Source organism: Solanum dulcamara, chromosome 2, assembly GCF_947179165.1.
Source record: "Solanum dulcamara chromosome 2, daSolDulc1.2, whole genome shotgun sequence".
Taxonomy (NCBI): Eukaryota; Viridiplantae; Streptophyta; class Magnoliopsida; order Solanales; family Solanaceae; genus Solanum; species Solanum dulcamara.
Genome location: NC_077238.1, coordinates 61,196,352 through 61,268,440, shown reverse-complemented (window position 1 = coordinate 61,268,440; position 72,089 = coordinate 61,196,352). Strand labels below are relative to the sequence as shown.

The 72,089-nt window shown below is 35.6% G+C and overlaps 2 protein-coding genes, 1 long non-coding RNA gene and 1 other non-coding gene across 7 annotated transcripts in view; 3 read left to right on the top strand and 1 right to left on the bottom strand.

Annotated features, from left to right (window-relative positions):
• The window catches only part of LOC129880610 (uncharacterized), a 7,753-nt gene extending 5,235 nt beyond the window's left edge, over positions 1-2,518 (top strand). Inside the window, exons 2-3 of one of the 2 annotated variants that reach the window (XR_008765447.1) lie at positions 1-822; positions 2,103-2,518. The exon at positions 1-822 is cut by the window's left edge and continues 2,570 nt beyond it. This is a non-coding gene — a long non-coding RNA (uncharacterized LOC129880610). The other variant, XR_008765446.1, reaches the window with a different exon arrangement.
• Positions 2,519-7,287: 4,769 nt separating this feature from the next.
• LOC129876281 (proline-rich receptor-like protein kinase PERK8) lies at positions 7,288-9,319 on the top strand. 2 transcript variants are annotated; one of them, XM_055951678.1, is made up of 3 exons: positions 7,288-7,475; positions 8,101-8,832; positions 8,964-9,319. In XM_055951678.1, exons 1-3 carry the CDS (start codon positions 7,388-7,390, stop codon positions 8,993-8,995), a joined length of 852 nt encoding a protein of 283 aa, XP_055807653.1. In that variant the 5' UTR covers positions 7,288-7,387; the 3' UTR covers positions 8,996-9,319. The 2 variants fall into 2 exon arrangements, with proteins under 2 accessions (XP_055807653.1, XP_055807645.1); XM_055951670.1 differs by having other exon boundaries at positions 7,289-7,475; positions 8,092-8,832.
• Positions 9,320-9,973: 654 nt separating this feature from the next.
• Positions 9,974-13,400, bottom strand: LOC129880609 (rhomboid-like protein 14, mitochondrial). 2 transcript variants are annotated; one of them, XM_055954704.1, is made up of 3 exons: positions 13,370-13,400; positions 12,755-13,138; positions 9,974-10,935 (listed from the first exon to the last, which is right to left on the bottom strand). In XM_055954704.1, exons 2-3 carry the CDS (start codon positions 12,971-12,973, stop codon positions 10,159-10,161), a joined length of 996 nt encoding a protein of 331 aa, XP_055810679.1. In that variant the 5' UTR covers positions 12,974-13,138; positions 13,370-13,400; the 3' UTR covers positions 9,974-10,158. The 2 variants fall into 2 exon arrangements, with proteins under 2 accessions (XP_055810679.1, XP_055810680.1); XM_055954705.1 differs by having other exon boundaries at positions 13,366-13,383.
• Positions 13,401-30,858: 17,458 nt separating this feature from the next.
• LOC129881339 (small nucleolar RNA R71) lies at positions 30,859-30,965 on the top strand. Its single transcript, XR_008765564.1, has one exon. It is a non-coding gene; the product is annotated as a small nucleolar RNA R71 (small nucleolar RNA).
• The last annotated feature ends 41,124 nt before the right edge of the window (positions 30,966-72,089 follow it).

Sequence of the window (72,089 nt, the reverse complement as noted above, 5' to 3'; positions counted from 1 at the left end):
AGAAGAGGAGTTGAACTTTATTTAGCTTGTTAGTTGTGTTGTTATGGCGGTTATGGTGTAATTAAAAGTTGAACGATTCGAGACGGCCTTGAAATTGGTTACAAGTTGTTATATGAAATTATGTGATTTTAGTATAGTTTTATGAAATCATGGAAGTGGAATTTTAATATGAGGATTATTGTTATTCTTAATGAATTTGGAGGAAGACAATGCGATTTGGTAGTTCCGTTGTGTTTGTAGAAGTTTTGGGTGGATTATGATTTTGATGGAATTTTTGGTATATTGTATGGAATAATGTTAATTTCTTTTGAATTATGTTTAAATGGTCTTGAGCTAGTAAGGGAATAAGAAATGTTGATATTAGTTGAAGGTGTGAAGTTGGAGTAGAAATTGTGGCCTTATGTAATAAAAGAAAGAAGAGAAAGAAGAAAGAAGAAAGAAGAAAAAGAAGAAAGACTACTAGTGTAAATTGTGTTTTGTAATAATTGCTAATATTGTTAGTATGATGTGGTTAGTGTGTAAATTATTGGGTTGTGGTAATTGAATTTGAAACAAGGGATTAGATTGTTATTGTTCTTATTGGAATTGAAAGGTCTTGGAGAAAGTAGTATATTGATTTGGTATGATTGTTGGTAAATTGGCCGAGTTAGATTCTCGGGGATGGTGTATTTACAGGGAAAGTGCTGTCGAAATTTCGGTAGACAAAATGTTAGTTTAGAATGAGGTTCTTGGATACCTATAGCTAATGTTGGCATTTATTAATCTTGTTATAGATTTTGGAAAGGCCAAGAGTTAGGTGGGGTGACTAAGGAAGCGGACAAGGTATGTAAAGCTAACCGTTCCTTCTTTTGGCATGTCTTTGGTATAAGTATGTAAGGCTTACCCTTCTTTTTCAAGGCATGATTCCGATGTTATGGTTTCATAAGTGCTTCCATATATTCTTTGTTTTCAAAAGATAGGTGTCAATGGTCCCAAGGAAATGACTACTTTTTCCTATAACCCGTTAATGTTTTCCAAAATGTCTATAGTTTCCCAAAACAAAGGTTTACAATATTACAAGTTTTTATGGCAATGACGATGGATATGTTTTACAACGACATTGATGATGTCGAGGATGAGAATATGTCTATGATGGCTAAGATAAGAACGGCTTCATGTATGTAATGTTTACTCTTCTTTCTCTTGGCATGTTTTGACATAAGTATATAGAGCTACACTTTCTTTTGGCATAATTTTTATGAAACAAGTATATGTCATTTTGTACAATTTCAAGGAAGTCCTATTCGTAGAGCCACTAGGATGGTCAATTTTCTTGAGTTTCCAAAAGATATTTTTCTCGTGCTTAAATACGTGTATATGATTCCAAAAGTTTTATGTTGATATAATCCATGGTAATTTTTGAAAGGTACTTGATATGACTCTTATCTTGTTTTGTTAATCATAGCTCATTCCGATTATTCTACGAGTCTTGAAAATTGGTCATATGTGCATATGTATACGATTTGACGCCTTATAAGATTGTGACCTTATTCTACGTTCTCTTAATATTATCTTTCGTTGATAGTCTCATCCTATAATAATTGTTCCTTCAAGGTGAGACAAAGCGACCATGGTTAGTCTATAATACAATCGGAGGTTACCGATCTTCCGTCACTTCGATAAATACACGACTTTCATTGGGCTCTCGTGCATGCTGTCTATATGTATATGTATATGTATATAGGGGATATGGAGAGGTGTATATGTGGCGCTATAGACGCATTCCCACCTGATCAGTTGGAGTAATTTTCATCCTGGACGCGAGATGCCCGGACGCGGGAAATATGTGGGCACGCCGACGTTGTTCGGTGATATGACTTCTATTTTCTATGAATATGAACAAGAAATGTTTTTTTATGATAAGACAAGCATGCATGGCATCCGGCCTAAAAGGGCACTCATATGTACAGGTTACTCTCTTATCTCACTATATGTCTATGATTCTACGATATGGTTGTTCATACCTTATGTTCTTTATTATGCTGATTTTCATGCCTTACATACTCGGTACATTACTCGTACTGACCCCCTTTTCTTTGGGGGTTGCGTTTCATGCCACGCAGGTACACCCAGACAAGTAGAAGTTATCATAGAAGATGTTGCAGCAGGGTTAGCAACTCCACTTGTTTCTGGAGTGCTGCCGAGTCAGAGTATATGTGCTATGATGTTTCATTCGAAGTTAGAGACTTTGCAGACAGAGTTGTGGGTATAGAGTGTCATCTTTGTAAGCGGCGTCACCAGCCGATATGTTATTATGTCGCATGAGATGATAGATTTTTGATAGCAAGTTCGGAAAGCGTAGCTATGTTTTTTTCATTTCTTTTTAATGCAAAATTCTTAAGGGATTGAGAATGTAATATGAGTTAGCGGGTTCGCTCGGCTCCGAGCACGGGGTCGGGTGCCCATCACACCCTGTTGATATTGGGGTGTGACAGTAACTTGTTGTTGCTGCACCTCTTTGATGATATATTTCAGTATCTCTGCAATCTCCCAAGGTATTCTCCACATTTTTAAGATCATTTTCATTAAACTCATGGAACCCGTTTCAATCACCAGATTTTGAAACCCTTTCTTAGCACTTATAAATAGAGCTGCACGTATTGCCCTTGCCTTCGCTTCAATGTTTGTAGCTATCCCAATTCCTTTAGCTTGTGCATAAATTAGATCCCTATGTTTGTCTTTGAAACAGAAACTATATGCACTTTCACCTGGATTTCCTTTACTAGCTCCATCAATATTGCATTTCAATTGTCCCTTAGTTGGGAACTTCCACTGAACTATGTGATGATACAATCTAGGTTTGTGATTACATAGTATGTTCACAATGTCAGGCCATGAGTTCCCAATTTAAATACCAGAAAACCTTACCCTTATCGCCATTTGAATATTTTTTATCACTTGTTGGACTAGGCCATCAAAAGTAATTCTTCCTACATGCTTTAGATGACTTCTTCTTTTTCATAAACTCCATAGTATCAAGGCAGGAACTGCATTATATACTTTCTGAAGTTTGTTGGTGCATCAGCATACCACCATCTTTTTATCATCTGCATTAGATTGCTGGTATCAGCATCTAGACCTGCACATGTAGCAAAGAACTTCCATAGCTTTTGGGCTATGGAAAAGGTTAAAAATAAATGTGTCATAGTTTCCATTTGTTGTCTCTCACAGCACCAACATCTGGAAACTATATTAATTCTCATCCTTTTCAAATTGTCATCAGTGGCTATTCTTCCTTTCCAAGCCCTCCATAAGAAGAAGTTAATTTTGAAGGGCAGTCCCTTCCCCTACATCAACTCATACTTATCCTCCTTTTCTTTTTTCATCCTCATCAATTGACAGAGAATGATCCACTATAACTACCCATCCACCAAGGTACATCCTGCAAGTCAGAGTTTAGTTTTGGAGATATAGTATTCATTATATGATCTGTCATCTCCTCAGATATGTATGCTAGCAATTTATCTCTATCCCATTGATCTTCCACTATCAGTTCTTTCTTTGGGATTTGAGAAATTTAATGATTTATTGAGTTCAATTGTTTCTCACATGAAGTTTTACACCAAACTCAAATCTTTTCCTTCATGTATCCCATCACCATAAACGTATCAATTTAATTTTTATTTTGAAATGATTGAATGGTCGAAGAAAATAGACAAGAGGAATTTTCTTGGTAAGCATCCTCAATCTTTTTGAAGTTGTGGTGTTTGAGTCACCAAGGGGAGCAAAAGATGGTGGGAGGTGTAAAAAAAATATTGTGGATCGGCTCTAATTTTCTGCTTAGTGACTTGATTTCTCTTTCTTTTGAAGCTCGTGCAAAGTGATAACTATATGAAGGCTTCTCACCTACACTATTGCCACTCATCATCCTTGTCAGAAAAGGAACAAGAAACTCTTTTTCTAGGAGGAAAAGGTAATAAATAGGAAAACTTTACCATAATTTCTCCACTACAGATGGACTCATCTAAAGAGCAGAGATATTATTCGATATTTACTGGTACTATAGGTTAGGACTTCTATCTTTAAAAAAAATGATCACAGAAAACATATGTATAGGAACTTGCACGGAGGTGCATGCCCAGGCCATAAAGATTTGAAACTCTTTACTTACCTGAATTTGTGGATCCTACCCAAGTTTTAACTCTCTAGAGTTTCTTTTTGTATATTATATGAATGATGCAATCCGTAACGATCATGGCTGAAATTGTTTGATCGTCTTTTTGTGAGAAAGAGTTGAAATAGAATTAACTTGGATTGGGAATCACTATTCGAAAATTTTGAACAGTGAATAATGTAATTTGTTTCCTTTTCTTTTCTAACACGGGTTGGATTTGAGCATCTGATTATTGAGATAAAAAGGGGAAAAATAAAAGGAGGGAGCCCAGTTACACTTATAGAGAAAGAAGTTTAAAGTATAACATGTAAATTATATGAAATTAATTGAGTTCAATTTTGTTTGGAGTTTCAATTTCTCTTTTTCTCAATTATTTTTATTTTCTTCTTTGGAAACACATGGGACTGAATTGATAGAAGGTTTTATGTGATTGATTTTACATGTCTCATTTTTTTCTCCTCCTCAATAGAAAATATCAAGTCTTGGACATATCCCAAGAAAATGGAAATGCTTTCTTTTGACCAAATGACAATCCGAGAAAGAAAGAGGCCCAAAAATTCACTCAATTGGCCACGAATTCATGAATATGCAAGTTTTTATTTTTAATTAACTTACTAGTATAAACCAATTTTTTAGAATTTAGTGATGAATTTTGATTGGTCTGAAATTTGATTGGATTTTCTCAAAAATAACATGGTGATCAATATTTACCATGACAAACGTTGTTCTCTTGGCATCTTGGGATCATGAAATGTGAATATATGATTATCAGTGTCATTTTCTATGTATTAGTACATGTTGATCTTTCTAAACTTATAATATGAATTTTGATTGACCTAAAATTTGATTGATTCATCAACCATCAGAAATGGCCTGGTGACTAATAATCACCATGACAAACATATTTTTTGGCATTTTGGGCCACGAAACACGCATTCATGATTATGCGTGTTTTTTTCGTGTATTAATACATGTTAATTGTTTTGAATTTAATTGTCAGATTTCAATTGGTCTGAATTTGATCGTCCATTAAAATCGGGTTGGTTCCCAATACTCACCATGGCATCATTATTTTTTGATTGAACCCATTGGTGGCCACCTAAAGTTGGCACCAACTTTCACTTATACACCTCAATTATGCTTTGTTCATTTTAAACCCCTCACGTGGAGGTCTGCTGTGTCATTTTGACACTTTTCGCTGACTCAACACAACAAGTGTGTTACACGAATTTTCAATGCGTGAATAGCTTTTTTTTTGGAAAATATTCTTCTTTCTTTCTTCTACTTCCTCACTCTTTTTTTCCAACACCTTCCACCATCCTCCATCACCACACAACTTTTTGAAAAAATCATATAAAATTTTGTTGGGTTACATTAGAAACCAATTTCTTCAACAACAAAAGTCAATTTCTTTACTAAAACAATAAGACCACCAACATTCTCTAAGAATTTGTGATATTGTTTTTTATTTTTAAAATCAAATCAAAAAAATAATTTAAGCTCTACTACATCAATGGTGTCTGCTACAACAATTGAATAAAAACCTTTTACCCTCAAGAATAATAAAAAACTCTCATTTTTTCCAGTTTTTCTTATTGCAAATTGCCCTAATTTAACAACAAAATTTAGGATAGAAACAAGCTATTACACTCCAAGTCCTTTTAGATTTAAAGATTCCTTACAATTGAAAAAATTAAGCAAAATAACATCATTTAAAAAAATTAATTCACACAAATAGATACAATTTTTAGAAAAAGCCTCTGACAATTCCAAAAAAAACTCCTAATTTCTTAGTGAGCCTTATTTACTCCTTCCTCATTATAACTGTGCCCTTTTCGAATAACATCCTTCCCATAATATCTTCACATCACCATTTAAATAATACTGTTATTTTTCACCCAAAATACAAAATAGATATTCAAGAAAGAAGGAAGCAAGAAATGTAACATAAGAAATTAAAATTTTATTTGGTACAAGAAAAACACATGAATTTGGTGTATTTGGAAAAGAAAAACATAGAGAAAGAGAAAGAGAAAGAAGGCACTAAAATGAAGAAGAAGAAGAAGAAAATGGGGTGGGGTGGGATATTCCGGAGAGAGAAGAAAAAATAAAAGTGAGCTTTTTTTAAAAATAAAATAGAAACCACGTGTCACTTGTTGATTTGTTTATTTATCCATGTAGGACACGTTTGATACACAAGCTTAAGCTAGTTCTGAGAATATATAAATGGTGTCAAAATGACACAGCGGACCTCCATATGAGGTGTCTAAAATGAACCAAGTCTATTTAAGGTGTCAAACTTTAGGGGGTCACCTATGGGTTCAGTCTTATTTTTTGACATTTCATAGTCATGAATTCATAATTATGGGTATTTTTAATTTTTGTGTGTGTGTTAAAACATGTTGATTTTCTGTATATTTGGTTAACAGACTCCTTTTGGACTGAAATTTATTTAGTCCATCAAAAATGGTCTGGTGATCAATACTCGTCATAAAAATTACATATTTTTGATATTTTGGAGTCATGAAATACGAACTTGTCTTTGTACCTTGATGTCCCCCCCAAAATCAAGTCATAATACACATACATGGTCTTTAGACTTGGTATCAGTTGACATATATGCCCTCCAACTTTGAATGTACACAAGTATGTATTTAAATTTATATAAAGTTGTATAAGTAAACACACGCATCCCACATTGTGTGTGTGCTAACTCAGTTGTGGCATAGGTTTACTTAAAATTTTACGTGTTATTTAGGTTGGACAATGATTGTAATCCTTGATGATCAACTAAAAGTAATTAAGAAGTTCTGCTTGTATTGTATTAAGGTTGAATTCTTGTGTTGTACAAGTATCAAAGGCTTTTACATTGCAGGGACAAGAAATAAAAGCATAATCATTTATGTGAAAGTTGCATGTACAAGCAGCCTAAATTGGAGTACCTGGCAAGCAAATGATAGATTCCAAAAGAACCTATTGTTTTACCTTTTTTTTTCTTTATTTTGTTTAGTTTCCTGACATTCCAAGAAAACACATATTCTGCCTTGTAAAGTAAAAAATATAATTAGTTAAGTAACAGCTCAGCTTCTTTCTGAAATCAGAATTTTACTGTTTTATGACTTTTACCTGTTTCAGGACCCCACTTTTCCTCTTCTTATTCTCAAGTCTCAATGTTTGTAGCTGCCAAAGCTATCTGCATTTTTCTGGCAATTCAAAGAGATTAAGCAAATTGTCATGGATTCAAGAAGCAGCATTATGAAATTCTACATTCTTGCCTTACATACATATCAAGTGCTAGCCTCAAGTCCCTTTGGTTTAAGAGGTAAGTATGCAAATACAAGTAAATTTCAAAGAATTTAGATGTTGTGCTACTGAGTTGAGAGAGTGTAGCTATATTTAACTCAATCCCTATTTGTTTTTCTCACATACATATAGGGTTCGGGTTCTGCTGAAAAAGAGGTCGATTGGTAGCTGGTTAGGAGAAATACTATACATGTATTAGATTATGTATAAGTAATACCATGTTTGGTAGTTAGTTATGACAACATATAAAATTAATATGCTATTTGCTTTACAATTTAACAACATGCATAACTAATACATGTATAAGTTATGAAAAAAATTATGCACAATTTTTTGAAATTGGTAACAACAGGTACAAATTATAACTAATACATGTATAAGTTATGAGAAAATCTATGCACAATTTTTTGAAATTGGTAACAACAGGTACAATTTTATGCAGAATAGAAGATAGAACAATTAATACATGAATAACTACATCCTGCACAACTAATCACAACTAATCACTGCTTAAATTAATACATAAATTTTCTTCATAACTAATTCATGTATTACTAATGTCTGCATAACTCTATCCAACAACCAAACGACTAGTTTAATCCGCCGCTAAATTCATGTGCTTTCGTTTTTGCTAGAAAATGCAGATAGAGCCAGGATAACTCCTAGCCTTGGAGGTTACCAGCGTTTACGACTCCTGCAGGTTGAATCAACTAGTCCAGAAAACTCTTTTCCATACGGAATTTATACTTCTCCTCCTCCTCCTCTTTCCGGAGTTGTACCACCAACAAGTCCACAAATTAACTCTCCTCCATTAGGGGTATCCACTCCTCCTCCTACTCCTTCGAAGTCCGTGCCACCCAATCCACAAATTAACTCTCCTCCATTAGTGGTATCCACTCCTCCTCCTCCTTCGAAGTCCGTGCCACCCAGTCCACAAAACTCTTCTCCATATGGGACATTCACTCCTCTTACTCCTGGTGCTATGCCAACACCTTTACTTCCCACTTCTCCACCACTACCATCTCCAAGTGCACAAACCCCACAGCATAATGCACCTAAGCCACCAGCAGTTAATCAGCCACCACCGAATAGTAATCATTCATCATCACCACCAACTCCTCCAAAGAAACCTGAAAATGCTGTTTGGTGTGTGGCCAAGCCAACGGTACCAGCAGACTTGATTCAGCAAGCATTGGACTATGCTTGTGGTTCTGGTGCTGGTTGTGATGCCATACAACCCAATGGGGCGTGTTACCAGCCGCCTACTCTGCTTTCTCATGCTTCTTATGCTTTCAATAACTACTGGCAGAAGAAGAAACAGGGAGGAGGAACTTGTGACTTTGGTGGCACTGCCATGCTCGTCACTGTTGATCCAAGTAAGACTTTTCAACTCCGACAGACGATGGAAAGAATTTTCACACTATCGTTGTATTTAAACATGTTGTATAAATAGCATGTCTTATTTTTCGTGTTACTCATGTCGTTAAATTTGTTCTATATTTAATAGGTTATGATCAGTGTCGTTTCACGTACAACTAATCTTGGAAGACAACACTTGAGATCAAGAGGACTGTACAACAATGCCATGTTCTATTTTTCGTGTTACTCAAGTCGTTAAATTTGTTCTATATTTAATAGGTTATGATCAGTGTCGTTTCATGTACAGTTAATCTTGGAAGACAACACTTGAGATCAAGAGGACTGTACAACAATGCCATGTTCTAGACCAGATGGACACTATGTTTTTGCATATGTTATTTTTGTTTACTACTAAGGACTGAAAGACACTAGTTTCTTTTTTGTTTCATCGTTCTTTTTTCTTATTCTTACTTATTTAATATAGAGGAACTCTATGGTTATGTATTGCTACTTCACAATTTATATGAGACATAGTAATTCGATTAAAGACATTCTTAAAACGTAACAAATTTATCTCAATAAAGAACTAAAATCAGAAAGTCTTAATCCAAAATCCAACATAGATATGACCTATCCATTCTGCCTCCGCTAAAGCAGGCGTTTAAGACAGACCAAAACGATGCACAATGCCCACAAGTGACTACTTGATTCGAATTCTATTATTGTTAAACCAGGATGTAACATATTTCCTTTTCGCTTTGGTCTGCTCTTGTTGTGCTTGGTGTTATCGCTCACAACGGAAAGTAAGTACTAAAATATTGCCCAACCTGTGGATTACACTAGGAGGCTGTTGTCATCATGATGTCCTAAACAGCTTGCACCAATGGAAAACACTAAAGAACTCCAAAGTTTGATCTCCTGTGTTTGCAAACTCGATTTTTTTAAAGATGGTCCTAGTTATGGATATATCAATCACACCGTCCAAATAACCTTTATTGGCAAGGGTAATTAAACTGGTCAAATACAGGAAGCTGAACATCCTACCTATTTGTGACAAAATTGAAGTAAAATGGAAGTTTGCAGGTAAAAGGATTCCATGTATTAGCTAAGGCAGAAACTGCTCTTTGGATGCATGACAAGACAAAGGGCAATACGATATGTACATAATTTCAACCTTTATATACGTTATGTCCATTAAATGAACAGCTATTGTACCTGAACAGTAAGGTAATTACTACTTTTTCTTTGAATTATACAAGATATCCTTTATGGCATCTTCAGGATCTACAATCCTACTTCAATATGACCATTTCCAAAGAAAGATATTAAGCCAATCTCCATTATCATCTACCATATCTTTGAATTCTCCGACGCCGCAACTCATCCAACGATAGATCTTGAATCTCATCTGTTGAACTAAGAGATGACCGTCCATCAACAGCATGACTTGTGCCACACATCTCACAAACACTTAACCAGACTGAATTATCAAATGTACATCCTTGGCAGCTCCACACTTGAGAAGTATCACTTGTCTGTCTCCCCCCAACGGTTCCTCTGCCGCCAAATCTTGGTTGGCTTCGGAATAAGCACTTCACAAACCTTAAAGGCCAGTTCAGTGCATGGCTAAGACCTCTGATGATTGTCGTCAGTAGATTTGCACCTGAATACGATGCTTTTAAACGCAAAAACAGAAGACCAGCAAGTATTCCACCAAGGTGACCAAGAAATGAGACACCAGGGACAAACATTTGTATGAGAATCAGTTCTGCCCAGGCAGCATAACGAGTCGGTACCAACAGCCCATGAACATATGTATAATCATCTGATTGTGCATTAAGAATAACTTTCATGGCGAAGAGGACACCAGAAAACCCCACAGCATATTCCTGATAGTAGGGCCTCTCATAGTCAAAGAACAGCAGAAGTGCTTTTGCAAGCAATAGCGTGATGCCCTGGGACATAGCAACTAAGGCTGCAACTGTCGATGCAAATTCTGCACTTCCTATTGATGTCTCCAACTGAATCCCCTTCCACAGAAGTGAGAGCATATTATAGACTAGGTGAGAATCATTCAAATGGTAGAATGCTGATAGGAAAAATCGTTTCAGGTCCTTGTACTGCACAAGCAAAAGCAAAATATTTATTCATCAGATGATATAAACAGAATAATTTGACACATGACCTTCCAAAAACTAAAACATGCAGCTCAGGAAAGCAGTTAGCCATACAATTCACTAGCACTACAGCAAAAAGGAATATCTACAGAAAGAACAAAAGGAGTTCAGACATGCGAACTGAAATGATACGTCCAAAAGTAACCATAATATGAACACTCCTAAGATCCTTTCTGGACCAAAACTTCAGAAAGTACCACAATTAATACACTAAAGCATGCTGTACATCCTGGAACAGCAGAGGAAAATATTAGTACAACTTTTGATCACCTGACTCTCTCATTCCCCTAAAACTATATCAAGTGATGTGCAGCACAAAGCAGAAACATGTAAATCTTAAACACAAACCCTATCAGTTGTAAGGAAGAATCGGCATGTTCTTCAGTAATATCAAGGGTCATTACTCTACATTCAGTTGTTCAAGAGATGCCATGAATGTCCTGATCCAATGATATAACACATTGGTTAGATAAAATAAGTCTGCAATCTTATCTTTCCATGTCATTTCTACTCATAAGGGGAAGAACACATTATTATTCTGAGAGCATCTTCCTCTTCACTAATCAAACAATGAAAAAGAAGTTCTGGGACAGATATTTATAGCGAAAGCAACTAATTTAAGAGGGAAAACCACATTAAAATCTGTTTGATAACCACATAACAATCTGTTTGATAACCACATTAAACCCACACCAAAATTTGGTTGATAACCACATAAAACCCACATCAAAATATGAGTAGTATAATGACAGAGTAGGGTTAAAAAAATGACACTCCATCTATCATGAGAAAATATTGCAATACATACAAAGAAAAACTCAAATACAACACAAGAAAAACTCAAATACAACACAAGCCAATTGCTGAAAAACATTTTTTTTTAATTTGCTACACAAGAGATGAGAGTTGATGGCTTTGTAAGAGCAGAATTAATATATTAAGTTAAAATTCAAGGCTATTTAATTCTTTAGGACCTTCTATTTTATGTAGTTCCTGCTATAACCTCTACCTATCTGGCTTGGTGATTGTTGGATAGATGATATGATGAAGTGTTTGTAACAAAGAAATAGAATTTTTTTAAATAAAAATGCCAAAAAAGTTTGCATAGCTGTTTCATTTCTCAAATTGGGGCTTTAAGAATCTTTAATTTGATAGCACCAGGGGATGGAATATTTAAGCCAAAACTGAAGACAAATAGTCCACTACCATTCTCAATCTTGGACATCAACATCCTTCAACCTGATTAAAATAAAATCTTTTAGGCATAAAACGAACTAAGAGTTGCATTAAGTGTTGCCAAAGGCTCATGTGAGGCACACTTAAGCCCTGAAGCTCCGTGTAGGCGTTTCACCGTACTTAGGTTGCGCTTCCGTGTAGCGCATGGCATTAAGGCATGCGCCTCATTGTACTAAACAATAATTATGATTGGCAAAAAGATATATCACTTGTTAAGGAAATCATTATGAATTAAGTGGTTACTTTTTTCTTGCATTTTACATATATATTTTTGCTCTTTTCTTTGTTGCGGGCATAGTATAATTGGGTTTGCCCTGGAGCACTTTTTTAACACTTTTCACCTTTGACAACACTGGTCGCATAGAATCGTTTTTCCAGATATTCAATAACACAGGGTCCTAAATCAACAAACACAAAAGTAGAACAACAGCAGTATGAACTTGCTAAGAATTTTCAGGAAGGACCCATACACCGAATTCAACATGTAATATAGCGAAAAAGCAAGAGATGGAAATTCGTTTCATACCTTAAGGATGAGATGTGGATTAAACCATACTTCATTGATGGTAGGGAGTATAGGATGAAGAAAACTTGGCCTTAAGTATATAATTGTATTAGCAGCAATAAGTCCTGCTGTAAACGGTGGTTTTCTCTCCAGCCTGTAAAATTCGGTCACTGTATGCAGCGCTAACAGAGGTAGCATACCACGTGAAACTGAATTCCATCTTCCCCTTCCTCTTTCCATTGTTTGATTTTGATTCTGCAAACGAATTCATTCAAATTTATATCTATTTTTCTTCATGAAAACTGTTGAACATTCTCTTACGAATCTTGGTTCACAAGAAAAGACTATTCCAGATACTTCTTCTCCGATCCGACCCGACACATTCAAGTCGGTAGCAGTCTTTCTCTGAGAAAAATTGGATAAATATTCTTAAAAATTTTGATATTAATATTAAAAGTCAAGATATTCATAAATAAATGCACACTCAAAATAATAAGGTAAATAAAAACAAGCTATATGAACATAATAAGATAATACATCTGCAACAAATTAACAATAACAAATTTTTATAAATATTAAATAAAAGAATCAACATTATAAATTTCAATTAATTAAAAAAAAGTTAAACATACTCACACATCACACGGACCAATATCGAAATTAGCACTAATGGAACAAAATCAAAATTTACAAAACAAAATATATATATGTATTGAAGGAGAAGAACCTTCCTATTCCTATTTAAAAAGGAAACATGTGTTTCCTTTATTTTATTTGGACTCGAGATTGAGAATCCTAATTCATAACTACTACAGCAACTTCTTCATATTTTCAAAAAATAATTCTAAAAAAAAACATTGAAAAAAATATCAAAGACCGTTGGTTACCTTTCCCCTTCTACTAAAATTAGATTTCTTATATGAAAGCTCACATTAATTCTACGGTAAATTTTGAATAAAATTTAAAGTCCTGTATATTTGCGTTTCATACATAGTTCAAACAAGGAATAATTCAATAAGCAAAGTTTTAGATTATTTCAGAGTTTTAAAATTATAAATATTATGATAATAATTAAATAACAATTATTGAAAATGCAAAGTTGTGGTGCGTTTACTTCAATGGGAAGATTGATTGGTATGAAAGTGCATAAAATTTATATAATTAAGAAAAATTAACATGAAAGGTATTTTAATTGGTATGAAAAATTGTAATTGATTTTAGTATCCGTAATATTTGGATACCCAGCATCCTACACTAATATGGAAGGAAAAAATTAATTCTACATCTAAACAAATTCTAATCCTTAAATTAAGAATCCTAATCCTTAAAATATGGAAGGAATATTAAATTTCGTTAACCAAATAAAATTAAATAATAATTTGAGGAAAATTGTGAAAGACGATTTTGTCTAAATTGGAGTCTTTTGATGAAGAACAAAAAGTTCAAACAACATTTTTAAGGACCTTCATGCTTTTAATATAGTACTAGTTTAGTGTACGTTCTTTGCACTTGTGTATTGCGTTAATTAATAATAATAAAATATAAAAAATAAGTAAATTATTATGTATGTAATCCATATCATTGAGTACACAACTTAGAAAATTATGTAAATATTAGTAAGTAATATATTTGAGTTACAAAATAAATATATAAAAAAAAAAGTAGACATAAATTGAGAACTTGCTATTTTAACAGCCCTATAACTTCTGATCCTTTTTAATTAATAGGTGTTAAAGTCCAAGATTGAAATCCTAAATAATGTGTAATTTTTATCATAGAAAATTGTTGATGAATTTTATTATTTAAATGAGGTTTATATGTGTAATAATGAATTAATAATTTGAAAAAAATAGTAAAAGACAATTTTATGTATTGTGAAGCATAGCTTTTATAAAAGATAAAGTTAATTGATTTAGAAGTATCTTATAAACTTAGGAGTTTTGTTAGTGGAAAACTTTTATCTATATTTTTGGACTTAATTGTATAAAGTAATATTTAAATTGATTTAAAAGTATAAAATATTAGGACTTCTTTAAATAAAATTGTAGACTTTTTTTATAAAAGACAAAAATAATTGATTTAGAACTATCCCATAAATTTAGGAATTCAAGTGTTACTAGAAAATTTTTGTCTATTTCTTTTTCACATTTTTTTTCCTTTTTGTTGCCTACTTTTTCTGGGACCTTTTTAACCTATTTTTTGGAAGTTTTTTTAAAAACTTTTGTTGCCTATTATTTTGGAAGTGTTTTGACAATTTTATTTGTATTAAGTCTATTTTAGTTGGAAAAAGATTCACCAAAATTTTAACCAAGAAAATATTCTCCATTTAATTTTTATTATGTTTATCATAGTGAATATCTAATATCACTAAAATAATGATATAATAATTGAAGAAAAATGGAAAAAAAGACTATTTTTGGAACTTAATTATATAAGGTAATATTTAAATTGATTTAGAAGTGTAATATATTAGGACTTCTTTAAAAGGAATTGTAGAATATTTTTTATAAAATGTAAAGTTAATTGTTTAGAAGTGTCCCATAAACTTAAGAATTGTAGAATTTTTTTTATAAAATGTAAAGTTAATTGTTTAGAAATGTCCCATAAACTTTGAAATTCAAATGTTAGTAGAAAACTTTTGCCTATTTATAAGTTTTTTTTTTCCGTTTTAGACGTTCGTTTTTTTTTAAAAAAAATAGGGCCTATATTTTTTTTGGACTTTTTTTACTTATTTTTTGGAAGGTTTTTAAACCTTTTTTGCCAATTATTTTTAAAAAAAAATTACAATTTTTTTTTGAATCAAGTCTATTTTAGTTGGAATTTTTTTTTAAAGAAGATAATTGTTTTTTTAATAAAATTAAAATAGTTGGGCACTTGGGTTCGTAGTAATCTAGTGTACATATGTTTTTCTAAAGTAATTACTCTCCTAATATTACAATAGATATATATTTTAGATTTAAAAGTTTTTATTTTATCAGGTTACTTAATTTTATAAGTACACCTCTCATCATATATTGTAAGACTTTTTAATTTTTAAAATATATCTTACTCTTATTTAAAAAAAGGGGGAGCCCGGTGCACTTAAGCTCCCGCTATACACAGGGTCCGATCTTTACTCTTATTTATTTATTTATTCTCGTAATACCTCTTACCACATATTTTTTTTCTTACCATATATTCTACAACTCTTTAATTTTAAATATTATAAAGACAATTAATTAATAATATTTTTTTAAAATGACAATTTTATTTATTGTATAGACTTTTAATGAAGGTAAAGAATTCAATCAATATTTCTAAGAAGATTCATGCTTATTGGATTGGTTTTATAATTTTGTATGTGATTTGATGAACTTGAAACTACAATTCATAATTATGTAATCATATAAAATTACTAAAAAATACTCGTCTTTTACCGTAAACTTGAGAACATAAGTAATCATATTTCTAAGTTTTTGTTTATTTCTTTTTATTTGTAGCACTACTCAACTTTCCTCGAATATTTAACCTTTTAAATTAATTATATTTTTTAGGGATAATACACAAGTACCCTCCTCAACTATAATCGAAATCACTAGAACATACCTAAACTAAACTAAGGTCCTATTACCCCCTGAATTATTTTTAAGTGTAATAACACACCCTAAAACTTATATAATCACTCACATGAAGGGAGGTGCTTTACACTCTTCTCCACATCAGCGTCACGTCAATAAATCGTCAGATTTAAAAAAAATCATCCAATAAATTTATTAAAAAAAAAATCTCGTCAAATCTAAAATAAATTAAAAAATATTTTTTTAAAAAAAAGAAATTTAATTTAAATTGTGCTCACCATATATTGCCTAAACTAAATCTCCAATATGCATTTTTTTTCAAATTTCATGGTAAGTGTTTGAATAAAAAAGAAAAAAAAAAGAAATTTTTTTCCGATATTCTACAAATTGATGAAATATCTGGAAAAAGATCACCGACAATTTAAGTATGTTGTGAAAAAAATATTTATATTTCTAAAGATAATAAAATCGAGGTTCTATTTCATAATGAAAAAAAGAAATTTTAATTAAAAAGATATCAACTTAAGTTTTAATGTTAACTACTCATGTGTATTAATTAATAATGAAAATGTCCAATTGAAAATGGACATGTCCAAATTAATCAGATTTTATACTTTTTTTGTCTCTCACATGCCTCAAAGAGAGTGGACACACTCTTTTTGCCACCTTAGCACTAAAAGGTGTGTTTATTACACTTTAAAATAATTCAGTGGGGTAATAGGACCTTAGTTTAGTTTAGGTATGTCCTAGCGATTTCGGTCATAGTTGAGGGGGTACTTGTGTATTACCCTATTTTCTAATATGTATAGGTAATTCAATCAATCAAAGTCTTTTTTATTAATTACAAAATTATCTGAATTCACCACAAATAATTTATTTTTCTAAATCCATCTTTTTTTGGAAAATAATACTTCTAGTGCTTAATTTAAAATTATATTTAATAGTCAATTATAATTCTAAATTTATAGATTTATCATAATTCAAATAAAACTTCTATGTATTAAGATTCAACACTTAACTAGAATCTTATATTTCAAATTCAACAAATAAGTTTATTTCGAGAGTCAACTACAATACTAATGAATAATATATCAAAATATAGTTAAATAATATAATCAAAATTAAGTAATAATTAAACAAAAAAAGACACAGACCTTTGATTTTTAGGCTACTTCACCCGGGGGCAACATGCTTGTTTCATTCAATTTCTTGTTAAGAAATTTTCAACTGTAAGAGAAACAACAACAAAAATTATCAAAAAGGGAGAATCTATTGTCAATTATTAATTATGTATGATTCATATATAATATTTAAAGCTATTAATTAAAAAGGTTAAAAGAAATACAAAAAAAATGATAATGAATACAAAGAGACGATTTGAATCAAAATCAAAATAAGAAAGAAAACTTAGAAGTAAAAGAAGAAGCATTAAATAAGGAAAAGTACGTTAAATTAAAAGTAAGAAGATTGTTAAATAAGGTAATATTTTAATTCATTTTGAAGTGTAAAATATTATGGCTTTTTTCCTAATTTTTTGGTCTCTATTTTTTTTGGACGTGTGATTTTTTTTTTTTTGTGTGTACATTCATTATACATGTATATCGTATCAAACAATACATATACAAATAAACTATTAAAAATATAATAGCATTAAAGTACATGTAATATTTATTAAATAAATACTATCTCTGTAACATTGTCAAACACAAGACCCTCAAATTTAATAATAACGAAAAAATTTAGTAAAGAACTCCTAAATTTAAAAAGAGCTCAACGTGCTCAAAAGTTTCCTAATACAATTTGTCTTGTGTTATAATAATAATAATAAAAAGTGTTCTAAACCTAAAGGAATTGAAAGTGCACGGAATTTATCGCTTAACATTGATTCCAATTAGTTTAGAATTTATCACGTTAGCATTTATTATCATTAATTTAGGATTTATATTATATGTAATATTTAATATTATTAAAATAATGATATAATAATTGAAGGGAAAAGGTGAAAATACGATTTTGTTTAAAGTGAAATCTTTTAATAAAGGGCAAAAAGTTCGTTCAACATTTTAAGATCTTCATGCTTTTAATATATGTCTAGTTTAGAGTACGTGCTTTGTACGTGTGTATTACGTTAAAAGAAAGTCAAATTATTTATATTCCTAACTTTACGTTAAAAATCAAGCTGCCTCCTTAACTTTGAACAAACGATATTCTGTACCCTTGTATGTCAATTATTACTTTCAAATGTCTATTTTACCCTAACACTTAAGCTGAAATATCATTATTGCTGTCCAAATCCACAAACATGAAACAAAATGGAAGATTTTAAGATAAAGAAAACCTAAAAATTGAATATTGATTTAAAGTTACACATGATTCTTTTTCACCTGCACAAGAATATTGAAGAATCAATAAATAATGACTTATATAGGTTTATTCATATATTAGTTGAAGAACGTTTAATAACTTTACAAAAATAACAAACATATTGATGAGTGAAAAGAAGAAAAAGAACAATAACATTCCTGCAACATTATATATATAAGAATTGATTCAAATAAAATAAATGGAATTTAGCTTCTAAACTAAATTCTTTTAATCGATTTTAAAGTATTTTCTCTCTTGATTTGGCGTGATTCTCACAGACTTTCGATAAAATAGGCTTTTCTCTTGAGAACTTTTTATCTTAAAGTTCGATGAAAACTTTTTTCATAATTGAAATTATCAAAAAACGTTTTTTTCCATCACCCTTCATATAATATCAGCTATAAATATTTTTTTTCTTAATTTAATTAAGATGACAATTTACTTGGGTAGATTTTCTTTTCATCAAATAAACTTTATGAAAAATACAGTCAATTAATCGGTATATAAGAGTTTATTTGTTTGTTTATTTTATTTATTATAATTTAATTAATATTTATAAAAGGTATAAATATTAATTTAATAGTTTTGTCCATTATAAAATCTTTTAATAAAAAGAAAAAATTAAATCATTATTTCTAATGACATTCGTAATATAGTTAGATAGATAATTATATTGAAAATACTTATAAAGGCAAGTTGAGTCCTCCTTGTACTCAAATCAAATTTTTCATATTTTTATAATAGGTAAGTCAAGTTGAGTCCCCTTTGTACTAAAATCAAAAAAAAATTCGTATTGTTCTATATTTTTAAAACTAAAATTATTTCCTTTTCTAAATGTGAATAGTCTTATTATATAAATTCAAGACTATATTAGGAGTTCTTACCTATTACAAATAAGTAAAAATTTAATAGTTATAATTTTAATTAATTTTAAAATTTTAAATTTTAGAATAATAATTAAATGAGAATTATTTTTAAGAAAAAGGTGAAAAGACGATTTTGCCTAAAGTGTAATCTTTTAATGAAGAGCAAAAAGTTCAAACAACATTTTAAGGGTCTTCATGCTTTTAATATATTATAAATAGATGGATAAATTAAAAATAAATATAAATTAATTACGATTTTGATAAATTTGCCCTTCTTTATATTAATTTCTTCATATTAATGTATATTAAAAAAATAACTTATTTAATAATATTTTAAAAATAAATCAACATAAATAAATATTATGCGCATTCTTAAGAATCGATAGTCCTTTTCTATCCAAACTTTCACGTTCCTATTCAATTTCTCTTCATTTGTTTTGGTGAAAATGGTGGATTATCGTGAATGATATCACTAGTGAATTAGTTCACTTTATTTTGCAATTACCTTTAATTTTTATTTGACAATTAAAAGAACACGTTGTATATAATGTATTAAAGTATTAATTTGTTTGTGTTAATTTAGTACTGATTTATTTGTGTTGATTTATTTTAAAAATATTTATTAAAGAAGTTATTTTTAATAATATGCATTAATATGAAGAAATCAATATTAATAAGGACAAACTTGTCAAATCATAATTAATTTAGATTTATTTTAAATAGATTTAAAGAGTGGTTACAAAAAAGTAAATTTTACCTAAATCTCATAGTGATTCTTCTCAATTATATTTTATCCCTACTTTTTTTAAAATTACCCAAAATTCCTTCTTTTTGGTCACTTCCAGATATATCACGTACATCTTAATACATCACATAAAGTGATGTATCAGAGAATAGAAGAGAGTAGAGATTTTTGTAATTTTTCAAATGATAGAGAATTTTAGAGAATATGATACAATACGTTGTGTATTTAGATAATTTTTCCTACAAAAAATCTAAATAAGGAAGGTAAATATAATATTTTAAACTACAAAGGAGATGAATGTTATAGGGCAAAAATTGGAGGAAGGTCTCTAAAACTATCCCTAAAAGTATTTCTATTATTACTTAATTGGTTCAAAAATATTATTTTTAAGACACATTCTTTCCCTAATACATTTAAGAGGAAATGACTAAACATATCATGGACAATATCAAACCTACTTTAACTTTTGAGCTTGTTAGACAAAAAAAAGAAAAGAAAGCACTGACCAAAGAATATGTGGATAACGATGCTACCTTTCTGTCACGCTCCAAGTTAATATTCTAGGTGTGATTGACACTCGAAAATCATTGTTGATCCAAAGCAAACTCTTGGTGTAAGACCCTAGAAATGTGAAAGGTCCTAAACCAAGGAACCAAGGATAAATTTTCAGAAAGATCGTAGAAACTGGCACCTAAAGCCGACCACGAAAGCCATCACGGACCATGGTAAGGACCACGAGCTGTGATAAGCCATCGTGGAAGAGATTCAGAGACTCATACTTCAAGGGATGAACCACGATGGAGGACCACGAACCATGGTGAGCACCACGGGCCGTGAAGCCCTCCGTGGTGCGTCTTTCCCCAGGACCCTCAGGAATTTTCTTAAGGCAGGGTCCACAGATGCCCACCAGGGGTTGTGGAACTCTCCAGGGAATGTGGTGAGTCCTCACGGTGGACACTCTGCAGGTCCACTTGCATACCTGCACCACGACCACATTTTACGGCCCGTAGCGATCTTCATGGACCGTGAAGATGTCCCATGGTAAAACTTCAGAGACTACCCCTGCAGGCCCTTTCTAAGTTTTTCTAAGTCCCTCATCGCGGGACCCAACAAGGATGTTGCCTCCAGGTGCACACGCAAGTGTACGTGATCTAACAAGTAATATAGTAGCTCTTTCGAGCTGGATATCGAACCCACAGAGACTTTATCAAGACCACTTATTTTTGTTTAAAGGACTATACCAATTATGTGTGTTATGAGATATTGAGATAATGCTATCACTAATTCCTTTACTGAAAGAAAAATTACTACTACTATAAGACTTACCAGAAAATTAGGTTATGAAAAATTCAGGGTTGTAGCATAGAATGAAGTCAAAGGTAATATTTTCCACTTTAATCTCAGATGAGGTGTTTAACTACTGATTTATAGTGTTACTAATATAATCATGATCTTCCGACCTCTAATTGTCTATATTTATCGACAACCTAACTACATCGTTGAGCGAAGATAGGCATGAATCAATAAAAACGCATTAAGCTATCATCCTATTTATTAACCAAACGTGGTATACAGGTAAGTGTCACTCGCATCCTGCATACGAATCACCCTAAGTTATCCTAGCATGAACACGTTCCCTACACTCTTCGTTCTATCTCCTCATTTTTTTCATAATTCAAGGTAGACAACACATGTACTCTAATGCTGGCCAAATATTATAATAATTAAAACAAAAATGTAGGAGTAATTATAATTAACACTCATCATCGAGAAAAGAGTAGATTGTATTATGTCATAACTTCATAGCTACAACCCCAGAATAAGGGCGCTTAGCCACTCATGTTCAAAAGAAATACACAATGCATTAGTTCATATACTTTAATCTTCAACGAAAAAGATAAGAAAAGAGAAACCTAAAGTGCGTGTCTCCTCATCTCCATTCTCTTTCAAAAGTTGCGTGAAAACCTTCTCAAAAGCCATAGGGTTCTATTTATAGGGTTTTTAAAATAACCCTACAATCCTAAGTTGACCTGGACTTGAATTAAAAAAATTCAGAACTTCAGGACTTTATTGGCGCGACGTGCCAGGGATGCGCTAGAAATTCCCTTCAGTAGTCCGCACCAGGAATACCTCTCAATTGTTTACCCTCTGGCGCGGCGCGCCAGCAATGCGTCCAAGATGATCCTCTGTAGTTTATGTCCTGGCACAGTGCGCCAGGGCTGCTTGTCCTATTTTTCGCTCGCTTCTTCTCCCGTTCAACTTGCACTTCTTTCCATTGACTTCTTTCAAGCGCTGACTTGTCTCCAAGAATCCTGCAATCACTCCACACACCTTAGTACAACCTTGTTCTCCATTCTATTTAAAAAATGTAACTATATTTCTAAAATGTTCACAAAAAAACTACAAAATATGGGCAAACAAGGCACATGGACATATAAATATGCCCAAGATCACCACCCCACACTTAGATTTTTGTTCGTCCTCCAATAAAGACCTAACTTATGCATAGACAATGACACAACATGTATATAAGGCAATCTGACTTGGCTATACAATGGGCATCTCACTAAGCTTGTTCACATTTCATACACCCACATGACTAGTTCAACACCTCCTAACCTCAAGGATTGACTCTATATGACAGCAAACTCATATACATCATTCAGTTAGCAGCCAAATAAGTTATCAATCCTTTCACTTGGACATATGCCTCTCACCACAAATGAATCACCTATAAGCACTCAAATATATTTTTAACATCTATAGGTGTATAACAACAAAGTCACTCACTCTCTCAAATAATTTCATGTGCGAAAAAAGATTTGCCATGAGCTTGCTCTTATTATTTTGCTCCGCTAATACAAGACTGTGATGGTTTAGGATCACTAGGTCTTGATATGTTATAATGTAGGCTAAGGGACGGATAGGAACTATTATTTGGTTATAAATAGTGACTAACTTTCCCAAGCACTTCATTACATTACACTTCTCATTAACTCAACTTCGAACACCCATTTAAAGTCACCCCTTTTCTTTCTTTCTTACCCCCTTTTTTTTAATGATAGGGCCTCTTTTCCCCTTTTTCTTCCTTTGTTATTAACTTTTCTCTTTTTTTTTCAAGATGTAAGTTTATTCCAGACACCAATACCCTACTTTATAAGCTTCATGTTCTCTTATCCCTTTGTTCTGCATTTACTTATTTTAAAGCGCTTAGGATTTTGGATCAACTTAACATACTGGGCTCCATGAAACAAATAGGGATAGGCTACATAATGAGGCTGCCAAAGAAAATTTCAAGGCTCAAAGGGGCTGACTAGGGATTAAGCATTCATGTTAGGCACACAACGGGGGCACAAAAACTAGGCTATCAAAGAAATGCCTACGTCATTTTCTAAACTCCACAATCTTCATTTTATTTCGCATATACTTCGGGCAAGTTCTAGTTGTCAATATGTGTGCACATAATATAATAAATCCTCACACACATAGCACATGTACAACTGAAGAATGTCAACTAAAGATTACCAACTATACAAGCATATGAATTCAATATTAAGCCAGCATTACTCGAGTTGAATATAAGAGCTTTAGGTGTCTTAAACAAGTCATTTAATTTTATTTCATGCTTTACATCATCCTAATGTGCATCCTAGTCAGACACCATATTTACAAACAGACATCACAATGATGAATACTCTTAATACGGTCATCATCCATCCATCATATAGCGACGTCACTCAACTAAGACTAACTTAGACCTATGACACTTCTTTATTTCGTACGGTTCAAAAGGTACTATCCTTGGCTAAAGAACCGAAAATAACTACTAAGGGACCCAAAATAAATATACATTAACAAAATCTATACTAATACAATTAGAATTCTAATTTCCACCCCACACTTAAGCAAAGCACTTTCCCTAGTGCACATTTAATACATAACCCAAGAGTGAAAGAAGGAACTCTCTGAACAGCTCAGTCGTCATCGCTGCCATCAGTGGCAGTAGTGTTATCCACAACCATAAGAGCAGTGGAAACATCATCCGGCTTCTCATCCTCATCATCACCATCCATCTCATCAATCGTGGGCTCATCATTATCCAAGGGCTCCTGAAATGCTGGGCCTATCCGACACATATACGATCAGCTAACTCCGCCATCTCTTTGTACATCATCGGACGCCCACTATTATGCAATTGCAACTCTACTATACCATACATCCTTCCCATCCAGCTATCATCCTATGCTTTCCGATCAGTAGTTGATAATACAAGCCCATGAGCAGTTTCTTAAGCCTTAATCTTTGTCACATCCACCAGATTACACACCAAGTATGGAACTATTGGTGCGCACAAGTCATGAACTTTTTCCTCGATCCCCTCAGACCGCAATAGTCGGGTAATTATATTTACACAACAAAAATGCCACCTCTTGTTGTTTGAAATTTCATCATATTGTGGCATAGCACCGACCCAATATTCACCTGCAATCATTTTATCAAGCGGTAAACCAAAATAACCATATCCCTCATCACATCAGACATGTGCTTACTGGGAAAAAATACACTGCAAACAATTTTTAACCATACCCGAGCCTCTCTATTGAGTTGCGCATATTGCAATATAGAGTGTCTCCCTATGTCTTTTGCCCTATCCCACCATGCAGCAAAATTAACACCGCACAAAGTATGATGAATGTCTCTATATGGGGGTTGTTTCTTCATGTCTAAATACTCAGAATAGTCACAATGGGGAGTTCCTAAGAATTTATTCAATGCTCAAGTGATAAAGCGTATAGTTTTACCTCTAACTTCCACCCTATTGCTACTAGACTGCTCAATATTCCAATTAGCATAAAATTCACAAACTAGAGTCAAATTGCACTCACCTTGGTCCTCAAAGATGTATTGAAGAACCAAATTGTACACCATCTCATAGATTTGAGGAAAATCCGCCTACAACCTACCCTCATTGACATATTCATCACCCATGTACTTTGCCTCTTTTTGGGACTCGTACCAATCCAACCCATATTGCTCTACCGCCTACTTGCCAAACCAGCGTGGTGGTAGTCTTGAACTTATTGGTTCCACAGATGAAAAAGCCCCCCTTTTCAGAATATTTTGTTACCCACTCCTTTATCTAGTTGTTTTTCTTTAGGTTCCATTAGAGAAGAGGAAGGAAGAGTTTATAGAGAGAGAGAATCGGATTTGGATAATGGTGGTGTTTTTAGAATGGTGGGTGGTTAGAAAAAGAAGACAAAGTGGTATTTTGGGGTTTTAGTAGTTGTGTGGGACAATGTAGATGGTGAAGAAGGGTTTTTATAGGAGGAATTAAAGTGGGAAGATGAAGAAGGAAGGTTGTGGAAGAGTGGGGGTCGGGTAGTTGGAGAGTGTAGATTGAGATAATGGAATAGTGAGAGGGTTTAGGGGGTTTTTAAATGTCTATTTTTGAATTTAAACCCGAACCCAAACTCGACACTAGTGCGTTAGTGGCACGACGTACCAGTATCGCTTCCACTTGCATAATTTCTGAGATAAGGCTTGGCGCAGCGCGCCAAGATCACGCCCATCCAAGCCCTCTGTTGTTTGTACCTTAGCGCGGCACGCCTGCAGCATGTCAGCCCGCTAGGTTTTAAAATTTTGCTTCTTTTTATTCCAAATTGGCTCCTGTCAATTTATGCATAAACCACACACCATTAGAAAAACAAATACGGTGGGTTGCCTCCCACCTAATGCCTTAGTTTTGGTCGTGGAACGATATTAGAACTTGTTCTACTCCTAATATTACCAAGAAAGACAATCTAAAATTAAATGCTATCCTAAAATACAAAAGACAAAGCAAAATTTACACATTTTAGATCCTAATACAATGCATGGGTTGCCTCCCGTGTAGCACCTTAGTTACCATCGCGGCACGACCCAACTACTTCTTCACTCATCTTCCAGTTCTATGGCTTCCTCATCATGGTCAACATCATCACCAAAGTAGTGTTTAACTCTTTATCAATTTACCAAAAATATGGACATCTTTATTGCATTCTACAATTCCACAGCTCCATACGGTGTCATAAACAACACTTGGTCCACTTTACTTGGACCACAACTTTCCTGGAAAAAGCTTGAGTTTAGAGTTAAAGAGGAGTACCTTTTGCCGTGGTTTGAAATTTTGAGCGACAATATTCTTGTCATGCCTCTATTTTTTTCTCTCTTTATACAACTTAACATTTTCATAGGCATATAGCCTAAACTCTTCTAACTCATGCAATTGATCCAACCACTTCTGTCCTACTAACTATGGGTCGAGATTAAGCTTTTTGATTGCCCAGTAGGCTTGATGTTCTAACTCCACTGGTAGGTAACACACTTTACCGAATACCATCTGATATGGGGAAGTCCTGATGGGGGTTTTATAAGCAATTTTGTATGCCCATAATGCCTCATCTAGCTTTTTTGCCCAATCCTTCCTTTGTGTATTGACAGTCTTTTGCAGTATCTGCTTTACCTCCCTATTGGAGACCTCAACCTATCCACTGGTCTGCGGATGATAAGCTGTAGCTACCTTGTGTCTCACCTCATATTTATCTAAGAGATTCTTTACTGTTTGATTGATAAAGTATATCCTTCATCACTGATAATTGCCCTTGGAGTGCCAAATCGAGTGAAGATATACTTCTTTAGGAACTTGCTTACCACTTTTGAGTCATTTGTGGGAAGGGCCACAACTTCAACCCATTTAGATACATAATCCACTACTACTAATATATATTGATTCCCATAAGATGATGGAAACGGACCTATGAAGTCCATTCCCCATACATTGAAGATTTCAACCTCCAGAATGTTGTTCAAAGGCATTTCGTGTCTCCTTGAAATTGTGCCCACTAGTTGACACTAATCACAGTTCTTTACATATCTTACAACATCTTTAAATAGAGTAGGACAAAAAAAACCTGATTAAAGTACCTTATAGGAAGTACGCTCACCTCCATAATGGCCGTCATATGGTGATGAATGACAACTATCCAACACTTGGTATACCTCAGTTTCAGGTACACACCTCCTCACCATTCAGTCAACACCTTGCTTGAATAAATAAGGCTCGTCCTATATGTAGAACCTGTCATCATGCATAAGCTTTTTTTCCTACTGCGAGGTAGCATCAGGAGGAAATACTCCACTAACCAGGTAATTAACAACATCTGCGTACCACGATAATTTAGTCACCTCTAGGGCCAATAGCTTCTCATTTGGAAATTCTTCTTTAATCTGCAGCTATTTTCCAACATGTGTTGAACTCTCTAATCTGGAAAGGTGATTGGAAACTTGATTCTCACTGCCCTTACGATTTTTGACCTTGATATCAAACTCTTATAGCAACAGGATCCATCTTATGAGCCTTAGCTTTACATATTTCTTATTGAATAGGTACCTAAGAGCTGCATGATCAGTGTAAACAATAACTTTAATACCTACCAAATAGGATCTGAACTTGTTGAATGCATAAACCAGTGCCATCATCTCTTTTTCTATGACAGTGTAGTTGGCCTGAGCTGAATCAAGGGTCTTGCTTACATAATAAATAAAGTGAAAGATCTTCTCTTTTTACTGCCCCAAGACTGCCCCTACTGCTACATCACTGGCATCGCACATAAGCTCAAAAGGTAGCTCCTAATTAGGAGCAATTAAAATTGGAGCTTACGTGAGCTTCTTCTTCAACAGCTCAAAGGCTTGTACACACTTCTCATCGAATGTGAACTTTTCTTCCTTCTCCAACAAGCTACACATGGTCCTGGTTATTTTTGAGAAATCTTGAATGAACCTTCTATAGAACCCAGCATGACCCAGGATACTACAGACTCCTTTGACTAAAATTGGAGGAGGTAGTTTCTCTATCACCTCAATCTTGGCTTTATCTACTTCCAATCCTTTCTTTGACACTTTGTGACCCAAGAAAATTCCTTCCTTTACTAGAAAATGGCACTTTTCCCAGTTTAGTACAAGATTCGTCTCTTCGCACCTTGCTAACACTCTGTCCAGATTTTTCAAGCATTAATCAAAGGACTCTCCAAAAGCTGAAAAGTCATCCTTGAAGATCTCCACAAAATCCTCCACCATGTCCTGAAAGATCGCCATCATACATCTTTGGAAAGTTGCAGGTTCATTACACAATCTGAATGGCATACGCTTGAAAGAATTAATTCCATAGGGACAAGTGAATATTGTCTTTTCTTGATCCTCAGGAGCAATCAAGATTTGATTGTACCCTGAATTACCATCCAAGAAATAATAGTACTCTTGCCTAACCAACCTATCTAGAATTTGATCAATGAAAGAAATTGGGTAATGATCCTTCCTTTTCACTTCATTCAATTTGTGGTAGTCCATGCAAATCCTCCAGCCAGTGACTGTTCTAGTGGGAATTAGCTTATTCTTCTAGTTTGTGATCACCGTCATCCCTCTCTTTTTATGTACACACTGAACTGGACTTACCATTTACTATTTGAGATGGTATAAATGACGCCTGAATCCAAGCACTTAATGACCTCCTTTCTTACCACATTTTTTATTATCGGATTCAGTCTACGCTGAGGTTGTGCAATTGGTTTGTGCCCTTTCTCCATGAATATCTTATGAATGCATAAGGCTGGACTAATTCCATGCAGGTCAGCCATTTTCTATCCCATGGCTTTCTTCCGTCATCTAAGCACCTCCAGGGTTGCTGTAACCTGTATTTTAGACAAAGAAGAAGAGAGAATTACCAGTAAAGTTTCATTTAGACCAAGGAATGCATATCTGAGATGAGATGGAAATGGTTTCAATTCCAATTTTGGAGCCTCCTCAGTTGAAGGTTTGGGCGGCGGGACCAACACTCTATTCAATGGTTCCACGTAGTTTTTCCACATGCTCATGTTATGAGTCTCCAACACACTAACAATTTCTTGAGCCAGCACATCACCTTCTATGTCTTGACCCATTAAAACTCTCTCTATAGGGTCTTTAGATTCCACACATTTCTTTGCTACTATCAATTATTGTTATTGCAGATAGCTCTTCATATATCACAGGTAATTTCAATGCATTATACACATCAAATACTTCCACCTTATCATGAGCTATCATCGTGAGTCATCCTTCTGCTACATCTATCAATGCTCCTCCTATTATAGGGAATGGTTTTCCCAATATGAAAGAGACCTCTAGATCTGGCTCAAATCCTAGGATGACAAAGTCCACAGGGAAAATGAGTGATCCCACCTAGACTAATACATCCTCAATGATCCCATATAGTTTGTCTACTGAGTGGTCTACCAGTTGCAACAGAATGGTGGTAGGCTTCGAATTTCCAAAACCCAATTTCTTGAACATAAAGGTAGGCATCAAATTGATGCTTGCCCCCAAATCACATAATCCTCTTTCATTCACACAACTTCTAATAGTAAATCGTACCGTGAAAATCCCCAGATCTTTCTACTTTATTGGGAGCTTAACTTTATCTAGAATTCTTGAATGCACTTCTAAGTGAGTGCTACTGTTTCATACTCAACCAACTTGTTCTTTTTGGGCACAATGTCCTTGAAATACTTGGTGTACTTAGGGATACCCTGCAAAACATCAATCAAAGGTAAATTAATTTGTACCTATTTCAGCATGTTGATGAACTTCTCAAAATATTCCATCTCCTTTTTTTTCTTAAACTTTTGTGGGAACAGAGGAGGAGGTTTCGTTTTTGATTCTTCATCTACCTTTTGCCTGCTGGATTCACCTTCTTCCCCAACTTTTCCTTTACCTTTCAACTCATCCGATATCAATTGGGGAGTAAATTCAGTTAGTTGTCGACTACTATGGGTATTTACTGGGTTTACCTATTTAGGGTTTGGATAAGTGTTACTTAGCAAACCTCCTTGCTGGCGAGAGTTATGTGCACTTGACAACTGTCTAAACTATTTTTTGAGATTGTGAGTATCTAATTGATTTTGACACACCTCTGCAGCTAACTTAGCTTGGTCAGTCATGATTTGTTTCCTCATGCTTCTTGATTTCCCTGAGCTCTGGTTACCTTGTCCTTGATTATTGTACTATTGTCCACCTATTTGTGGTCTGAATTGGGTCTGCCTTTGATGCTAATTTTCACCCCACAAGAAGTTTGGGTGGTTTCTCCAATTTGGGTTGTACGTATTTCCATAGTTCTGGTTAACTCCTCCCCTTGGTGCATTACCCACAAAGTTTACAGACTCTGGATTAGCTCCGCAAACCTCACACCACATTGGTTGTTGTTGAACCATATTCACTGTCGCCTGCTACTGTCCTAGTTCTAGATTGCTAAACTGTGTGGACATCAGATTTTGCATTGATGCAATTTGTGCAGTCAAGGATTTCATGGCATTTACTTCCAATATTCCTTCTTTTTTCTGCACCACGGGCCTAGAATTCCCTCCATTCCATTTAGGATTTCCTTGAGATATGTGGTTCAATAGTGTATATAGCTCATCATAAGTTTTCTCTAGCACTTGTCTACCTACAACCGAATCAAAGAGAATTTTAATGTTGGGTTTCAACCCCTCAATAAAGGTATGGACCAACACCTCATTTGCTTGATAATGGTGGGGGAAACTGGTGAGAAGAGATTTAAACCTATTCCAAGCTTGATATAAATTCTCTCTAGCTTTTTGTTTAAAGCTTAGGATTTTGCTTCTCAATTTAGTTGTCTTTCCCGAAGGAAAGAACCTGATTAGAAATTTATGATCTAAGTCATTCAAAGTAGTGATGGAATTAGGCAGTTTTGACTTCAACCACTTTTTTGCCTCCCCCAACAGCGAAAAAGGAAACAACGTTAACCTCACATAATCAGGAGATACCCCCATTAGCATGTAAGTATCACTGATTTCCAGCAAGTTCTGGATATGTACTTGGGATCTTCATGAGGCAACCCAATAAAATACTCTTTCATGTGCAAAAGTTGTACCATATTCTGTTTTAGCTCAAATTGACCTCCAGTAGACGGTTTCTAAATACTAGAGGTGATATTTGCTATGAGTGGAACGGCCATATCTCACACTATCTTTGCTTCTATCTCCACAGGTATCTCTTCTGGCGGTATCTCCTCAGGCAAACCATCCCTTGGCAAACCGTGACTGTTCTCCAGATTGAGTTTCTGTATGGGGTATTAAGAGGACGCTCTTCGCCTTTGTCGATAGAAGAATTGTTCAGGCTCATATAATAGCTCTACAAGCTCCTTGTCTCTGCCTAGTTTAATGCCTCAATTACCTACAAAAATGCACAACTAAGATCAAGTGGTCAACACTAACACAATCAATACAGAAACTTTGAAGAAAAACAAATTTCTTAATGTAAAGTCCCCGGCAACAGATCCAAAAGCTTGTGACCTCCAGGTGCACACGCAAGTGTACATGATCTAACAAGTAATATAATAGCTTTTTCGAATTGGATATCGCACCCACAAAGACTTTATAAAGACCACTTATTTTTATTTAAAGGACTATATCGATTATGTGTGTTATGAGAGATTGAGATAATGCTATCACTAATTCCTTTACTGTAAGAAAAATTACTATTACTATAAGAGTTACGCAGAAAATAAGGTTATGAAAAATCCAAGGCTGTAGCATAGAATGAAGTCAAACGTAATATTTTCCATATTTAGTCCCAGTTGAGTTATTCAACTACTGATTTATAGGGTTACTAATACAATCATGGTCTTTTATCCTCTAATTGTCTATCTTTATCAATAGCCTAACTACATCATTGAGCGAAGATAGGCATGAATCAATAAAAATGCATTAAGCTATCATCTTATTTATTAACCAAACGTGCTTTACAGGTATGTGTCACTCGCATTCTGCATAAGAATCACCCTAAGTTATCCTAGCATGAACACGTTCCCTACACTCTTTATTGTGTCTCCTCGTTTTCTTCTGAATTCAAGGTAGACAACACATGTACTCTAATGTTGGCCAAACATTACAGTTGTTTAAAAAAATACAGGAGTAATTATAATTAACACTCATCATCGACAAAAGAGTAGATTGTATTATATCATAACTTCATAGGTATAGCCTCAGAACAAGGGCACTTAGCCACTCATGTTCAAAAGAATACACAATGCATTAGTTCATATACTTTAATCTTCAATAGAAAAGAGAAGAAAAGAGAAACTTAAAGTGTGTGTATCCTCATCTCCGTGCTCTTTCAAATGTTACATGAAAACCTTCTTAAAAGCCCTAGGGTTCTATTTATAGGGTTTTTAAAATAACTCTACAATCCTAAGTTGACCCGAACTTGAATAAAAAAAATCAAAACTTTGGGGCTTTATTGGTGTGGCACTCCAGGGACGCGCCAAAAATTCCCTTCAGTAGTTTTACCCTTAGTACAGTGCACCAGGAACTCTTCTCAGTTATTTACCCTCTGGCGCGGTGCGCCAGCATTGCATCCAAGATGAACCTCTATAGTTTATGTCTTGGCGCGATGCACCAGTAGTGCCTGGGGCTGCTTGTCCCATTTTTCACTCGTTTTTTCTCCTATTCAACTTGTACTTCTTTCCATTGACTTCTTCCGAGCACTGACTTGTCTCTAAGAATCTTAAAATCACACACTTCTTAGTGTAGCCTTATTCTCCGTTCTATTTAAAACATGCAATTATGTTTGTAAAATATTCTCAAAAAAACTACTAAATATGGGAAAACAAGGCACATGGGCATATAAATATGCCCATGATCAATGGACCGCGAAGGGTCCCTGTGAAATCCTTTCTGGCCAGATTCTTAAAGGGGAATTTGAGTCATTTTCTGCGTTTTAATTCAAAATGGTATTATTTTGGAGACTGAATTCTTCCATCTATAGACCCTAAACCCTTCCAACACCTCATTCTTCATACTTAAGACTTAAGACACTCAAATTCTCTCTTCCCAATCTCTCTCAAGAATGTCAAGGCAAGATTAGAGTTTTCAATTCAAGGCATTCAAGTCACCATTCTTCCTCAAGCTTCTTTTGGGTTTTGTCTCCTACAAGGTATGTGAGCTTTTCATCCATGGTGTTATACTCCATACTTTGGTACCTTGGAATGCTTCTTAAGCTTCTTAAGTTTCTGGAAAGGCTCTTAAATTTCTTAGAAGTCATCATGTGAGTTGGGTAATTTATAACGCTATCAAATAATTCTAAGGAAAGGAGAAGGAGATACTCCATAAGAGAGAAGATTGGAAATAAAGTTATAAGAATCCGAAAGAAGTTGGAGGTTAAGTAGTGAGTCGTAGAACTCGTCTTACATATGAAAGCTATTAATTGGGACATTTTATATACTAAGCTACTTGAGTACACATCGAGCTTAAGTAGCAAGGAATATATTGTCTCTTGAAGTAAGACGAGATTACGAGCTCACGAAAGAGAAATAAGGAAACAATGCACCTACTCGAAGCAAGTAGGTGATGCACCTACTTAGGTAAACAGGTGATGCACCTACTTAGGGTCAAGTAGGTAATGCAACAGCTTGGGGTGGACCCCACTGCCACATGGCAGCATGTGAGGGGCTGCATGGGCTGAGGTGGCGCCCTAGGAGGCTTCTACGTGTCACCCCTAAGGGGATGCCACTTGGAAAGTTCTAAGGAGGTGTATATATGTATATTATGCTGAGATATACTTCATTTTCAGTATGTTCTCTTTGGAAAAAGGAAGAGGAAAACGTGAGAACAAGAGAGGCAACCACAGGTTGCTCCAATTTAAGGTAAGCCCTCCGATTTCATTCCATGAATTAATTATTTAACGTATACCATGGCTAAATGACAGGGTTTAATAGTGTAAAATTAATATTTGGGGCAGCAAAGAAGGGACAAGAACAGTCTACAACTTTCAGCATGTTAAGGAGTTTCCAAAGTTAATTTTCAGCAAGTTTAGGAAGCCATTTGTTAAGGTATGGCTTGGTTCTATTCTACCAAGTTTTGTTAAGGATTTGGAAATGATATGAAGGTGTTAATAATGTAAAATCATGGATTGTAGAAGCACCAAACGGATAACAATCAGTCCGCGCAATTTCAGCAAGTTTGAAGAGTTTCCGAGTTGCGATTTGGCGAGTTTGGGCCAATTTCGGGCAAGGTAAGGTCTTTTCTTCCAATTTGAAGTTTATTGTGTTGTTATAGGATGTATTACACACCTTTTATGATGCTGTAAGTGTAAAAATATCATAGAAATGTTTAACGTTCAAAGCAAACTAAATTGGAGTCGCTATAGTTAAATTGTAGTTGAAGCAAGGTATTGTGCTTGTGGTGTGATGCTTCAGGTGTGTGGTGGTGTGTTGCAGGTACTAAAAGTATTCTAAAAGAGGTATGGGGTCTGCTATTTTCATCGACATGACCCCTCATTTCGTACAATTAAAGGTTTTGCGAAATAAAGACTAGAAACCCTATTTTGGTATCATAATTTTCAGCAAGTTGTTTGGAGCTTATGTTGTGTAATGTTGCCATGTTTTAGTTGTATATGAGCTGCAGGTTGTTTTTCTTTGTTGGCTGTAGTGATTAGGGATCTAATTGGAAATTTAGATAGGGCATGTTATAGGGGAGGTGCTGCCCGATTTTCGTTAACTCCTTAATTAACTAAGGAACTAGTCGAGAAGGCGAGCGAGGAGATGAGTTCTATGAATACTCGTATGTAACTTAAGACGCTGGAAAGTCGAGAGTTGTTGATGATCGTATTTCTTTCATGTTAAATAGGTTCAAGAGACGACAAGGCGAATATGTTAAGAGTAATCTGTAAGAGGTATGTAAAGCTAATGGTTCCTTCTTTTGGCATATTTTTGGCATAAGTATGTAAGGCTTAGACTTTCTTTTGGCATGTCTTCGGCATAAGTGTATCAAGCTTATTTTATCTCTTGGCATGTTTTGGGCACAAATGTGTAAAGCTAATTTTCCTTGTTGACATGGTTTTTATGAAGCAAGTATATGACTTTTATATGATCCCAAGGAAGTTCCTATTCATAGAGCCGCTAGGATGACCAACTTCTTGATTTTCCAAAAGATATTTATTATGCCTTAATATGTGTATAGGATTCCCAAAATTTCTATTTTGATATAACCCATAGTAACTTTCAAAAGGTACTTGATATGAATCTTGTCTTGATTTTGAATGATAACTCATTTTGATTATACCATCGAGTCTCAAATATGATTTAAATTGCATATAGTTTCTCACCACTCCATTCATGGATGCCTCAATGCTTCATTCACCAAGACTGGGTCAGGTTTTGTTATCGTGCGTACTTCTTTACATTATTCGCCGTACCCCAACGCGAGGGAATAGGTACAACCTGTACATGGGTTTTGTGGAGTTATGATATTCCATGTACACATATGATATGATATGATCTAATATGACCTTCTGATATGATATGATCTATTACAAAGATATTCTCTACTCTAGAGTTATGATATGTTGTGGCGCTGGTAATGGGGCGGCGACCATGATTTGTTCATCGAGTTCCATAATGGGGCCGGATATGACATAGTTTTTTTTGCATACCTTATCTGTGGTTATGATAAGCATTTTGATATTTCTGGATACTTTGCTCATTTTTGCACATTCTGCTCTGGTAATAACTTTACTTTTTACAGTCCATGCTTTATATACTCAGTACATATATTGTACTGACCCCCCTTTGTTCGGAGGGATGCGTTTCATACTCGCAGGTACAAATGTTCATTTTGTAGATCCGCCAGCTTAGGGTTTCCACTCAGCGATGTTGGAAGTGCTCCACTGTTTCGGAGCCTAACTTTTGATACTGGTCATTTGATATATATATGTTTATTTATTCAGGGGTACGGCGGGGGCCTTGTACTGCCATATATTACCATTACTATTCTTAGAGGTTTATAGACATATGTATGTGGGTAATGTGTGAGTTTTGTGCGATTATGGTTGTATGATGAGTTGTAAATATTATTATGCTATGGCAGCCTTGTCGGCTTACTTACCCATTCAAGACATGATACAAATAAAAGAAGCTATACATGTATAAAATTTTTATCACCCACTGGGATTCATATGTATAGTTCTTATAACTGATAGATACATATACAGAGGTCCAGGTCGGACCCCAGTCGCAGCCCACGGGGTTGGGTCATGACACATGGGTCCATCCACCATGGAGTCCAAATGAATTTCCAATTTTATATTCCAACTTCCTTATGATGAATTCTTATGGGCTTTTATATAATAAGTTTAAATGCATAGTCTATGATGTATTTGGAGTTTATAGACCTATATTGATATATTTTGAATCTCAATTGCATGAGTTGAATGGTTTAATAATGTGCCTCTTTGAAGGCTTGAAAGAGGTTTTGAGTATGAACGGTGGGTTGTTTGAGATATTCTAAATTGATATATTTCATCACTCTCATGCATGCAATAATTCTTTAAAATGCATTTAAAGGTTTTATGAATAGAACCCACCTAGTTTTCCTCATGATTTAAGTAAAGTTGAAATGATGTTCGACTCCAAACAAATGATATGAAGTAAATGCTTATGTAAAGGGAGACTTTATGAAATGATTGATTGATGAAAGGGCTTCTTAATAGAACTAAGGTTTCAACGTGAAAGGAAAATTCTTGCATTGAATCAAATGAAAGGTTTTAATGAGCTATTCCTCCAAATGATGGTTTTTGTTTTTATGTCAAAGTTATATATTGTGTTATGATGATGTTTAAATGTATTTCGTGGGATTTGACCTAGCACTGAATGTAGCATATAGATGGGGAGTCGACCATAGGGGTTCTTAAGTAAAGTCTCATGTTATATTAACTATGTACCACTATAGGGGCCCTTGTCGGCTATTTTTTAGGCTAGTGGATCCACGATTAGCTGTTAAAGTTAAAGTTGAAGAAATGTTTAATGTTAATGGAGTACTACCCCATCAAGGTAGTCTCCCCTATCTCGATGCAGGAGTCATCGACCTGCCCCAATGCAGGAGTCATCGAATTCCATGTAATAGCTCGCATGATCTTAAATATCGGTTACAGTCACTATCCCACAAATTGATGGTTTAAAGGTTTTATTATGATGTTTCTCATGCACACATTAACTTATGCATATTATTTATATATATGACTTGATACCCTTCATTTTAGCATGTTCATATACTTAGTACATTCAAAGTACTAGTGGAGGTGATCCTGCAAACCCACCTACAAAACATAGGTCCTCCTACGGACCTTCTTGGTCATCCGTAGATCACTTACTAAGACCCCAAAATCCTAGACCAAAACCATGAACCCCTCTATATTTCATAGACCTTTTATGGACCGTAGACCCTTCTCGTCCTGTTGAATCTCAAAAATCAACTCTTTGAATCTCATTCTACGACCCATCCTACAGTCCGTACAATCCATCTACGAACCTTCCTGTTGATCCATAGAAAATCTTCTAAGATTTGATATTTTTCCAACATCAGGATTCCTTCTAAGATCGTCCTCTATTCTTCATAGTTTGTCTCATACATCAACTTCTGAAACTCAACATTTATCCAAATACCAGGACACATTTATGAATGACTTCCTATGGGTCGTAGGACCTTGTACGGTCTGTAGGTATCCTCGTGGAACCTTACACCAAAAAAATTTTCTAAACTTTTCTCTTCAACTCGACTTTCTAATTTTTGAGGTGTTACACATAGTTTGGTCCATAAAACTCAAGTTGAAATTTTAATTTCAGAGGTTTGAGTCCATAAGACCATTTATGGTTCGTGATTACTTTTACGGATCGTAGATGGTGTCCGCAAAAATCATTTTTCTGAAGACTTGAATTCTTTTTTGGTCTTTTATGATCTGATTTGAGTTGGAATTTTTGGGGTGTTACAATATCTCCACCTTGGGATTATTTGTCCTCAAATGATGACCAAGCTAGAAAATTTCACAAGGCAAGAATGCGATGTAGAAACTAAAACATACAAACAAATGAATAGATGTTGAATCTGAAATATAGGAAGGACTATTGCCTTCAATGTCAACATTAAGAGGAATGGGTATATAAGGTTATCCACCTTTCATATCCTCCTCAACTTTTCAAGTAGCCTCTTCCACAAACTCTTTTCTCCATAGAACTTTGACTGATGTAAATTCTTTGGTCCTCAACTTGTGAACCTGATGATCAAGAATTTGAATCGAAATATTTTCATAGGACAAACTATCCTTCACACCAATACTTTTTGTGGGCACAATGAGTCAAGCATCACATAAGCGGCGGAACCCATCGGTGGCCTCTAAAGTTGGCACCAACTTTCACTTAGACACCTCAAGTAAGGCCCCGATGTGTCATTTTGATACTTTGTATTGACTTGGCATCTTACGTGTGCTGCACTCATTTTGACCGCGTGAAGAGCATTTTTTTTAAAAAAATTTTTCTTGCTCTTCTTCTTCTCCATTTTTAGCTACCATTTTTCATCCATGGTTAAATAGATTTGATCCAAATATAAAGTAAATTCGAATGCCACAAGATTTTCTCAAGCTTAAACACCTTATTTTGTTTTGTTTCCTTCTTCATTCTCGAAATAATTTGAAAAACATCGACAAAGATTTTTAAAATTCTCCAAATTATTTTAAAGCCATCTTCATAAAATTTTCAAAATAGTTAAATTCTTTATAAAGTTTTTCTAAAGATGATATGGGTAGGGTTGGGGTGGGTGTGGGGGGGGACAAAGATCTGGTGGGGTGGGGGAGGGTTGGGATTTGGGTGGGTGGTGCTGGAGAGACCATTGGGAGGGGGGGTTAATAGAAGATGATTTTTCTTTTTTTAAAAAAATAAAATTATTATTTGGATTTAAAAATGTCACATGTCATCAAGTTATTGGTCATTTTTTTCTACTCAAAAGTCATTATTTGAGAATTATTTTTGATATATATATATATATATATATATATATATATATATATATATATATATATATATGCCACATGTCTTCATTTAATTCACCACTTTTGACACGTCATCGGAGAGTGCATTACACACACTTTATATATTTGGGTGATTGTCAAAAAAGTGTCAAAATGACATATCAGGGCCTTACTTGAGGTGTCTAAAATGAATAAAACCTAGTTGAGGTGTCTAAGTGAAAGTTGGTGCCAACTTTAGGAAGCCACCGATGGGTTCCGCCTCACATAAGCATTTCTTGAGCAGATATATGTGAAGCACTATATGAACCGTAGCTAACTTTGGTGGTATCTCTAGCTCATAATCAACATTACCCATTATCTTCGAAATTCGATAGATGATGAGTCGAGATTTTAAACTTATTTAGGGCTTAAAATATAATAAAATAGTGCCCTCTTTTCCTATATTATGTGCATAATTGACATTAAAGTTTTGATTTGCATATAAGGGATCAAGGACAAGGCATTGGCACTAATTTGAAGAAAAGACCAAAAAATTGGCGAAATAATAAAAAAGAAGGCTGGAGCTCGTAAAGAAGGCCTTAGAACTCACCAAGTTTCCCATCTTATCACTTAAATTCCTTGAAAGATGAAGTCAATATTCAACTAATCTTGGCGAGCTCAACTCCTAAAAAGAGACTCGCCAAAGCCGAAGGCAAGTCTGATCATGCTCACGGAATGGAACTGAAAATGTTTTTCAAGTGAAGGTACAAAAAGGCAATTAAAATGAGAATAAGGTGACCCGCCAACTTAGAAGGCAAGCTTGACTGATCTCACCAAAATGTCCTTCAATTTTGAGTAGTATGAGAGATAAAAAGGTGAGGAGCTCTCTACTTGATGACTCAACAACATGGAAAAGTGGGGACTTGCAAGTTCACCAACTAATTAGCCTGAGGACTGAAGTAGTGAGCAACAGAAATGCGAGATTCCATTTCCTTTGGTGACTCGCTAACCTCTTTAGTAGACACTACTAATGTCGTTGAAGTAGTCCATGTGTGATTTTCAGCTAATTTTTAGGGAAGGTATAAATAGTCTGGATGAAAGAGAAATTGGTACTTTTGCACTGTTGTGAACTTAGAGAATAGAACATTCCATTTACTTGGGGTTTTGATATTTATTTTGGGTGAAATTGGGGAAATCTAGCTTTGAGCATTTGGAAATTGAAGTGAAATCTTGCTAAATATAATAGGAGACAATTACTTTGGTAAATTTTTGTTCAATTTTGTAATGTATAGCTAAACCCCATCCTTCTAGGAGGGTGCTTATGTAGTTGACTTGTAGTTTTTGAATTTGGGTTCTTGTATCAGCTCATGACTTCTTAATTTTGTTAATTTAGCATGTATTCATTTATGAATTATAGTTGCAAATATAATTCTATGTTATATCTTCATATTGGCTTGAGAAGCTTATGTGAAGTGGTTGAATTAATAAATAGTCATTGATATATGCTTGTCAATTGTAAATCTTTCTCTCAAGAGGAGATTATTCTTAGGATTGGGTTAATTTGTGTTAGCACTCATGTTTAGGTTCAAGAGGGCTTGCATGGATAGACGACTAGTGATTGAAGGATACTTGTTAAATAATTGTCTAACCTAGACTATGCATTCATACTTAACAATATTAAGTTGTACATTTATCCTCATTCGTACTAGATTTCTAACTACACCCCTAGAAGTCCTCTAAAACTTGTTTGAACTTCGTTACTATTAATCTTGTTAACGATAAACTAGTAAACTTTTTTCATTGCTATTTGAAACTTACAAATTTATATTATGTCACGCTTTCATTACTTCAACTGTATAATAATAGAGAACTTACATACTTCATACTTGAATTATATTCTAAAACCATTTCTTGTGGGATTCGACCCTGACTCTTAGTTGGATATTTTTATTCACAACGATCGCCTATACTTTGAATTATAAAAGTGTATTTGAGAGTTATCAAAAATGGCGTCATTGCTAGAGAACAATAATTAGAGTTCTTTTATTGAAGTTTGTTAGTGATCTAGTTTGTTTATAGTAGAACTCCCTCACTATTGTTTTCTTGTTTTTGTCTTTGTTAGGTAAAGATATGAGCATTCGCAGGAGTAACGCTGCTAGTCTATATGGTCATAATGACAACATCGTGAACATAAATGATGTCAATATTGACCAAATGGGTAGTGCCGGTGCAATAAGGTTAACCCCAACTATAGGTAATGCAATCTTTTATGTGATCGGGACGATGCTGTAATTGCCACAAATGAAGGGTTTCTTCAGGGGACTTGCTCATGAGGACCCTCATGACCACATCTAAATCTTCATGGATGTGTGTAGTCCTTTCTCTTTTAAGAATAAAGGTATGGCTGATCAACTTATTAGAGGTGGTATCATATGCCAATAATTTGCCGTGGCATTGGTGTTTCTTGATAAAATGACTAAAATCAATCGTGCATGTTGATGTGTCACGTATTTACGACACTTTTGATGCTTAAAACAGTGAATTAGTGTGCATTGCAGGCATGTTTCTATAGATATGATGTGGGTTTTGTTCATTTTGCAAGAAAACTAAGTCGGGTAAGAGTTTGGATGATTTTGTGAGTATGTGATGCATTATGTTGAAGACTAGGGACTATGGGTACCACCACGGACTGTGGTTCTATGTACGGGTCATAGTGGCTGGCGCAATGCTGATATGAATGAGTTGTGGATACCAAAATTTTGACCAAGTAAAACTCCACGGACCCTTCACAGACCATGAAGTCCACTACAGGGCGTGATGAAAGTTCGTGGAGGCTGACTGATGGAAGATGGAACTTTGCAAAGGAAATCACTACGGACCCAGTACAACCTATAGTCATCACCATGAGACGTAGTGCTTGCTATAAAGAAGTGAAGGCCCACACCATGGTGGATTTAAGTCAAACACCACGGAGCATGACCACATACCTTGAAAGCCAGTACAGACCATGGTGATTAGGCATGAACTCTGTCGACTTAAGTTTTTCTAGTTTGTTTAGGACTAGGTTTTGTACTTCTATAAATACCCGAATTTGTTTTAATTTTGGGGTTACGTATTTTATTCTGAGGTTTTAGTATTTGTGAACATTGTGAGAGCATTTTTTAAAGACTTTCGAAGATACAAACGAAATTCAATCCTTTGTTCATTTTTGATTTGTTATTCATCTTGTGATTCGAGGTTTACTTGTCTATAAACATAAGTATTGTTTTATGAATTTAATATTAATTCTGGATTCATCTCTTATGATTATGGGTTTATAACTAGGATTGTGGGAAAAATGGCACAATAATGAAGTAGGCAAATGTATAGGTGACTGTTGGTAAGTGTTTAGCATGGTTTTATAGTTTTTTTTCTTATTTTCCTTTTAATGAGTGCACGCATTAAAACTCACATGTATTCATTACTTGTTTGGGATAGGGGTAGTGATTAGGAAAAGATAACTACAAAAGAGATTCGAAACATAACCTTCATCAAAGAACGTAAGCCTGGGAGAGGATAGTTTTCTGAGATCCAAAGAAATGGTTAGCTGATAATACACTCTAAGACCGGGAGGAGATGAGTGAAATACATTTAATAGGGCCGGGAGATATTTAAGTATACATAACTTTCTAGATTTTTCATGCAACACACTGATACAATATCACCAATACATAACGACTACTGAGTTATATGTCATGGGGAACATAGTCCTAGTTACCATCTCACATTGTTAACAACCTTAAGTCTTATTCTGTTACTGTGAACTTTTAGTTATCAAAATAATAAACTCCCCCCATTTAATTTATGCATGTTTGTTATTTTGGAAATATATTGACTACAACTGAAGTTAAGTTCTAGTAAACTTATTTTCTCCGCATTCTCTGTGGGTTTGACCCCAACATAGTTGGATTCTATATTTGACAGTGACCACTTTATACTTCTTAATTGAAGTATAAATTTGGGGATATCAAATTTTTGTGCCGTTGTTGAGGAATACGGCTTTGAAATATTCTATTAGTGTTTATTTTGGTTTGTAGTCTTATTTCCTAATTTTATTTTTGTTTATACAGGGTAAAAGTTAGTGTATTCCCACTATCTAAAGTAAGGGTGAACCGCTGCTCCCTTATGATCCTAAAATATAGAAATTGATTTGAAAGATGAATGTACAAGAGCGCGAGGTGCAATGGTTAAGAGAGCTTGTAGAATCTAAATCTAGAGGCAATTGTGGTAAAAATGATAATCTTGGGGATGATGAGGACGATATGGATGATGTACCCTTGCATAATCCACCAATGCAATGAGGTGGAGCGCAGCAGAGGCCTATTAATTTTGCTCTAGAGGATGATGATCTAGACATGGATGGAGTTTGAGCCACTTGGGCGATAGTTCATCCTCCACTCCTACCAGGAGTGAATTTCACCATTACGAGTACCATGATTTAGTTCTTGAACTTGAAAAGACTATTTAAAGGAGCAGCTGGAGATGAGGCATATCAACTCTTGATGAACTTCATTGCTATATGTAAAACGTGTGACATCTCTAGGATTAGCCAAACTGCAATTCATCTGCAACTATTCCCATTGACTATGTCAAGGGAGGCATTCAAGTGGATAGATGAGCTTCCGTATGACTCAATCACAAATTAGAGAGAGTTAAGGAAGATTTCCTAGAGAGATTCTTCCCACCTTCAAGAAAGATGCAAATCAGGATAAGATTAATGCACACAAGCAGCTCCCTCATGAGGCGTTGCATGATTCATGGTTGAGATTCATTCAGAAGTTGAAATAGTGCCCAAATCACAATCTCACGGACGAGCATTTGATGGAGATATTCTACATATTATGCAACTTTATGACCATGCCAGTAGTTGTTCAAGCTTGCGGTAGACTGCTCATGTCTAAAACTTTCATGGAAGCGGTAGCAATCTTGGATCAGTAATCAAAGAATGGCAGAGATTGGCACACTAGGGATTCTAAGGTTGGAGGTCTGGGCGATACTGTTTAGTTTTCATCTACACAAAGAAGAAAGAAAGAGGAGCGTGATCAAGATATGGCTCACATCAAAACCCATATGAATTTACTAACTAAGCGCTTGCTATTCGGAGGTACTGACAAGGTAAATGCAGTTAAGGGTGCTAACAGGTATGATGAGCCAGAGATAGATTTTGATGAGGGAGCTAAGTATTTGAACAACCAGGGGGTTTTCAGAATTACAATTCTATAAATCAAGGTTGGAACTTTCAGAAGGATAACTATTATGATAGAACTGGTAACCGCAACCAAGGAAACTAGAAAGGCAAATATACCTTCAAGAATGACCGCAGTGGTATATATGTTCCCCCTGAAAACAAAAGATGGAGAAGCAACTGGTTCTAGAAAATCAAAGCTAGAAGACATGCTGGCACAGGTCCTAAAAAAGGTAGAGTCAATTGATGCGGGAGTCAAAGACTTGAAGGCAAACATGTCTAATATGGGTCAACTGGTAGATACATACTCCACTACTATCAATCAGTTAGAGCACTATATGGGTCAGTTATTTGCAATATTTAATCAAAAGAAGAACGAAACACTTTCTAGTGACACTATACAAAACTCAAAGAAAGACGGGCAATGCATGACACTGACAACCAGAAGTGGTAAGATGATTCAGGGACCATCACCTTTAAGTATTGAGCAGGGTAAGGATGTTATATCCGATGTAGATGAGCAGGAAAGGAATGGGTTATATGAGACAGTTTTACTCGAGGATGATGACAAAGTTGAGGAAATTACGGAAGAACTAAAAAAGATAGAGAAGGAGAAAGGTAAATAGATGATCAAAGCAAAGGTAACAAAACCATTGCCACCGATTCACAAACCACATCCTCTAATCCTATATAGGTTAAAAAAGAAGGTTGAGGATGGGAAATTCTTGAAATTCATCATCATGTTGAAAAGCTGTTCATGAACTTTTCTTTGGTAGAAGCGTTGGAGAAAATATCGGGTTATGCAAAGTTCATGAAAGACCTGGTTACTAAGAAAAGGACACTCACCTTCGAGCCTATTGATAACCTACACCATTACATCGATATTGCTACAAGGTCGTTGGTTGAAAAGAAAAAGGACCCAAGAGTATTCACTATCCCATGCACTATTAGAGCGTTCAATTTTGCCAGGGCCTTATGCAAGTTAGAAGCGAGCATAAACTTGATGCCACTTGCGACCTACAGGCAGTTGGGCTTGGGAGACCCCAAGAGGACTACGATGAGGTTGTTGAAGGTTGATAGATCGGTGAAAAACCCCACAGGGATCCTATGTGATGTGTTGGTGAGAGGTGAAAGGTTCATATTACTTGTTGATTTTGTTATTTTGGAGTGCAAGGTAGACTTTGAAATGCCCATAATCCTAGAAAGACCATTTTTAGCCATGGGCAGAGCATTGGTAGACTGGAGAGCAACGAACTCACCTTCAGCCTTAATAATGAGGAAGTAAAATTCAACGTTTGTAAATCTATGAAGTAGCCGTGATTGACATTAGCTGAGGAAGTAGTGATTGAAGCATCTATTCAGGAAAGGTTCATTATCAAAACATTGGCTATCGTGATCATGAACTTTGAGGGTGAATTCTTAGAGGAGTTTGATGAGACTGTGAATGCTTTGCAGGGCTTGGGATCACATTGTGACACCCTTAAAAAGCTAGATCTTGAATAGAAAAATAGACCAACTCCTCCCCCAAACCATCTATTGAGGAGACACCTGTTCTTGAATTGAAAAAATTACCATATCATTTGAGGTATGTATTCTTGGGGTGAAAATAACACTTTGCCAATGACTGCCACTTGTAGACATTTTGAGATTTTATAAAGGTAAAATAAAGCAATCAGTTGGACCATTACTAACATTATTGGCATACTGCCTGGCATTTGCACTCATAATATCCAGTTGGAGGAGAAGTGCATTCTTAGAATTGAGCATTAGGGGAGATTGAACCCACCTATGCAAGAGGTTGTGAAGAAGGAGATTATAAAGTGGATTGATGTAGGTGTTATGTACCCAATTTTAGACAGCATTTGAGTAAGCCATGTGCAGTGTGTCTCTGAAAAGAGAGGCATGAAAATTGTTGCGAATGATAAGAACGAGTTAGTTCCATTTCGACCAATCAAAAGATGGCGAGTTTGCATGGACGACTAAAAGCTCAACAAATGGACCTTGAAAGACCTTTACCAATGCGTTCATGGACCAGATGCTAGATAGGTTGGCAGGTTGAGGTTGGTATTATTTCCTAGATGGGTACTCCGGTTATAATCAGATCTCTATAGAATCAAAGGATCAAGAAAAAGCCATCTTTACATGTCCATATAGAACATTTGCTTTCAAGTGCATGCCTTTTGGACTATTAATGTGCCTGCCATATTCCAAAAGTGTATGATGTCAATTTTCTCAGATATGGTGGAAAACACTTTGGTGGTATTCATGGATGACTTTTCTATGGTAGGAGATACTTTCAATGACTGTTTGTTAAATCTTAGTAGGTTATTGTAGAGGTGTGAAGAGGCCAACCTAATTCTGAACTGGGAAAAGTATCACTTTATGGTCAAAAAAGGTATTGTGCTAGGCTACAAGATTTCAAAAAAAGGCTAGAGACAGACAAAGCAAAAATTAAGGTTATTGAGAAGATGCCCCCTTCTATCTCTGTGAAGGGTATCCGTAGTTTCTTGGGCCATTCTGGGTTATACAAGAGATTCATCATGGAATTTTCCAAAAATTCACACCCATTGTGTAAGTTGTTGCAGAAAGGGGTGAATTTCTTTTTGATGAGGCATGCATGCAAGCGTTTGAGTGCTTAAAGGACAAATTGATTTCAGTGCCAATGATTGTTTCTCCTGACTGGTCTGCACCATTTGAGATTATGTGTGATGTAAGTAGTGTCGCTTTGGGAGTTGTACTAGCACAGAAGCACGACAAGATCTTTCACCCTATATACTATGCAAGCAAAACACTTAATACAACCCAGAAGAATTACACTGTCACTGAACAAGAGTAGTTAATAGTTGTGTATGCATTTGAGAAGTTCATAATGTCTTTTTGGTACAAAAGTGATAGTACACACTGATCATGCAGCTTTGAGGTACTTAATGGAAAAGAAAGACACAAAACCAAGGTTTTAAAGTCAAGGAAAGAAAAGGTCATGAGAATTAGTAGCAAAAAACTTATCTAGGATAGAAGCTGAAAAGAGAGATAGGGATGAGATTAAAATTGATGATTCATTCCCGGACGATCAGGTATTAGCCGCTACTCTTGATCTTATTCCTTGGTATGCTAACTTTGCTAATTATCTGGTTAGTGATATGATGCCCAAGGACCTAACATTCCAGCAGAGGAAGAAGTTCTTACATGATGTGAACATGTACTTCTAGGAAGAGCCATACTTGTTTAGAATGTGTGCTAACAATATGATCAGGATATGTGTCCTATAAGTTGAGATGTTGCACATTTTTGAGACCTGTCACTCTTCTCTAATGGGAAGACATCATAATGGAGCCCGAATGGCTCAAAAGGTGCTTGAATGCGGATATTATTGGCCTACTATTTAAAAAGATGAATATGATCTGTCAAAGAGTTGCAACAAGTGCAAAAGGCAAGGTGCTATATCAAGGCGCCAAGAGTTGCCTATGACTCCAATCTTAAAGATTGAGCTTTTTGATGTGTGGCGTATTGATTCAAGGGACCATTCATCAGCTCATATGTCATGAAGTATCCTGGTTGCAGTTGACTACGTCTCCAAAAGGGTGGAAGTTGTAGCCTTGGCAAATAATGAAAGATGGAGTATAGCGGGGTTTCTAAAAAAGTAAATCTTCTCCGAATTTGGTACTCTGAGAGAAATTATAGTGATGGAGGGTTCCATTTCACTAACAAAATATTTTGCACTCTATTGGCCAAATATAGTGTAAAACAACGTAAGGTAGCTACCTCATATCATCCTCAGTCGAGTGGGCAGATTGAAGTGTCAAACAAAGAGATCAAAGAGATTTTGGATAATTCTATGAATGTAAATAGGACGAATTGGTTAAGAAAGCTTGACGGTGCACAATGGAAATATCGGACAACTTTCAAAAAACCCAATAGTATGTCTTCATATCAGTTACTATTTGGAAAGGTATGTCATTTGCCTGTGGAGCTAGACTATAAGGTGTTATGGGCACTAAAGAAGCTGAATCTGAGTTGGAGCGAAGCTGCGAACATGAGGCTGGAACATATTATTGAGATGGATAAGTTCTGTCTAAGGGAATATGAGAGAGCATTTATATATAAAGAAAACATGAAGCTATATCATGATCGGCATATTGAGAAGCAAGAGTTCTATCATGGTGATTTAGTGTTGTTCAACTCTAGGATAAGACTATTTTTGGGTAAGTTAAAGCCCAAGTGGTCGGGCTATTTCATTGTATCAAGAGTTTTCCCTCATGGTGCACTTGAGATCGAAGTGCATGATGGGCACAAATTTAAGGTAAATGGACAACGCATGAAACTATACTTGTGTTCAAATAAAGAAGCCAGAACTATTGAGAAGCTCCAGCTTGATGAAGTCTGAGTAGTCAAGTAACATGCGTCGTGCCACGATGTTAAATTAGGCGCTGCTTGAGAGGCAACCAAGGATTTCATCTTGTATTAGATATGTTAAATTCTATTAGTTGATATTTTTATAGTGTTATGGTGTGTTCTGTGAGTGCAGGGTCTCAAACGAGGAGAAAACATATACGGACCATATAGTGCACCACGTCCTATGGTGGAGTGTCACAACCCAAAATGGGCAATGAGTGACACCCATGCTTAACCTCCTAGGTGGGAGAACCAACGATACTATCCTAACTTATATTAGATATTCAACTTATGAAATACGATAATAATGCAGAAGCTCAACTTATGAAATTAGGAAATAACAAAAGCCACTAAAGTCTATTATGTAACGTTCCCCAAAATATAAAATTCATCACATCAAGGACATCTAATTCTAAAATACTAAGTCTGGAAATATCAAATACCAGAATACATAAATAACATAATGTGTCCAAAAACTAAGGACATCATATCATGACCGAGAGAATCCAATACGAGCTAGAAGGAATAGCTCAACCTGGAACGTGATGTGCTGGACTCTATTTAGAGCTGAGGTCAAGTCAAAGTCGATGGAACACTCACTATACTCCATAAAATTAAACAAAGAAAAATATAATTAGGTGTCAGTACAGGACAACATGTACTGAATAGGTATCATCGGCCAACTCGAAATTGAAATCAATATGCATAAATTAAAAATGGGAAATCAACTATAGTACTTACCAGGTGGCAACCAACAAGATCAAGATCAAGTGATAACACAATGAAAATCTAGATAATCAGTCAATAATATCAAGAGTGTACATGAGGCCTCAGGCCTCTACATTATGGTGTTTTGAGAAATGAGTTAGTTGAGATTGGGTAGTATTAAGTCTTTTTAATATATTTTCCTTTAATATTACCATGTTGAAATGTGAAACCTGATCCAATAATATCGTATTGGAACGTGACACTTGATCAAATAATATCGTGTCGGATCGTGACACCCGATCCACATATATTTACCGTGTCCGAATGTGATATCTGAACCAATAATCTTGTGTCAGAACGTGAAACCCAACCCAATAATATTATGTTGGAATATGACACCTGATCCATTAATATACCGTGTCATCTCGTGACATCCGATCCAAATATATAAATAATTTATCATTCTTTATTATCACATTCTACTTCATTAATAATATTTCATCAAGCCTTTTTTATTCAAGGCATCACTTTTGTTAGGGCAAGCTCAAGATTATGGATTTCACGGTTTCAGGATTGCAGACCAATAACAACAACATATCAACCATTCAAGCCAAAACAATCAAATGCATAGTAAACTTCACACATTACTCAATGACTATTAAGAGTCTATGTATGATATAGAATAAACTATAACCTATGTCAACCGAAGAACCAAAATCAAGCAAGCTAATTCACTAATGTTTTTCCTTTCTTTAATGCCTCACTTTTCCAATCTATCAAGTATACAATATTCATAAGCAAAATAATCTGTAGATACCAATATTATATATATATAGTTATCTAAAGTTACCCCTCAACTAAATAACTATAGTTATCGAATAGTCCAAAATACCCATTAAAGTATTTATGGGATGAGTCTTTTATGAAATAAGAAGCTCTAGTACTCAAAACGACCTAATGGGTCGTTACAATAGATACCAATTTACCCACCGTTCCTCCCTGAACGGTCAAAAAAATGCTAGGGTAGAAAAAAGGTACACGACTCAATGAACACATGTGGATATTTTTCTACGCATATCAGCCTTAATCTCCCAAGTGAACTTCTCAACAGGACAATTCCTCCACTTTTACAAATGCAATTTCCCTTGACCTCAACTTGAGAACCTCCCTATCAAGAATGTCTACAGGCTCCTCCTTATAAGATAAATTCTCATCAAGCAAGACCAAATTCCAACAAATAATATAGTTTCCAACACCATGATGTTTCTTCAGTATAGACACATGAAACACTGGGTGCACTCCAGATAAACCTGGAGGTAAAGATAATTCATAGGCCATCTCTCTAACATGCTTAAGAACTACAAGCGGCCTAATATACCTCGGACTGAGCTTAAATTACTTACCAAATCTCACCACACCCTTCATGGGTGAAACCTTCAACAACACTTGCTCTCCCTTTATATATTTCATGCACCTAACCTTTCGGTCTCAATACTCCTTCTACATGCTCTGAGATGCTAGAAGCTTCTTCTGATTAAATTTCACTTTCTCTAACGATTCCCTTAAAATATCAATTCCCCCAAGGTCTCACCTCAAATGCATCAAACCAACCAATTAGGAGACCTACACCCCTTCTCATACAATACCTCAAATGGAGTCATATCAATACTCGAGTGATAGTTATTGTTGTAGGAAAACTCTACCAAGGGTATGAAGTATATCCTCTAGCACTTAAATTGTATGCTCAGACTGCCCATCGGTCTAAGGATGAAATGCGGTACTAAGCTCCAATCTAGTATCTAACTCAGCTTGCAAGGTCCTCGAAAAAATTAGAAGTAAATTACGTACCTCTATCTGATATGATGGAAATTGGAACTCCATGCAATCGAACAATCTAGAGAATGTAGAGTTTGGCTAACTAACTTTTCTGCATTATAAGTCACCTTAACTGGAATAAAGTGTGCAGACTTAGTTAACCTATCAACAATCATTCATATCGAATCAAACTTACCCAATGTCTTTGAAAGACCAACCACAAAATCCATTGTAACTATTTTCCACTTCTATTAAGGAATGGACATTCTCTGAAGTGTTCTTCCAGGCCTCTGGTGTTCATATTTTACCTGCTGATAACTCAAACACTGGGCAACAAAATCAACAATGTCACTCTTCATTCTACTCTACCAATAATATTATCTTAGATCACGATACATCTTGGTTGCACCGAGATGTATAAAGTACCTCAAACTGTAAGCCTATCTAAGAATACTCTTAATCAAATTACCAATACGGGGAACACATACATGCCCCTTAATCCTAAGGACGCCTTCCTCATCAATCACAATCTCCTTGGCCTCTCTCTATAAGATCATATCACGAACCTAACTCAGCTTCTCATTATCAAACTGCTTTTTTTAAATCTTGTCAAGGAAAGAAGATCTTGCCTCCACACAGGCAAAAAATCCTCCCTCCTTAGTTACTTCTGGCCTCATAAAGTCATTAGCCAGAGTTTGAACCTATCTAGCCAATAGGCGACTAGAAATCTGTAAATAAGCTAAACTTTCCATTCTTCTTGCTTTTCTTCTCAAGGCATCAGCCACAACATTAGCTTTTCCCGAATGATAAAGAATAGTAATATCATAGTCCTTTAGTAATTCCATCCACCTCTTCTTCTTTAAATTCAAATCTCTCCAAATGAACACATGTTGTAACTGCGGTGATCGGTATACCATTTACACTTGACCCTCTAAGTCATCTACCATAATTCAAATAATTTAAACCAACATAAAAATGCAGTATCTTCCACACATCACTAATTATCACTAAAATCAAAACTCAAAGTTCATAAAAGTCGTTGATAAACCCCTAGTAAGTCTATGTCGAATTACTTCACATTGCATGATCATATCTGAACTCAAAGGCAAAAATACATATAACCTCACTCCAAACCAAGGGTCTATACGAGATATCTTATTTCTTCACTTTCTTAGATCCTTCCCATGATGCAAATTTCAATTAACTTCAACTCTTTAATATACCAGACTCTTGTTTCTTTCACTAACTCATTTACCATCTTATCCTTTCACCAACAACCCATAATATTTTACCTTATCCTCTCAATCAAAATTTAAGTAAAATCCTCCCTTAGGTCCTTTAACAATTAAAAGTAACCAAATTTAAGATCCAAGCCATGCATAAGTCCTTCTAAATGCTCAACTCCCAATGTGATCGATTATTTCTTGCCCTATCAATCCATACCTTGCCAAAACATACTACCACGAATGTAGACTCACAATGAAAAACTTGAATTCTGATTCCAACTGTGTCTCCTAATTCCCTTATCTATCAACATTCACTCATACCTTGAAGATCTTTATGAATTCACATACTTTAGCTTATCATTGATCACCTTTTCATCGATCTTACTATATCATTCATTAAAAATACAACTGTACCGGTTACCAAATTCGAAACTACAAAAGAACTTATTACTAAACTCGAGCCGAACACCTGAAGACTTCTTTCTCATATCTTATCCAACAGTTTTTAATCCATACAAATGACACGTAACATATACACTATCACCATAACCAGAGCAAAAAAATGGAACCATGTGTCTCTGAATCTAATTCTCCACTCTCTCTGAATACATCGTTGGCCTTACAATCAGAGTAACTATCCTTGTTCTCGCCTCCTTCCGAAGGTTGAACTACATCCCACTAATTCTTTCTATTTATAACTAGCTAATTTCAATTGTATTCAAGTGGTGTCTCAACACAACCTATAACTTTCCATACTACTGTGCTTCTCACAAAATAGTAGAAAACCACAACCTTAGATACTCACAAGTCATTATTACCATACCAAATCTAATTTTTTAAAAAATCTTATCATATAGTTGCTTCACTATCACAATCTATCATGAACTCTTATTACCATCATGCTCACTAGCCCTTGCCATCACCATAAGTCAACCTTTTTATTGATATGACACCTCAAATTCAGCTATAACAACCAAATCCAAAATACTAAACTAATTTTATACGAACGCTCTTACTAAAATCTTCAATTGCATTTACCCAAGTTTACTCACTTTCTTTCCATAATCTTGTCATTTCGATATTGATCCACTCCCTTGGAGCTTACCATGAAATAAATGATCCTCATTTAAAATCTTTGGAATACACTTGACAACCTAAAGGTATTCATCATATCAAATATACACTACTAAAATCTTCCTTATAAACAATGCTTAACCCAAGTATCCGTAGTAACAAACTAGTTGGTTTCTCAACTGTGAATGCTATATCGAATCTCATTATACGAGCATATGATACAACTGATAACTCCTTAAGTAGTTAGTATTCACACTTGACAATTGATGTATCCATTTTCATGTACCACTAGTATCACACCATGAACATCTGTTAGATCCACCACTAGAATAGATTATACCTATCAAGAAAATTGTACCCAAATAGCCCGCACATTTCTTCCTATTGAATAACTGTAAAATATTACCAAATCCTATTTGTTTTGTCTCTAGCACAAACTATATGCATTCTTTCATAGATTAGGTCGCTAGCAGAAGTAACACAATCTATAACTATTACAAAGTAAACATCGATATCGTTATAGTAGTCATATTATGATCCTTTTTGATATACACTTAATCGGTGAAGCCACATTAGAGATTCTAACCTTTATCCTTTTACAAAGCAATGAAATCCTCTCTTCTGGACTGAAGAAAAATGGAGTAGCATATTTGTATAAGGCATGAAAACTGGCCTCATAGACTACAACAGACATCTTCCCTTCCTCTATATTCAGGAACTCATTTTTCCTCTTATCCCTCAAGGTCTGGGGGATATACTTCTCCACAAAGAATTCAGAAGATATTGCCTAACTGCCTAACCTATGCCCTGGTGGGATTTCTCCTACGACCTCTACCACGATATCTCATCTCTACTCCCCCTCTGACTCAGGCGTTGTTGTTGCTCTAGCTCTGAACATTTGCGAAAATAGAGTAAAGAAGGTAAGATACCAATTTCTATCACCTAGATACCAATTGGATTCAAGTAATAGACTAAAAAAAGGAAGGGCATTTTCCTAAATCCTGTAGACTCTCGAAGAAAAGTAAAGGTGTCCCCATACCATTCCACAAGACTCTACTAGACTTGTCCTTGTGTGATAAGATCATCGAATCTAAAGCTCTGATACCAAGTCTGTCACGACTTAAAATGGGTCATGAGTGACACCCACACTTAACCTTCTAGGTGGGAGAACCAATGATACAACCCCAACTTATATTAGTTGTTCAACTTATGAAATATGATAATAATGTGGAAGCTCAACCTATAAAATTAGGAAATAACAAAAGCCAGTAAAGTCTATTACATAACATTCCCCAAGATCTAAAAGTCATCACATCAAGAACATCTAATTCTAAAATACTAAGTATGGAAATATCAAACACCAGAATAAATAAATAACATAACATGTCCGAAAACTAAGGACACTATGGCATAACTGAGAGAATCCAACACGAGCTAGATGGAATAATTTACCTTGAAAATTGATATGCTGGACACTATCTAGAGCTGAGATCGAGTCAAAGTCGATGGAACACTCGATGCACTCCATAAAATTAAACAAACAGAAATACAAGTTGGGGTCAGTACATGACAACATGTACTGAGTAGGTATCATCGTTCGACTTGAAATAGAAATCAATATGCATAAATTAATAGCAAAAAATCAACCATAGATCTTAACAGGTGGAAACCAACAAGACCAAGATCAAGTGATAACACAATGAACAATTACATAATCAATCAACAATATCAAAAGTACATATGAGGACTTAGGCGTCCACACCACGGTCTTTTGAGAAAAGTTAATTAGTATTGGGTAATATTAAATCATTTTAATATATTTTTCTTTAATATTACTGGGTGGAACATGACACCTGATCAAATAATATAGTGTCAGAATGTGACACCTAATCCAATAATATCGTGTCGGCTCATGACACCCGATCCAAATATATCATGTTGGCTCATGACACTAGATTTAAATATATTTACTCAGTCGGAACATGACACCCGATCTAATAATATCATGTCTGAATATGACACCTGATTCAAAAATATATCGTTTTACCTCGTGAAACCCAATCCAAATATATAATTAATTTATTATTATTTATTATCACATTCCACTTCATTAATAATATTTCATCAAGCCTTCTTTATTCAAGGCATTATTTTTGTTAGGGAAAGTTCAAGATTATGGATTTTACGATCTCGGAATTGCAGACCAATAACAACAACATATCAACCATTCAAACCAAAACAATCAAATGCATAGTAAACTTCATACATTACTCAATGACTATCAATAGCTATTAAGAGTCTATCTATGATATAGAATAAACCATAGCTTACCTCAACCGAATAACCAAAATCAAGCAAGCTACTTCACCAATGCTTTTCCTTTCTTCAATGCCTCACTTTTTCAATATATCAAGTATACAATATTCGCAAGCAAACGAATCCGTAGACACCAATATTATATATATTTGTATGTATTTTTATCCTAGACACAACAACTCGACTAACCCTATAATTAATCCCTAAAACTCAAGCCTAGGGTTAGCCTCATTTCCTCCAATATCATAACTCTAATGATATTCATATAATACAATACACTTAATATTTAATTCCCTATCTCAATATATTAAAATTTGAATTAAAATGTGATAATCAAATAAATTGTTTTTAAAAAACCAAACACACATGCATACTTTGAACGTTACAACAAACCAATTGTGAATGCCTTCTCTTTTCTCTTTATTTTATTTTTTTGTTTTGTTTTTCCAAACCTAAATACTTATACTACAAAGCATTGGCCTCATTAATTCCTTATTTAAAAATTCACCCAATTATCTTATCATCCCCTACAGTTTGTTGCCACTATCTCTGACCGACAATATCACAAACAACAACCATGTAATTTATTTAGACCCTTTCGATTAATAGTATAATATACAATGCCTGTATTGTATCAAACACTTCAATACCAAGTTTAATAGCTTCAATTAGTTTACTTGAAGAAGCGTCTCCTTCCTCTTTGCAGTTTGTGCGTAGCAGTTGACTAAAAAAATATCAACTGTATTCTACTTTATTTTAATAAATATGGTATAGGATATTAAATAAATTATCAATTTAGCTCACTAATTAAATTAGTTATCTAAAGTTACCCTTCAACTAAATAACTATAGTTATTGAATAGTCCAAAATACCCATTAAAATTTTTACGGTTGAATCTTTTATGAAATAAGAAGCTCTAGTACTCAAAATGACCTAATGGGTCATTTCATGGAGCGGCATAATGAGGCACATGACTGATGAACTTCAGGATTACGGGAGGGATTACAGCCCGTGATGAACCTCAAAATCCTTGTGCCTTCCGTTAATCCTAGGTAATATTATTCAATTATTGGCCAAGTCCAATACCACGGATAGGAATACGGCCCCTGGCGCTCTTCATAGTAGCCACCACAGACCGTGAAACCTAGGCGGCTATTTAATTTTTAGCCCAACTCAGTTTCAAACTGGTCACAAATTAATTAGTTTTTTTTTGGATTTTTACCCATATTAACCCAAATATGAGCATTCCCACTGTATTCTCCACTATGAAGAAATCCACCACCACCACCCCTCTATTTCCAAATCGTATCAAATCATTCAACTTCCCACCAAATTCAAGTAGTTAAAATTGTAGTTGTTGGTGTGTATGCACATGCCCTAGCCCAATTTGTGTGTAAACTTGAAGTAAGTCCTAAGTTATTTCTTTAAATTGATGCTGATAAATGGTTGAGTTGTAGTGTTGATGATGCGTTCATACAAGGTTTCAGTTCCTAGAAATTGTTTGTATGCAATTGTAATTCGTATATGGGGACATAGTTAGAGTTGATAGTTGGATTAATATGTTCAATTTCTTGTGTATAATTGGTTATTTAGAGTTACTGATGGGTGTTTGGCATTACTTTAATGGTTAACTGTATTGCATATGCTCAACATTGTGTGTGGATATTTCGTTGTGAAAAAGAGAAAGTTTGAATGATGCCAGACCTGAGAGTTGGGGATGATGACCTTTACCACAAACCGTATTGCACTTCACGATTTATGGTGGAGGCCCATTATCTCCACTTTCAAAAATTCTCTAAGTGTAGGATCATGGAAGGCATCACAGACCGTGAACTTCATCATGAGCCATGGTGTTATCTGTGGTACCAATACTTAGAAAATTTTCAAGGAACTCCCTGAAGCCTACATTATAGAAAGCACCAGGAAACCTTCACGGTCCTTAAATATCTTCACGGACCATGAAGGTCCACCATATTGAAAAACTTTTAAAAAAATTCTAAAAAACTAAAAATCCAGAAAATAGTTTTATTTCGATTGCGGCTTACGATCACCCTATAATAGATTGAGCGATGTTATTTTTTAAGGGTTATTGTCTTGCTTGTACAAAATACGAGAAGTTTGAGTACCCACTTAAATTCATCGCATTAGTTTGTATAAATACTAACCATTTTTCACTTTTACATATACCATGCCACGATGGCACACCAAGAATGCATCCCAACTCTACAACTCCACATTCAAGGAATCAGTTAATAAAGTGGAGCAGGAGTCGGGAACTGACTCATCCAGTAGATCTGAGGTACAGGTTGCCACTAATATCTCTCCTTACGCGCCTCCCACTATTAGATCCAAGGAAGCTATCGAGGATGACGCCAGTAACCCCCATTTTGAAGAGAAGACAGCTGGCTTGGACAATGAGGCAAGCGGGGATGAGGCAAATCTGGGGGTAACACAAGTGCAGCTAGAAACGGTGATGACATGCTGGATGATATTGAGCAATTCACTCATGAAATAGAAAGTGATCCAACTATGTGCCAGATAGTTATTTCCTTTATGAGAAATAGGTGACTTATTCTAGCTTACTACAACATCTTTATTAATGGAATAATAGGGTTTCTAAGGCTTGAATAAATGGTCCATTGGGCCAGAAGTTAGAGTAATCACTCCACCCTACCTGAGGTCAAAGATCTATTCTACAATCACCATTTTGAGTGGATGAAAAAAGACCCAAGCTATTATGGTGATAATCTCATTCAGGAGTTTTATTCTATTTATGCCATTATGATGATGAATGCAATGTCCGAGAAGACCTGGAAAAAAAAAGGGCTTGGCATTGAAGTTACCACCACTAAATAAAGTCATGGTTTATGGAAAGGTAGTTGATATCTCTGAGACCACAATCATCAGGTTCTTATATTATCCAGAATTCTAGACCGATATTCGAATGAGTCTCTATGAGAACCGCACCATGTGGTAAGTAATGAGGAAAAGATGATCAACCCTGATAAGCGATAGTAGATTATGCAATAGATTTTCAGACACATTGCTATTGAGGGTGTAAATGCGCCTTAGATCACTAACCCTAGGCAATTGATTACTAAGGCTTCTCTCATATTCCCGGCAAAATTTTGATAAGCCATTATTTGTGCTCGTCTCCAACCAATAGGGAATGACAACACGCTACACCTAACAAAGGTATCACCAGTAGCATATATTATGGCTCACTTTGGACTATACATTGGTCAGTTAATTGCAGCAGAGATTCATGATAGAGCATTTAATGAGAAAGCTGGGCTTCTATTTCCGTGTTTGATCAGGAGGTTGCATGAGTTTGCGGGTACCCTAATATGAAGACATTTTGACAAGGACACCATAGCAACAAGGTCCACAAATTCGGTACTAATAAAGGATATAGACAATCTGTTGTACAAGACCAAGCCAAGTCGACCTATTGTGCCAGTACCTATGACCACATGTCCACCACTCCTACTCTAGCTTTGGAGGGTGAGACCTCAGTCACTCCAACAGAGGAAGACTTAAAGCAACCCGAGGGCAACACCAGGTCTACCCCTTTCATGCTCGCTACCTCACATGTGATGATCACTAACCCATATATACTACTTAAGATATCGGTACAAGATTAACAGCAAACTTGGGCATTGGTATATCAGGTGATTGACCGACTACCCAGGGTGGTCCAAATATAGTTACAGAAGGAGGAGACCCAACTTCATTTTGAGCTTAGATAAGATATTTCACTAGTGCAGGGTCGAATTGATGACCTTGAGTCCTACATTACAGATCAGAGTAGGTAGTTAGGTATGAGAATATAGCGTCCATATGTGTAGAGTTTCCCACCTTGCGAGAAGTCATAGATAAATTGGAAGAAGAATCATCCACTGTTGTCCCTGCTAGTGATATAGATACTTTTCTATAGTTGTTGTCTGCACCTCCCGCACTCATGAAGCTAGATAGGGTATAGGGCTCTATTTTGGCACTTGTGTCTTATAAAGAGGATAAGGGAAAGAAATGACAAAAGAACAATAGCTCTTCGATGATCCCAAAAATGAAAGGAAGGCTGAGAAGAAAGTGTTAAAGAGAGCTAAGGATACTTCCCAAAAAGGAATCCTAGGAGAAGAGCTAGAGGCTGCAAAGGTTAGAGCGTTGGCTAGTGGAATCTCTCCTTCCGAGACTGCTGCGATCCCAGCTCCAGCTGTGACTGTGAGTGAGGTGCCTCATAGCATACTTACTCCTACTACGGGCGATGACCTTCGGGTAAGCCTACAACATTGAGTGCATCGACAGCCCTTGGTTCCACTATACCACCACCGATTAATGTCTAGGCCATCGCAGGTATGATTACTTCTCTTGCATTTATTTTGGGGTCTTTTGACATGTATTTAAGGATAAGGCACAGATTTTGATAGGGGTGGGGCATCTTGATGCTTAGAGTTTTTGTTGCTGTATTTTTTTTCTCTAGTAAAACTGGCATGTTTAGATTGCTTTTGTGTAAGTAAAAGAGTATATAGACGTATATAGTAGCCTGTGAAAAGAATGAGTTAAACTGAACAAAAATGACTCCCAACTGAAATTTTTTGTGAAATACTATGTGATTGATCTGGACTATGAAAACTGACTTGTCAAGATCTTTATAAGATATTGTACGTTTGACTTGTTGATAAAATACTAGCTAGGACATGATGGTGTTGATTGGTGTTAAATAGTATAACATATGTGCCATGTGTGTCTGAGCTTAACTACCTAGTTCGAACAATGGATCTGTAAGCTAGAACTTGTCTGGTTAGACTTACTAAAATAATTGGATAGATTGATTAGGACAGAATCATAAGCCGTTGTTGAAAATGAGTCATTAGCCTATAAACAACCAACCAAATGAAATTATACCCTTTGAACCAAAAGTTTGAGCCTAAAAAGACCTTTTATTGACAAAACACAAATCACCTTTCCTGTATGACTGTAGACCTTTATCTTGGCCTTGGTCTCTCCTAGGACAATGTGCACCTGAACTCAGAATAAAAGCCTAAGTTAAGGGTGGCCATTATAAAGAAAAGAGAAAAAGTTAGGGTATGAAAAGAGTAATGTGATGAGAGGAAAAATAATAAGCATAGGGGTGTGGCTGCTAATGAAATAAAAGAACAAGTGTGATGCATCATGAAATTCAAAATTGCAATAAGAAACACACTTAAAAAAAGTGAAAAAAATAAAAGAACAAAAGCAGAAATCACATCTAGGCGTGAATAGAGAAGGAACAAAGGGATGCACTAGTTTGGGAATTTGAAAAAGAAATAGTTAAGTCAAAGTAGCGTCAAGGAGGGGGAAAATAGTCACTAAAGTCCTAAATGTATCCTACTTGAGCCTGAGCCTACATTGTAAGCAAATAAAGTCCTAATATGATCCTAAAAGATATATTTGAAAGTGCAGTATAGAAAATAAGGGCAAGCCTATGGTCTATACATGTGCATTGATTGAACTTCATTTGTGAGTGAAAGTGTGTTCATTTCAGTCTCTGTTCTATTTATACGCACTATGTGTGAGACTTCTTTGTTGTGAGAGCACTATGATTACACGGTTGAGTTGAAAAATGTCATAAGTTGATTCTTCAGAGTTAGTTGGATTGCCAATGTATTGCATAGTTGAGTCAATTAAATAAGAGAGTCATAGTTAATATGTTGGGCTTCTATATGTCTTCTTAGAGTTATTGGTATTTTTGGGTCATGTTGTTTTGTTTTGTGTCATTTCTTGAGGACAAACAATGGTCAACGTTAAAGGTGTTAATGTGTTGCATATTTACGACACTTTCAACACTCAAACTAGTGAATTAGTATGTGTTGCAACCATGCTTCTGTAGATATGATGTGTGTATTGTTTATTATGCCAAAAAACTAAGTCGCACACGAGTTTGGATGATTTTGTAAGTATGTGATATATTTTGCTGAAGACCAGGGACTACAGGTGCTACCACGGACCATGGTGCTTTTTATGAGTCGTGGCATCTGGCGTGATGCTGATATGAATAAGCTGTGGATATTAAAATTTTGACCAAGTGAAACTCCATGGTACCCTTCACGAGTCATGGAGTCCATTACGAGGCGTAATGAAAGCTCATTGAGGCTGATGAAAGATGGAACTTTGCAAAGGAAATCACTACGAACCTAGTATGATCCGTAGTCATGAACACGAGACATGGTGCTTTCCTATGAAGAAGTGAAGTCCCACATAGTGATGGATGTAATTCAAACACCACGGAGCATGACCACGGACCATGAAAGCCAATACGAACCGTGGTGATTAAGCGTGAACTCTGACGAATTAAGTTTTCCTAGTTGTTTTAGGTGTAGATTTTGTACTTCTATAAATATCCGAATTTGTTTTATTTTTGAGGTTACACCTTTTATTTTGAGTTCTTAGTATTTTTGAACATTGTGAGAGCATTTTTTTGAAGACTTTTGAAGATACAAATGAAATTCAATCCTTTGTTTGTTCTTGATTCATTATTCATCTTATGATTCAAGGTTTACTTGTCTATAAATATAAGTATTATTTTATGAATTTAATATTAATTCTTTATTTATCTCTTATGATTATGAGTTGCTACACCCTATAACTAGGGTTGTGGGAACCATGTTATAATAATGAAGTAGGCAAACGTATAGGTGATTGTCGGTAGGTGATTAGCATGACATTGTAGTTTTTTTCATCTTGTTTTACTTTTAATGAGTGCACTTGTTAAAACTCACATGTATTCATTACTTTCTCGGGAGAGGGGTAGTGATTAGGAAAAGATAACAACAACAGAGATTCAAAGTATAACCTTCATCAAAGAACTTGAGCCTAGGAAGGGATAGTTTTCTGAGATTCAAAGCAAGAGTTAGTTGGTAACACACTCTGAGACCGAGAATAATTGAGTGAAATACATATAATAGGACTGGGAGGCATTTAAGTGTACATAACTTGCTAGATTTTGGATGCAACGCACAGATATGATATTACCAATACATAACGAGTATTGAGTTATATGTCATGGGAAACATAGTCCTAGTTACCATCTCACATTGTTAACAACCTTAAGTCTTATTATATTACTACAAACTTTTTGTTATCAAAACAATAAAATCCCCCTATTTACTTTATGCATGTTTGTTATTTTGGAAATACTGACTATAATTGAAATTAAGTGCTAATAGACTTATTTTCTCTGCATTTCCTTTGGGTTTGACCCCAACCTAGTTGGGCTCTATATTTGACAGAGGACACTTTATATCTTAATTGAAGTGTAAGTTTGGGCGTATCACATGGAACAAAAGAGAGGACCATGTATTTCCTCTCAATGTTGGGTTGACAAAGAACAACTAAAAAAAACTATAAACGTGATGAGAATATTGTAAAAAAGATGACTCAAAGTGATTTTCTCTCTAAACATATCATGGGTGAGGATATAAGCAGTGAATATAGTAGATGCCAATAGTGGGTTGAGCCCATAGGATCCTAAGTTCGATGCAATATACAATGAAGAGGTCTAATTTCTAGCAAATCAACAGGGGGTTCTCATCTGAGCTATCCAAGGCCGAGTAGGAATCAAGGTTAGAAAAAAGAATGGAAAGGTGGTTGGAGAGAAAGTGAAAGGGATTGGCATGATCGAGGTAAAACTTAGAGAGAAACCCATGGTGAACGACATTGGTATGTGACTCCTCATGATCTTCCAGGGCCCAAAGAATCAAATATTGATCCCGAGAGTTTTTGGATTGAGGACATGATTGCTCATATTCTCAATAAGGTAAAAGGTTCCTACAAAGTAATCAAAGAGATGAAAGCCAACTTCTCTTCATTAAACCAAACGGTAACTATTCAGTGTCAATAAAGCAACTTGAGGCCCATATTTCTGCCCACTTGAATTAGAGACCTAAGGATGGTCTCCCTAATAATACGGTGTCTAATCCAAATAATGAAAATGCACAAAGTATGGTGATATTAACTCGTAGTAGAAAGGTTGTAAGAAATGAGGCACCTAATGATGAAGCAGCCAACTTAAGAAAAGGGAAAGCCATTATTTTTAGAAGTGATGAATTTCACGAAGAGCTAATTAATAAAGCATCTGATTAGGTGAATGACACACCGATGGTTGTTGATTTCAGTGAGGTTAAAAAGTCTAATTTTGGAGTGGCTCTACCCGTGGTTCCTATAAAGACACTTCCCAAGGTAATTCCTCTATTCCCTCAACAATTGAAAAAGAAGGATGAAAACGCCAAATTTCAAATGTTTCTTTTTGTCTTCAAGACCCTTTCTATCAATCTTTCATTAGTTGAGGCGCTGTTCGAGATGTCCGGTTATGCTAAATTTATGAAAGTGTTGATGAAGAAAAATAAGAGCATGGATTTTGAGACTATTGAGGTGTCTCAGAATTGTAGCGCCATCATGTCGAGCAATGTAGTAGTAAAGAAGGATGATCCTATTGCATTTACTATTCCTTGCACCATTGGGATGTATCAATTTGCTAGAGCACTTTGTGATTTGGGTGCGAGTATAAACTTGATGCCATATGCTATATTCAAATAACTTGGTTTGGGTAAGCCTAAACTAACCACAACATTATGGCCGACCGCTCTATAAAGCATCCCATCGGCATGCTCTACCATATTTTGATGAAAGTTGATAAGTTTATCTTTTTTGTCAATTTTGTAATCCTTTATTGTGAGATCAATGCTGAGGTCCCTATCATTCTCGGTAGGCCATTCTTGTCTACCGATAGATCCCTTGTTAATATGGAAACTAGTGAGTTGAAGTTCTGAGTTAATGGTGAAGATATTTCATGCAATGTTTGTAAGTCTGTGAAGCAACCAAATGACATCCATGTGGTATCGGTCATTGATGTAATTGATGAGGCAGTTGCGAGTGTGAATGAGATTTTTAGTATGGGTGAATCATTAGCTACAGTATTATTGAATTTTGATGGGGAAGAGATTCTCGATTATGATAAGGTTATGGATACTCTTTTAGGTATTATTCAAGCATCCTAGAATCACGTGAAGTTTGATATCAATTTGAAGAATAGAGAGACTCTACCTGTAAAACCATCTATCAATGAGACACCAAATCTGGAATTGAAGGTTCTCCCTTCCAATCTTTGGTTTATATATTTAGGGGAAAATATCACTTTATCCGTTATTATTGTTGCGGACTTGATTGATTGGAAAGTGCAAGCACTTGTTAGTGTGCTGAAAAAGTTTATTAAAGTTATTGGGTGGATAATTACCGATAATTGCACCTGGTATTTGCACCTATAAAATTCAATTGCCTAGTGATTGCAAACCAAGTATTGAGCACCAACGAAGGTTGAATCCTCAAATGCAAGAGGTTGTGAAGAAAGAAATTATAAAGTGGATTATCGTGGGTGTTGTTTATCCTATTGCGGATAGCAATTGGGTAAGTTTGGTTCAATATGTTCCCAAGAAAGGTGGTATGACCTTTGTTCTAAATAAATGAAATAGTGTCAATGTGGCCGGTGACCGGGTAAAGAGAGTGTATAGACTACCAGAAGTTAAATGTTTGCATGAAAAAGGATTATGATCCTATGCCCTTCATGGACCAAATATTTGATCGACTCATAGGTCGCGGTAGGTATTGCTTCTTGGATGGTTACTCTGGTTTTAATCAAATCTCCATTGCTCTGAAACACCAAGAATAGACTATTTTCACTTATCCTTATGGTACCTTTGCTTTCAAGCGTATGACCTTTAGTTTATGCAATGCTCCTATGGAATTTCAAAGGTGTATGTTGTCTATTTTTGCCGATATAGTACTGGACACAATGGAAGTCTCTATGGATGATTCTCCATTTGTGGGGGATACATTTTAAGCTTGCCTTGAACATCTCGGCTGAGTGTTGCAAAGATGTGTTGAAATAAATCTTGTGCTTAATTGGGAGAAGTTCCACTTTATGGTGAAGGAAGGTATTGTGTTGGGCCATAAGATTTTGGGAGGTGGCATCCAGGTTGATTTAGAAAATATTGAAGTTATTGCTCGGTTGCCTCCTCCTATCTCGGTCAAAGGTATCCTAAGCTTCTTAGGCCATGTTGGATTCAACTAGAGGTTTATTAAAGATTTCTCTAAAGTGGCATAACCTCTTTGGAAACTACTTGAAAAGGAGAGTGTGTTCAAATTTGATGACACATTTATCAAAGCATTCTTGTATCTTAAGGAGAAACTTGTATCGGCTCCTATCATTGTTGCTCCGGATTGGAGTATTCCTTTTAAGCTTAAGTATGATGCAAGTGGTATTGCATTGGGGGCTGTGCTTAGCCTATAGAAGGGCTTTTTGCTCCATCCCATCTATTATGCTAGCAAGACGTTAAATATGGCTCCAAAGAACTATATCGTCATTGAGCAAGAATTGTTAGCTGTGGTGTATGCCTTTGAGAAATTTTGGTCTTATCTTTTGGAAACTAAGGTGGTGGTCCACACCGTCCATGCTGCAATATACTACTTGATGGCTAAGAAAGATACAAAGATTCATTTGATCCATTGGGTGTTATTATGGTAAGAGTTTGATTTTGAAGTTAAGGATCGAAAAGGTTGTTAGAACCAAGTGGTGGACCATTTGTCTAGGCTTAAGTCTGATGTGGTTGTGTCCGGTGAGAAATATATTGAAGAAGTATTTTTGGATGAGTCGGTTATGGTGGTGTCAAGTAGTTCTCCCCCTTGGTATGCTGATTTTGCTAATTTTATGGTGTGCGAAATTCTTCTCAAAGGACTAAATTCCTATCAATGGAATAGGTTTCCCTTTGATACCAAGAAGTATATTTGGGATGAGTCATGCCTATTTCGGGAGTGTGCAGATCATATAATTAGAAGGTGTGTCCTGGAAGTTGAAGTCGATGCCATTCTTGATGCTTGCCATGCATCACCGATTGGAGGCCATCATAGTGGAGTACATACAGCTGCCAAGGTACTCCAAAGTGGCTATTATTAGACTACACTATATCAAGACGCCAACATTCTTATTACAAGTGTGAGTAAGGCCAAAAACAAGAAGGGGTGTCTCAGTGATATGAATTACCTCTCACTCCTATTCTAGAAGTAGAGTTGTTTGATTTTTGGGGAATCGATTTTATGGGCCATTTTGTGAGATCCTATGGGAATACGTATATATTGGTTGCAGTGAACTATGTTTCAAAATGGGTAGAGGCAAAGACCTTACCTAACCATGAGGGGCGTAGTGTTGTTCAATTCCTCAAGAGGTTCATCTTCACAAGGTTTGGCACTTCGCGTGCTATTATTAGTTATGGTGGTTTGCATTTTTACAACTGGGTGTTTGCATCCCTGTGGAGTAAATATGGTGTAAAGCACAAGGTTGTCACGCTCTATCATCCACAAATAAGTGGGCAAGTTGAAGTGTCGAACTAGGATATCTAAGGCATCTTGGCTTAGACTGTGAATGCAAATTGATCCAATTGGTCCCGGAAGTTAGATAATGCTTTATGGGCATATAAAACTGCATACAAAACATCTATTGGCATGCTGTTGTATCAATTATGTTTGGCAAGTCTTTTTATCTTTTGGTGGAGCTTGAACATAAAGCCTTGTGGGCATTAAAAACCATAAACTTAAATTGGGAAGTTGCGTCAAAGGATAGAGTTTGCTAACTTCACGCTTTGGATAAAATTCTACTTCGAGCTTATGAGAGCTCAGCCCTTTACAAGGAGAGAATGAAAAAGTGGCATGACGCTCAAATTCTTCATCAAGAATATAAAATTAATGATCTTGTGTTACTCTATAATTCTCGTCTATGACTCTTTACCAAAAATATAAAATCAAAGTGGTCTGACCCTTTCAAAGTAATTCATGTATTTGAAAATGGGGCCATTGAAGTTGAGAACAAGGATGGCTCGAGGTTTAAAGTCAACGGGCAAAGGCTAAAGTTGTACTTTGGAGAAGGCCCAAATATGGGAATGATTAATATGTTGTATTTGGATAACACTTAAATGTATATCCATGTCATGCCACGACGTAAACTAAGGCACTTCTTAGGAGGCAACACAAGACTTATTTATTTTTGAATAACTTGTGTTCACTGTGTAGGTTGAAGATGGAGTTCACTAAAGAAGAAAACTTGGCAAGCTGGTGGTTGGACAGGCGATACGCCTAGCTGGATGAGCGAGCCCATCTTGGCTTGCCCAAATTTGAGACTCAGAACGTGTAGATGATGGAGAATATTTAGGCGAGCTCAGCCTCACTTTGCGAGTCGCCCACTCAACTGAGAGAGCACACCTTAGCTTGCATTTTTGAGAGCTCAGAATGCTCAGATGTTGTAGAAATTTTTTACGAGCCACATATTTAGTTAGGCGAGCTTACTTCAGATCACACCTTGGAATGCTCAGGTGCTCAGGAACCTCTAAATTATTTGGTGAGGTGTGCACCTATTAGCGACTCGCAAATCAATCTTAGCGAGCTCTAACGTGCTCACCGACTCAGTTCGTGCCTTGTCTTGCCTAGGTACTACACTTGGTGGGGCTGTCTCAAAGGGTGACTCACCAAACTGAACGACGATGTTAGTTGCTCCTCACCCAAATGGCCATCTCGAAATAGTCAAATGGCATTTTTCCCATTTAAATGCTAAGCCTTTCAAATTCCACTCCTTTCTTCTTCCCTGCCATTTTCACACTTCATATTTACTTCTATTTAATTCCTTTTTAGTCTTTTGTAATTCCCTATCATTCCTTTCTTTCATTGGTATTTGTTTGCCTAAATTTAGAGGTAAGTTTTCCCTATTTGTATTTGTTCATGCGTACTTTCTAAGTGGTTTAACTTTGTTATTGATAAGAAGCTATTGCCTAATAATGTGGTGATTGAAAAATCGAATCGTTAGTTGAGATTGTTGAAATTTCTGCTTGGTCCAAATCCCTTCTTAAATTGTCAATAGGTTTGTGATTATTGGTTAGGTTTATGATTATTATTGGTTGAATTAGATGTTAAATGTGGCTATTTTAATCGGAAATTGAGTGGGTCTGATTAATTAATGTATGGGTGAAGTATGAGTAACCCTATACCCATGAAACAACCGAATTTGCTCAATGATTGATGGGTGATATCATTTTTAAGGGCGAACATGTCATTTTGTGGTTTTTGGTTAGTCTCGTAAGAAAGTATGGGTACCTATATTGTGTTTGGTCATGTGGGTAGCTGAGATTAGAGCTTAATTATGCTTGTATGGCTGATTAATTTATGTTGGGTCTGAAAATTTTGGAAATTTGGAGTGAATTGCATATTTGCATGAATTGGCGAGAAAATTCGTGCTCACCTACTGTTTTGTGAGTCGCAAAAAAGGGGATCCTAGATCCCCCTCTTTGTTCAGAGGTTTCCTATACTCTCAGTACCTTTTGGCGAGCTACCTATATCTCAACTATCTTTTTTGACAACTTGCATAACATGTCATGATCTCGCATAATTTCCTACTGTTTGCATGCTATTTTGTCTGAAGTTTTTGGTGATCTACTAAGGGCTCGCCAACCCATCATTTAGCTCACACATTGGTACTTTGATGAGCTCACTAATCTCTTTTGTGACTCGCCCTTCTACTTGGTGAGCTTCAATATTTTTGTTTCTTTTGCTACTGTACTTAGCTGAGTCTGTATGCTTACTTTGTAGAGATGACTGGACCAAAGTAGCCAATGCGTCGTTATATTGATGAAATTGATAATCTGCCTCAAAAGAAGGCTAAGGGTATTACTATTCAGGAGCTGAGTGCAACCCAACCCGACCCAACACTCAATGTCAATCCAAAAGTGTGAGTGACAAAGAGAAGGATAAAGGCAAACGAAAGCAAAAAGTGGTATAAGAGTCACAGTCCTGTGATGATTCAGACTCAAGTAGTGTCTCTTAGTTGGGTGATGATGTTCCCGACCAAGGAGAGGGTGCATCCACACAGGTTCATACACCATTATTGAGACCTAGCCTCGTCCTAAGTCATAGGTTCAAGATTGAATGCATACTAAAATGCATTCTAAGGTCGTCCATGACCCACTAGCTGCTAGAGTACCTCGAGTAGTCCCCATCATTATACCCCGATCCATAAACAAGTTAAAATCTACAGGTTTTGCATTATTCTTGAGGAGAAACAACTATCCACTAATAGAGTAGTCGATAGGTATCTGTATATTTTGCGGACGATTTAGTTTCACAAGTTTGAGCAGTTCAGTAAAGGATGGATTCCTTATGTCTGGACTTAGGACCAAGAGTTTTATGAGTCCTACGCTCGACAACTCTAGAAAAAAAAGTGATTGTTTTGGAGCCTCTCAATTCTATGGAAATTCGGGGTAAGGTGGTCTTCTGTGGTGCCTTGGATATTAATGAGGCTTTGGATTGTGATTGGAATCACTGAAATTCCTTCTTGGACTTATTCCTTTTGTCCTTAGATAATTTAAAGGGATGGTTATCTCCATTGATTTCTAATGTTACCCCTCTATGGATTGAGGTGGGGGTTGTCATTGAGAAGAAGGACATAAATATTGCCACTTGATACTAGTTTGGGTTTATCAGTAGTACACTCATGCCATCCCAAAACTAGTCGGTCCTTTGCCACCCAAAGGAGGCACTATTGGGGAGCATCATTGATCTTCATAGGTTAAATATAAGTTCAATCATTGTTCCGGAAATTTTATTGCGGGCTAGGCAGTACTAGATGTCGTTGCCTTTCCCTATTCTAATCATCGATCTTTATAAGTGGGTTGGGGTCCCATTTGTTGATGATATTGATGTTTGAGTGGCCCTTCTTCTTCTAGTGACATCTGTAGGATAGAGGCGGGCTATTTGAGAGATGTCGAGGCTTGGAGGAGACCAGCACTAGTTGATATGAAACTAGTAACAAACACGGAGTCTCTAAAGGTATGTACTAGTCCTCCTACTCCTACTACACCTGGTACATCTACTACCACTTCTACTTCTTTTATCCCTCCACCCACTTCCACATCCCAGCCTCCACTTACACAGGCCATGCTTTACTGAATAGACATCCTTGCCCATTTGACGGATGTAAGGGCCTCGAGACTTGACGCTATTATCCCCACTATGATTGTCGCAGCCATAGAGGCTACTCTTTCCCCTATATGGGAAGAGGTGATGAGAAAATGTTTTTTGTTGACTGAGTTTGGACTATATTTGGATATTTTCACCACTCGAGTTAAAGAGCAGGAGTGAGCCGAGGGTCGCTCAGCAGATTTGGTAACCCTACAGGCTGATATTATGGATTTAAGGAGGGATGTGTATGAGCTCAATTCCATGGATATTTCCATGTTAGGGTGGTGTTGACTCCCCTCAAGGTTCCTAGTTCAGAGTTTCCTCTAATGACAGGATAGGTGGTTATTTTGAGCTCTCTCCGACTTCAATGACTAAAGTTGATGATGCTGATGTGAATGATGATGAGTTGGAGCCTATTGATACTGATAAGAAGGATCTAGGTAAGACAGAGTATCAAACCGAGGATACATATGAGGGACTCACCAATTTTGAGAATGTCCAGCTCGAGATTGTTGTAGAATGCTCTCTTGAGGATCCATGTACAATTGAGCTAGCCTCTACCCCTCCTGGAGAGACACCAGGCACTGATACCCCAGTTGAGGATGCATCTATGGTCCAGCGATATTCTCAGGCTTAGCCTAATAGGGGGATCCTTATCTCTATTTCTCATTTATCTTTATGTTTTATTTTGCATTGAGGATACTGTTTTTTCTTTTTAGGAGGGTGAGGGAACCTGAGGTACCTAGCCATTTACTTATAGTTACTTTATTTTTGGGTTTTAGTGACTTTACTTTTGGTTATTTTGATATTTTGATGATATTTTGACATTTTGGGTTATAATTATAACTTTGCTATTTTGATGGGTTGTATATATTTGGTTTTGGAACTTGTTCTCCCTCTTAAATTGCTATAGATGTTGTCTAGTGTTCACTTGTACATTTGAGAGTTGGTATTGAATAATATCGATGACTTGAATAATGCTTTTGATGAATGACACATTTATGTGAGTCCAACGAGGTAATATGAGTTGCGTATGTCTTGTGTGAACTCTTAGCATCTCGTTGTGATAGTTCAATATCAATTTTGATTCTTATCATGATCGTTACACGCGAGCTTAATTTGCAAAATTATGTTTGATGTTTATGTTGGAATGCCATGTGTGTTGAGGTTTA

Bases quoted from the DNA above. Each gene is read 5' to 3' on its own strand.
- LOC129876281 (XM_055951670.1), top strand. From the start codon at position 7,388: ATGGATTCAAGAAGCAGCATTATGAAATTCTACATTCTTGCCTTACAT. The intron at 7,476-8,091 runs GTAAGTATGCAA...CGTTTTTGCTAG, and splicing joins AAGTCCCTTTGGTTTAAGAG to AAAATGCAGATAGAGCCAGG. The intron at 8,833-8,963 runs GTAAGACTTTTC...TATATTTAATAG, and splicing joins GCTCGTCACTGTTGATCCAA to GTTATGATCAGTGTCGTTTC.
- LOC129880609 (XM_055954704.1), bottom strand. From the start codon at position 12,973: ATGGAAAGAGGAAGGGGAAGATGGAATTCAGTTTCACGTGGTATGCTA. The intron at 10,936-12,754 runs GTATGAAACGAA...TTGCTTGTGCAG, and splicing joins ATCCACATCTCATCCTTAAG to TACAAGGACCTGAAACGATT.